Consider the following 72,089-nt stretch of genomic DNA (forward strand, 5'->3'; position numbering starts at 1 on the left):
ACAAGTGGAGAGACTTTCAGCTGTCAAAAGAAAATATCTGGGCAGTCTGCCAAGTTTTTAACAGGAAACATTGTAACTGACACTTCCTTCTTAGATCAAAGGGATACACTTCTGTGTGTAAAGAACAAATCTGGGCAGTCTGCGAAGTTTGTAAACAAAATGAAACATTGTAACTAACTAACATTGTAACTAAATTTAACCACTTAAAGTCCAACACTTGTTTCTTAAGTTAGAAAGCAATATTATTTGCTAGAAAATTACTTGGAACTGCCAAACATTATATATATTTTAGCAGAGACTCTAGGGAATACAATGGCTATTGCTGCAATATGTTATGTCACACTGCATTTTCCCACTTCAATGAATAATAAAAACCATAAAAACAAAACAGTGAAGTTAGCCCATTTTTTTTTTTTTATGTGAAAGATGATGTTACGCCGCAACAATCGTGAGAGAATCGTGATCTATCTTCTAAGCAAACAAATTGCAATTCTCATTTTAGCCAGAATCGTGCAGCTCTGTACCCTGCAACATAAAAAGTGCAAAGACCACCATAGAGTAATTTTCTAGCAAAAAACAAATGATGATTTTTACATGTAGTAGAGAAGTGTCAGAATTGGCCTGGGTGGCAAGGGGTTAATTACCATGAGTAATATACAAATAATTATTATATGCACTGTGATCCTATCAGTCTGCTGTAGTGTGTCAGCTTGTATTTATATTGGCCGCTCTGAATGTAGCTTCTGACAGGCTGTGCAAGCCGGCCTGTATCTCCGGAACCATAAATGACAGCTGTCCCATATTTTGACCAGTTGTGGGGTAGGTCTTCCCATGCCTACCCCCCAAATGTGGGGTTTCTGTGACCTCTGGTCATCGAGCTACAACCCCCCAAATTCGATCTTAGAAAAAAAAAATTCTTAAAAAAAAAAAAAAAAAAAATTTTTTTTTTTTTGGGCAAATGGGCCTATCTTGAGAAAGGGGCCTGGAGCTGCAGCTCCATCAGCCCCATTGTTAATCCGGCCCTGGGCACATGGTTACAGTGTTGGGGGGTCAGAACAAGGTAGAAGGAAGTTAAAAATCTTCCTCCTTCCTCCTCAGAACCCCCGGGATTCTCTCTTCACTCCCCGCTTCACCAGCTCTGAGATGATTGATGGGAGTGTGAATTCTGACACAGATCACCAGTGAAGAGCTCAGATCACAGCTTCATAAACTGGCCGTTTCTGTGTCAGTCTATGACACTTCACTGTGTGTAGAGATAATCTGCGGGAGAACAAGTTCAAACACTTCTCCCCCAATTATCACTGTTTCATAAACTGTTTATGGGCTGTGATCACTGGTGATCCTTGGGATCACCGCTCTTCACTGCTTCATAAACGGACACTTGGATGTGCAGTATAAAGTGTATGTAGCTGTGGCTACATACAGCATATGGCACTGTGTTCCGGGTGCGAGCCGAGACTTCTTGTCTCATACCCGGAACATGGTAGAGTCTACCACATTGGCGCTCAGCCGCTCAGAGCAAGCAATGTATTCTATCAAAGACTCTCAATACCCTCTGAGTCAGAGAGGGGGCTGATGATGTCACAACCTCGGACTCAGCCAATCAGCAGAAGCTTTGTATTCATTGATAGAATACATTGCCTGCTCTGAGCAGCTGTACACTGAGGTAGACTCTTCTGTGTTCTGTGTATGAGACATGAAGTCTCGGCTCTCAACCATAACACAATGCGGTATGCTGTTTGTAACCGCAGCCACATATATTTTATACCGCATTTCCAGAAGCCTCACAGGTTAGTGAGGGACATCAACCACTTGCTGCCCGCCCACTATCAAATGACGGCAGGGCGGCCCTCGTTCTGGGTGGACATCATATGACTGTGCACCCGGTCTCACCATATTGCTAGGACACGGCGCGACCCTGATCTCTGTAAAAAGATGCTTACGCAGCTCTTTAACCATGTGATCGGCTGTGTAAGCAAAGATGTGCCGGTAATCAGTGCTCCTCGCCTCACACTGATAGAGCTGAACAGTAAGATATGTAATCAGGGCACTGATGATCAGTGCCCTGATTACATTATAGTGCCAGAAGTGCCAGAAACAAGTACCCACCAGTGCCAGCAATCAGTGCCCACCAGTGCCAACAATCAGTGGCCATTAGTAATGCCAGTCAGTGCTGGCTTTCAGTGCCGCATATCAGTGCTTCCCATCGGTTCCGCCCATCAGTGCCACCCATCAATGCCTATCAGTGCCCATTAGTGCCGCCCATTAGTGCCCATCAGTGCCGCCTATCCATGCTGTGAAGAAAATAGACTTTATTCTGTATTTTCTCATAGGTTCGTTTTTTTAAGAACCCCTGGACCGATCTGGGTGAAATTTGCATATGTTGGTCCCCCAGATCGGGGATATGTTATTGTAGGGATACCTTGTGTGGAAAGGGGTGTTCCAACTTTTGGGAAAATTGTGTGCTCTCTGCCTGGAGATAATTGGTTTATTCCTTAACTGATCTCAATATCTCCCAGGCAGAGAGAGGGTGGGTGTACTAAAAAAACTTGCTGTGCCGTGATGTCATCTGCTACTGTCATGTAAATTAACCTTAGGATGGCTCTCAAGAACCTTTCATTGTGTGATGCTAATTGACACTGTATTGTGTGAATTTCTATTGATGATAAATGTGTATTGTATAGCAGGTGAGAAGAGCTTATCTCGGAGTCACCTTGTCTGGGTAAATGATTAGTAATTAGCTCATGTAGATTATCACAGAGACAGAATGTCTGTCTCCTAAAAGATGTGTATTGGAGGCTTGTTAGTACCCATTGAATGATGTTGTGTGTGGAGTGTTACATTGTCCATCTGATTACTGCAAGTATTTTTTTTGGTGTATATTAGAGCCTGCCTTCTTAATAAAGTTTGTCTATGCCTGGTACACCCTTCATGAAGTCTTGGCTCATGTTTGGGGGAATATTCTAACTAGGCATGTGCAATTTTTTAAGTTACGAATACGTTTTCCGTCAATTTTCGTTATTTTAGTTGATTCGTTAACATACGAATGAACGAATGGTTTAGCGCAATTAATAACGAATAACGATATTTTCAAAATAACGAATATGAAAAACAATGAAGATACGAAAGATGAAAGAAACGAAAACATAGAAACAACGAAAATACCAAACCCAAAAAAAATAATAATTACGAAAAACAAAATGAACGAAAATGCAAACTTACTAATATTCGAAGACCTAAAAGAAAACAACCGAAATGCCGAACAAAGACTAAAAAACGAAAATCAAAACTAACGAAAAATAAATTACGAATCTTCGGAAAACTGAAATGAAAACAACGAAAATAAAAAATAATGTAAATTAGCTTTCGTTAGTACTGAAATATTTCTGGACATTGACCAATAGCCACTGAGCGCTGTCCCTTTCCTCTGAAGAGGTTTGTTCCTTCCCCCAATGAGCTTCTTTCTCATTACCTCCTGGCTCCTTATGTCTTTTTCTGTGTTAGACTGCAGTGCATCTAATTTCTAGATTTGTATTTGTAATATCTGACATATTTTAGTTTTCTTCTACGTCAGACTTCATTCTAGACAGGGTGTGTGTGCTAACTAAGACAGTCAAGTCAATCACAGTAAAGTACAAATTACAAAATCACGACGAGTAGTGTGTCGAATAAACGTAAAATGTATTCTAACAGAATTACGAATGCAATAAAATCTACAAAAGTACGTTTTTACAATCAAAGGAAATTAGACACGAAAATACGAATGATCATAAAGCAACGAAAATATATTTCTCCCGAAAAGACGAATGCGGCATGATGGAAAATATATTGTAAATACGAATAGCAAAACAACGCAGATTAAACTAACGTAAAAACGAAGGAACGAATAAAATCATTTTAAAAATACGAACGCGGCAGAATACAAAATATAACGAAAATACGAATCTCGATTCAACGAAAAATAAACTAACAAAAAAAAACGGAAACGGAAAAAAGAGTGTTACGAAAATACTAAAGAGTACGAATACGATAACTAACGTCTTACGAAATTACGACTTGTTACGAATCACGATAAACTAACAGAAACGAAACAGAAATAAACGAACATTTTTGCTGTGCACATGTCTAATTCTAACCATTGGGAAGAATCATCCTGGAAAGTGCATTCATCTCCACTATCCCTCTACCTCCTATGGTAGCGATAATCACTTAAGCTCTGCGATTGAGGGATGAAAAGAAGGCCGCAGTACCATAACCACTGCAGGTCTTAACACTGCCTATCAGTGCCCACCAGTGCCACCTATCAGTGCCCACCAGTGCCACCCATCAGTGCCGTCTATCAGTGTTCATCAGTGCCACATATCTGTGCCACCTATCAGTGCCCATAATTGCAGAATATTAGTGCCTCCTCATCAGTGCCCATCAATGCAGCTTATCAGTGGCCATCAGTGCTGCCTCATCAGTGCACATCAGTGAATTAGAAAAATCACTTATTTTAATAAAAATCTCAGCATTGATTACATACTACATACTACATCTATTTATGTTAAGAAAATACATTTCACATGGGTACAATGTAGCATGACTGTGCAATTGCCATTCAAAGTGTGACAGCGCTGAAAGCTTCAAAATGGCCTAGGCAGGAAGGGGGTGAATGTAGGTAAGTGGCTAGAAGTTGTCAAATTGTCAATAGAATAAACTTTGGGCCAGATTCACAAAAGAGATACAACGGCGTATCTCCTGATACGCCGTCGTATCTCTGTGATCCGCCCGTCCTAACTATGCGGCTGATTCATAGAATCAGTTCCGCATAGATAGCCCTAAGATCCGACAGGTGTAATTGAATTACACCATCGGATCTTAGGATGCAATTCTAGGCCGGCCGCTAGGTGGCGAGGCCATTGCGGTCGGCTCTAGAATATGCAAATGACTAGTTACGACGATTCACGAACGTCCGCGTTACCCGTCGCTCTAACTTTACGTCGTTTCCGTCGAGATACGCGCCGTAAAATTAGGGCTGAGCCCTAGGTGTTCTAAGCAATGTTAAGTATGGCCGTCGTTCCCGCGTCGAAATGTAAAAAATCACGTCGTTTGCGTAAGTCGTCAGTGAATGGCGCTGGACGCCATTTACGTTAACGTCTAATCAAATGACGTCTGTGCGACGTCATTTAGCGCAATGCACGTCAGTAATTTTCCCGACGGAGCATGCGCAGTACGTTCGGCGCAGGAACGTGCCTAATTTAAATGGTGCCCGCCCCATTTGAATTAGGCGGGCTTGCGCCGAGCGGATTTACGTTACACCGCCGCAAGTTTACAGGTAAGAGCTTTGTGAATCAGGCACTTACGCTGTAAACCTGCGGCGGTGTAACGTAAATGGGATACGTTACGCTGCCGTGGAGCAACGTAAATGTATCTGAATCTGGCCCTTTGTTTCTGGCTCTGGACATGCAGGTAATGCATTTTGGCATTACCTCTCATCATGTTGGGCTAACCAAAACCTTCACAAAATATATTGTTACCTTGAAAAGAAGCACAAACTGTAGAATTGCTATTCTATCCCAGACAGCATAAACTGTTTGGGTTCTACAATGGCAAATAAACTGTGGCGCAGTATTAGGAAAAATGCAGCTCATGTAGTAAAGCACTCACCTTGCACTTTCCCTAAGCTGCATAAAGCAAACATTCAATGTGTTTTTTCGCCAACTCAAGCAAACATTTTAGAGGAGCACTCGATGATCTGAGCTGTGTATTTGGAGAGTATTACATACCCATTCTATCCAGCAGTAAAGTGTGCCACTGCAATTAGTAAGAGGCAACATCCGTGGGTTGCTTTTAATTTATTCTCTGTCCTATAATACATTCAAGTGTACAGCTAATATATGCAGAGCGGCAACACCAAATAGAAAATGTCTACGACAATACGAGAGCTGTGAGAGGTAAAGCAGAGCAGAGCAGCCATAATCATAGAAAAATAGCACATTACTGCTTAGTTAAGGCAGAGTCATTGACGACAAATCAGAGGTCACAGGGACAAAGTGAGGCACGAGTGGTATAAAGACAATGGAAGTTGTAGGAATCTAACTCTTTCTGTGATCAGGTAGCCTTCTGCCAACAGCTGCTAGAGGTGAAGTCTATCAATCCAACTTTTATCTTAAATTCTCTTCAACCATATTTAATATAGCATTAAATGCACTGCTTAAACTCATCATAAAACATGCCTTCAGTGCAAGGTATTATCAAGGCTTGAGCAGTTAGATCTTTCTCATGATTAATTCACAAAGACAATCCTGAAGTGAACTAAGTGACTTCTAAGCGATGTAGAACTTCATTAGAATTCTTTCCTATTGATGTTTTCCATTTTTCCTCTTCTTCTAAAACGTTAAAAAGTAAAAAAATGACTGAAACACATAAAACATCGCTGAACTATAAAATCATAAATGTAATGTCATTTTATTGATGCCATTGTCATTTACATATAGTATATAGAATCAAATTGATCCAAAAATTTGCATTTGAGAAAGTCAAGTGAATGCGCTCCACGCATTTATACCTTATATCTATAGCTGAAAAGTGTCAATGCTCCACTGCGAGGATCACTGAGACCCTATTAGGTCATTGTTAATGCTTTCTTGCTGTTTAACTGTTGCTGACCATTAGGCCCCATACAGACGAGCGGACAGTTCGATGAAAACGGTCCACCGGACCGTTTTCATCGGACATGTCCGCTGGGAGATTTCGGTCTGATGGCTGTACACACCATCAAACCGAAATTCGCGCGGACAGAGAACGCGGTGACGTAGACAACACCGACGTTCTCTATCGCGCGAATTCAATGCTTCCACGCATGCGCCAAATCAATTCGACGCATGCGCGGGATTTCTGTCCGATGGTTAGACGTACTAACGGACGGACAGCTTCCCAGCATGCTAAGAAACATTTGTCCGCTGGAAATCTGTCCGCTAGCCTGTACACACGATCGGATCTGTCCGCTGACACTGGTCGGCGGACCAGTTTCAGCGGACATGTCTGGTCGTGTGTACGAGGCCTTAACTTCTTGATCTGAATCCTAGGGACAGACAAGTCTCTGTCCTTTTGTTATTATCTCTCACACACAGTGCCAGGGAGCAAAGTCTGTGCTAATGTATGTGTAGAGTAATCATCTTCCAGTATATTAGTAGGTGAACGTGTTTGTTCCAATAGAGTTTATATTCAGCTCTTGTTATTTTAGTTATATGCAGCCCCTGTTATTTTAGTTAAAGGCTAAGTTCATCTTTTAAAATAATAATAAATGTACATATTTTAGTAGGTTTAAAAATTAGAATTTTTTTTCTGGAGTCTGCAGAGCATTGCAGCTGCAATCATCAGATCTCAGATGCAGTGTCAGACTCCTGTACGATTTCAATACCTCCTGTACTAGCAGACAGTTACTGGAGAGCAGGAAAATCAATGAAATATGAGAAAGCTCAAGCCTTCTGCTGTTGTGAATGATGGTAGTTTCATTTGTGTCTTTCACAGACTCCAGTGAATGAATGATGCAGCCATGTGGGCGGAGCCCTGCATGCCTATGCTTTTTTAAATTGTGATAACAGATGACACCTGTCACAGTAGGGGGTTGAAGGGGTGCTGGCAGCTGACAAATAGGGGTGTAACATGTTACAATGGAATCCTATAGAGGTGAACAGGGTGGCAACCTCAGCCTGGACCAGGGGCGTTGCTAGGTAGCAAAAAGACCAGGGGCTTCAGCCCGAAGCTGGAACCCGGGGGGGGCGCGCGGTGCGACTCACCTGACCTACGCGCGCGTGTGTGTCAGTACACACACTGACGTGTGTATGTATGTCAGTTACACACTCCATGAGATCAGCATGTACAGAAGCTCTAAGGCACACTAGCATGTCTTTCAGGGTTGGTTCTGACACATGACCTACATACACCACTGTCCTGACCAACATACACTGACCTGTCCTGACCAACACTAACACTAAGGCCTTGTACTCACGACCGGATCTGTGCGCTGAAAACTGTCTGCCGGACAGTTTCCGGCGTACAAGGCTGATTTTTGTTTGGTTCCGCTGGCTTGTACACACCAGCGGACCAAATTACCGTCGTACCGGAACGCGTGCACGTAAACTACGTACAACGTCACTATAAAGGGGAAGACCAAACTTAATGGCGCCGCCCTCTGTTCCTCTTTTGCTAGTTACGGGTTTGCTCGTGTTAGTGAAGGTTTGGTTAGAGCTGATTCGCGCTTCTCGGTCTCCAGGCTTTGACAGCGTGTATTCACGGGTTCAGTGCGTGTGCTTGCGGTAACGTAGTTGTCATTCGGCTATAGGCTAGCAGGTTGTTTCTGCTTTAGCAGTTGCATCCTGTGCGCTCGTATCTGTTTGTCACGCGTTTGTCGCAGGTAGTGCTGGATTTGCGAGTGCTTTCTGTTTGAGTGTGTTCTTGACTGACCAGCCGGCCGGTTTGAAGCCATGATGGAGCAGCAGCGTCAATTTTCGCGAGTTGGTGCTGTTTATGGGATGGCTGCTGGATATGTTCATTATTCCAGTACTTTGGCCAGAAACAGGGGGCGGAGGCGTTTCTGGACCAAGAATTGGTTGCGCCAGCGTGACCAGTTCTCACATATGCCTCTGCTTAGGGAAATCCAGGAGAATAATCCTAATGACTTTAGGAATTTTCTCCGCATGACGGACCCCGTATTCAACAGTCTGCTGGAACTTCTGTCCCCCTATATCACGAGGCAGGACACTGTGATGCGCCAAGCCATCACGGCCGAGCAGAGGCTTATTGCCACGTTGCGGTACCTGGCGACTGGGAGGAGCCTGCAGGACCTCAAGTTCTCGACAGGCATCTCTCCGCAGGCGCTTGGGGTCATCATACCGGACACGTGTGCTGCCATCATCAAAGTTCTGCATGAGGAGTATATTAAGGTAAGTTTCCTGGCTGTAATAATGTGGCCAACTAACTTTATTTTTAATTTCCCAGATATGCTGTGTGTTTAACTAACGTTCCCTTTTCTCCCTATGCATGTTGATATAAGCTTTACATGTTTTATTCTTGACCTACCTGCATATTTGTCCCTTACCCAATATTAACCTGTCCAGCATGCTATCCTAGGGACAAACCCACCTTGCCATTTTTTAAAACAGGACTTTTTGGTTTTTGTGTCCCCCCCCCCCCTTCAAACTTTTATTGTCCCCATCAGAGGGCTGTGGAGTCTCTTAATGAAGTGGCCCTATATATTTCATTTCCCAAATTCTCCATGCACATTTTTCTAATGCAATTTTAATACTGTGTAGTGTCACAAGGATGCTTGTAGGATGTTTTTGTTCCAAAGTACTAAATCTCTTTTTTTGTTTGTCCCCACAGCTACCCTCCACACCACAGGAATGGCAGTCTGTGGCTTCCCAATTTGCCCAGCGGTGGGATTTTCCAAACTGCGGTGGAGCAATAGATGGGAAACACGTCCGCATTGTGCCCCCACCCCACTCGGGGTCCTACTATTATAATTACAAGGGTTATCATAGTATTGTGTTGATGGCGGTGGTGTCGGCACAGTATGAGTTTCTATATGTGGACGTGGGGAAGAACGGCCGGATGTCTGATGGGGGAGTGTTCGCACGGACTGATTTCTATGATCGTCTCCAAGCTGGTGGTCTGGCATTGCCACCAGATGAAGAGAATGTGGAAGGACTTCCGTTTGTGTTCCTAGCGGACGAGGCTTTCGGGCTTGGTCCTCACCTCATGCGGCCTTTTCCCCAGAGAACCCTCACCTCAGAGAGGAGTGTGTTTAATTTTCGGTTGGCCAGGGCTCGGAGGGTAGTCGAGAATGCCTTTGGGATACTCACCAACCGGTTCCGCCTGTTCAGGACATCGATACATCTGGCGGAATATAAATTGGACACCGTTGTATTTGCCTGCTGCATTTTGCACAACTTTTTACGCAGGCACTCCCAGACGTACCTACCCGACATCGGTTCTGAGGCAAGACTACCCTCAGATCCCCTTCCCGGGCTGGACACTGGTCGCGCTGGCTTGGCCCCCCAATCAGCTCGTGAGGTACGCGACAAATATGTTGAGTACTTCATGGGTCGGGGGGCCATTGCTATGCCAGATCATATTTCTTTCTAATTCGGCCCCCAAAGAAAGGAATATTCTCACAAATAATAAATAATTAGACCATTGGACTTTATACAGTTGTTTGTCATTAATGCTTTTTCTCTTTTTATCTGTCTTCCTGGTTCTCTAACTAACTTCTTAAATTTTACTGCATAATTGATTTCTCCACTTTTAGTAAATAACCACATTTTGCACAGTATTCACTCATCTACAAACAGGGTATTGAGTCTAGAAATAAGAAGCAACTCCATTTTAAAATTTGGAGGTCAATTTTTTTAATTTTTGCTTGTTCATGACCCCAAAAATTATTTTTTTTTTTTTTCATTACTCCCTGCTTTTGTACTTATGAGTCTACAAAAAATTTTTTTTTTATTTTTTTTTTCAGGTAATTCAACAAAAAATATTATGAAGATTATACATTTTTTAACAAGTTCACAGTTTTGTTTATCAAATATAGTTCGATTTATTGTTTACATATATATATATATATATATATATAGAATATTTTTGGTGGGGTGTTTACCGCCTTAGTATTTTTAATTCTCGGCATATTTTTTAGGCACAAAAACCAATATTTTTTACAATTTTTTTTTTTTTTTTTTTTGGTGTGTTTTTAAATACGAATATTTGTTGTGGAGATTTAGGAGTCTAATCTCGACTTCACTAAATTCAGTGATTAGAGAGATTTATAATTCTATATATATATCTTTTTTTTTTTTTTCGGTGTTTATTCTTTATGGTCTAAACTTTATAGTATCCAAAAATGTACAACATGGTCAAAAAGTAAAAAAAAAAAATTATACAAATATAAAAACTCACAACAGCAGTCAGTCATGGTGTGCTTTCACACTGGAACACGCCAAAATTTGAAGATACACACATTCAGTGCAAACTCGCCAAATGTCATTGGTTCAACAGACAAATGGCCACATGTGCTATCTGACATCATGGGTGATCAATGTCTGTGTTTTGTGGGAGCAAACCCTTCCTCTCAACTACTTGAGGATGGAGGAGGGGGTTGGACCCACAAAGCACAGACACTAGATATTCTGTGATGGCAGATAGCACATGTTGGCACACTGTGTGTGTATCTTCAAATTTTGGCGTATTCATTATTAAAACAGTAAAAATGTTTGTGGGGGCGGGGGATGGGCGGGGGGTGTTTCAGTCTTTGACACGGCCCATCATGTCAATAATATTTTTAAAATTAGATTCGATGACCATCATTCTTTGCCGCATATTGTCCATTTCCGAGCAGCATTCCAAAAGGACATTTGTTACATTCTGTTCCATGACAACCATCCTTTCACGCATATTGTGCATTTCAGTGCTGCACTCCATTACCTGCTGAATAATTATAGCAGCACTTGCACGTGAAAATATTGACACACCATCCTCCTCCCCTAAAAAAAACAAAAATGGTCATTTGCAAAATTATTTTTCGATGAGGCCTATCTACATATGTTTTTTTTAATCAAGCTAGGGTGACACTGACCTGATGGGCTTCTCCTTTCCACCTCTTCGACATCTTCTATCACTCCTCCTTCTTCCACCACCTCCCCATCATCTTCTATCACTCCTCCTTCTTCAACCACTTCCCCATCATCTTCGACTCCTCCTTCATCCATCAATCCACCTTCTTTCAATTCGCCAAATTGTTCTTCCGCCACTTGCCCTTCATCTGCTATAAATTCTAAGTCCAAAATTACTTCTTCCTCCTCTCTTCCTTCCTCCTTTCTTCCTTCCTCCTCTCCTTCCACATCCTCTTCTCCTTCCACATCCTCTTCTCCTTCCACATCCTCTTCTCCTTCCACATCCTCTTCTCCTTCCACATCCTCTTCTCCTTCCACATCCTCCTCCTCCTCCACATGTTGAGATGGAAGATTTTGGCCTTGTCTGGCCCTCTCTGCCTCCTCCAAATGCTGGCGACTTCTTTCCCCTTAAATAACCAAAAAAAAATGTAGACTCATCAGCACACAGATATTGGAGAGCATAAATCGCACACATTGCTTAGAAGATGCTTTCATTTAGTTACTTTTATCTTTCACCAAACCTACATTTTGGAATTACTTCTATGGCAAGCTCTGATCCTGCCCCTTTTTAGCAAAGTGACACACATGGATGTCCCCCCTAAACAGTATTTCTGGGAGACCCTACCAAAACCCATTTTTGATTTGGGGAGACACAGGTGCTCTGCATTGCAGATGTGAAAACATCTGCTTTCTTACCACTGTTTTTAGAATGAATCCTGTTTGCCTTTCCCATTCTCCTAATTTTATTTTTTAGAACTAGCTTTTACACAATGTTTACAAACAAAGTTTTTGGCCAGTGAGCCATGTCCAGGTGTGTTGTTCCTGGAATAACCGAGCCTTTCTGAGAAACTATGTGATGTTACGTGGTTTACTAAGAACACTATTTGTAAATATGTAGTTATTTATGTCCTAAAAAATAAATGACAACATGTCTTTAAAATTACAAGCAGGCCAAGGAGGCAGATGGTGAAATATACATGGCAACACATTATTGCAGACAATCACCCACCCCCCCCCCAACCCCAATATATATTTACTTACTTTTACGCAGAATTTTAAGTATTTTCTTCATCTGATGTGGCTCCCTCAATTTTAAGTCTGACCAGCGTTTCCTCAGCTGTTCCTTGGACCTGGTGATCCCAAACATCCTCTGCATTCTCCTCGCCACCTTGTCCATAATATGTGCCTTTCGGCGGTTAGGGGTCTTGTATGGCCCTAATTCACCATCATAGTCCTTCTTTCGCATGATGTAAACTAACTCCACCATTTCCTGGAACCGCATATTAGTGGCTTTGTATCTTCTTGGCCTTGATCGGGACGTCCCTGCCTCTGTCCCTTCACTTGTGGCATGAGAGCATCGTGCCCGCTCGTGTGACATCGCCATCTTTCCTTTCCCACAGAGATTCTGGGCGTGGAAAAGATGAATTGTTACGCCATGGGCGGAGAAGAGGGCGGCGTTTAATACATAGGCGGAGTGTAGAGAATGCAAACAACGTGTTTACGTAGGTTACGTGGAGAATCTTCGAGCGCATCCAGAACATACACAGTTAACGCCATATTTCCTAAACTCATTGATTAGGGGCCTAGCAAAGGTGACGAGGGCGGGGTTTAATAAATACGCGGAGTGTTTAAAAGGTGCACGCCGTGATTACGCATCTTACGCGGAAATTAGGCGAGCGTGAGAAACGAGGAGCGAGAGACAGGAAGGTAAGGAAATTAAAAATTGGATCAGCAGAGGCCTGGAAAATGTAGACACATGGGATGGGGGTTTGGGCTGTTGGTTGCACCCTTTTTAAGCTATTCTGTCTATGGGGTACCACAATGTTATTTTGGTATCCAAATGCTTTTGGACAACTCACAAAATAGAGATGTGAACAATGCTGTACCTCATTGACAAGTTTTTGAATGGTGTATTCAGATCAGGCAAAGTATTGTTCAAGTGTTGGTTGTACAGAGGTCATTAGGAAGTGTCTTTTATGTCATCCATTGTCAGGGGCATGAGATTTACACATGAAAGAGTGCCTAGATGAATACTGTCATTTGTAAGCATTGTTTATTTTTCTATATTAAAAATATTTACTGCAATGTTAACAATGGCTCTGCATCTAGCAAATCAATGTTTGGTACAACCAATGCGGCCGAGCTGCCAATCATTGTTTAAACAAGAGAGACTGTGTTTGTAATTAGATATAGGTAATAAATTTGAAGACACATATTATATCAAGGTCAACGCTGATCCTTTTGAATATTTATTTTTCTTTGGTTTATGTTTTGCGAATCTAGACTCAAAAAGAAATATCATTTTTCAAAAAGTGAAATGGACCTCCTACAAACAAAGGAAGCTATAGAGGCCTTACTCCAAAAATATCAGGACACGCCCATCCTGTGGAATTCCAAGCACTCTTTATATTGTAATAAAGATGTACGAGCGGCAGCACTAGAAGAGCTAGCAAACTATATGCAAACATGGGTGCCAGGATGCACTGCCAACATGGTGAAGGATAAACTTGCCAACCTCAGAAGCACATACAGGAGAGCATACAAAGCTAATAAAAGCAAAAAATCGGGAGCAGCAGCAACACAAGCAAAGGAACCCAAACTGTGGTATTACAAACAGATGGCTTTTTTGCGGGACGAAATGGAAGGCAGGAAAACGATGTCGAGTCTTTCTTCCAACCTTTCCTCCATGCTACCTTCCAGCGGACATTCCCCAGATGACCACAGCCCTGCAGAGTCGGAGGAAGAGGGCCTGGCTGACAGAGATGCAGATCTGCCACCCTTCGATGAGGAGGTATAGTAGTTTCCTCTATATTTCTGGCGTAAATAATTCTTGGTGGATTAATGATTTGATATTGTAAAAGAAAAGCCAAGCTGGGAAAAAGCAAAAAAAAAGTGTACAGACAAATAGGTGTCAGGGATGACAACTGCAGGGGTCAGAAGTAGAGTGTATTCAAGTAATAATGAACAGAAAATACTAAACGAAAAACATGAAAATGAGTGTGGTTTTATTTAGCGAAATTGTAAAAAATTTCCTTTTTTTTCCACACAGGAAGAAGAGATCAGCCAGGAGGTGGCAGATCCTCAGGTGTCTGTCAGCCAGGAGGAGGCCGGGGTCAGTGGCAGCCAGGAGGAGGCCGGGGTCAGTGGCAGCCAGGAGGAGGCCGGGGTCAGTGGCAGCCAGGAGGAGGCTGGGCCCAGTGGCCTGCAGCAGGTCCCCCCGGCCAGGAGAACCACCACCAGCCAGTCTTCTCCCCCCCAGGTGAGGCCATCAGGCCGAAGGAGGCAGTTGAGGCCTGTGGAGGAGGCAAGCCTCCGCATGATACAGGAGGCAAGCGCCATCATGAGGGCCCCCCTCAACCCCACAGAGGCCTTCAGTGCCTCATTGGCCCACGATTTGAATGAAGGGGAGGAGGACCAGAGAAGACTGGCAAAGGCCCTGATGAACCAGGTCCTTTGGTGGATGCAGAAGGGCCTGCTGACCCCAGACACTGGGCTATGTGACCCGGCCCGGCTTGCGGAACACCATCCTCCTGCTGCCACATCGACCCCACCTGCAAGAGCCCGTGTTAGATCCGCTGGAAGGCTGCCTGGAGGGAAGGCTGGAAAGAGGAGGAAACGTTGATTCTCTGCCTTCCATTTCCTTCCACATAAAGGACATATTGTTTGGACTACCACAGTTTGGGTTCCTTTGTTTCTGTGCTGCTGCTTCATATTTTTGGGTTTGGCTCCTGAGGCTTGGAAGTTTATCCTTCACCATGTTGGAAATGCAAGTTTGCATATAGTTTGCTATCTATTCTAGTGCTGCCGTTCTGTTTATTTTTTGTGATGACATTTGCTTAAATAAAAGGCTTTTTTACTTTTATTTGAAAACATGTCTATTGTTTGTTAGTTATACTGTGGGGATTATTAGGCAGCAAACCTTTAATAAATATACAATGGGTCATTTACAAAGGACACACTCCTTGGGGGGGGGGGGGACATTTGGTGTGCCAACATGGTTTAATATTCTCAAATGAAACACAAAAAACAAAAAAAAAAACAAAAAAACATGTTAAAAAAAAATAAACTAAATGGTGACATAACTAGAAACAACAAAAAACAAAAAAAGATGCACATTCCTTTACAAAAATGACTACTATAAATTATGGAGGACCACCAACCAAAACACACGTCTGGCATAGAAAACATTATTAAAGGATTACATCACAAGCAAGAAATGTGACATTTCAGTATGGGACAACTCTATTGAAATTGCATCAGCAAGAGAACGGGGTTATTCTAGCAAGAGAAGAATTAATAAAACGAGGCAAGAAAATGTGGTTTAGTGCGCCTTTTTAAGACATTGTTCTCTTGCTAGAATAAAAGGTTTCTAATGACGAATGTGCCATATCCCAAACAAACGCGAGTTTTACCTGAACGAGCGCTCCCGTCTCCTCATTTGGACTGAGCATGCGCGGGGTTTTTGTACGCTGCTTTTGTGTACAGACGACCGAACATGTCTGACGGACACGATTCCAGCAGACTGTTTTAAAGCAAGACCAGGAAACAGTTGTTCGTTGGAAAACGGTCTGGCCGACGAATGTTTGCTGGAATCCTGTCCGTTACTGCCTACACACGAACGAACATGTCCGCTGAATCTGGTCCGCGGACCAGTTTCAGCAGACATGTTTGGTCGTGAGTATGGGGCCTAACACTGACCTGTCCTGACCAACACTAACACCAACACTGACCTGTCCTGTCCAACACCAACACTGACCTGTCCTGTCCAACACCAACACTGACCTGTCCTGTCCAACACCAACACTGACCTGTCCTGTCCAACACCAACACTGACCTGTCCTGTCCAACACCAACACTGACCTGTCCTGTCCAACACCAACACTGACCTGTCCTGTCCAACACCAACACTGACCTGTCCTGTCTAACACTGACCTGTCCTGACCAACACTAACACTGACCTGTCCTGTCCTGACCAACACTAACACTGACCTGTCCTGTCCAACACTAACACTGACCTGTCCTGTCCAACACCAACACTGACCTGTCCTGTCCAACACCAACACTGACCTGTCCTGTCCAACACCAACACTGACCTGTCCTGTCCAACACCAACACTGACCTGTCCTGTCTAACACTGACCTGTCCTGACCAACACTAACACTGACCTGTCCTGTCCTGACCAACACTAACACTGACCTGTCCTGTCCAACACTAACACTGACCTGTCCTGTCCTGACCAACACTAACACTGACCTGTCCTGTCCAACACCAACACTGACCTGTCCTGTCCAACACCAACACTGACCTGTCCTGTCCAACACCAACACTGACCTGTCCTGTCTAACACTGACCTGTCCTGACCAACACTAACACTGACCTGTCCTGTCCTGACCAACACTAACACTGACCTGTCCTGTCCAACACTAACACTGACCTGTCCTGTCCTGACCAACACTAACACTGACCTGTCCTGTCCAACACCAACACTGACCTGTCCTGTCCAACACCAACACTGACCTGTCCTGTCCAACACCAACACTGACCTGTCCTGTCTAACACTGACCTGTCCTGACCAACACTAACACTGACCTGTCCTGTCCTGACCAACACTAACACTGACCTGTCCTGTCCAACACCAACACTGACCTGTCCTGTCTAACACTGACCTGTCCTGACCAACACTAACACTGACCTGTCCTGTCCTGACCAACACTAACACTGACCTGTCCTGTCCAACACTAACACTGACCTGTCCTGTCCAACACCAACACTGACCTGTCCTGTCCAACACCAACACTGACCTGTCCTGTCCAACACCAACACTGACCTGTCCTGTCTAACACTGACCTGTCCTGTCTAACACTGACCTGTCCTGTCCTGACCAACACTAACACTGACCTGTCCTGTCCAACACTAACACTGACCTGTCCTGTCCTGACCAACACTAACACTGACCTGTCCTGTCCAACACCAACACTGACCTGTCCTGTCCAACACCAACACTGACCTGTCCTGTCTAACACTGACCTGTCCTGACCAACACTAACACTGACCTGTCCTGTCCTGACCAACACTAACACTGACCTGTCCTGTCCTGACCAACACTAACACTGACCTGTCCTGTCCTGACCAACACTAACACTGACCTGTCCTGTCCAACACTTATGCCGCGTACACACCAGCACTTTATGTGATGAAAAAAAATGACGTTTTTAAAAACGTCACTTTAATTGACTGTGGGCCTGATTTACCAAGCCTTTACTCCATGACTCATGGAGTAAAAGCAGGAGTAGCAGCCGTTTGGCCATTTACTAAAGAAATACGCTGCTAGTGCAGTGTATTTCCCTAGTTACTAATGTGCTCCGTGCGCCCAGGAGAGGGTGCATTGTGCACCAGTACAGACCTGGCGCACGGCACATTAAACTGTAAATTGCGGGGGTTTGGGCGGGAGTTTATTAGGGGGGGAGGTGGGGGGATGCAGGGGAAGTGAAGTGACATGTGTTTTAAAGTGTTTGGCGGGCCGAATTGAAAGGGAAAGTGTTTTTTGAAAACAGATCCCCGTACGCTTGCACAGTGCGCCTGAACCTCGGGAGGTTCATTTGCATACTGGGCATGCGCAGAGAGAAAAGTCAGGGATTCCCGTGCGCCTTGTCAGTACGCCGTGAAAATCTTGGTAAATACCAAGCGGCGTACCCGTGATTGCGCTGCGTGACGCGGCGCACGGGAATCTCCGAGCTGTTTTCAGCCCTGAAGGGGAACTCGGCGACAAATTTCAAACTTGAAATCGGCGCGGGTCCCCCTTCAGGGCTACATTAGGCTCTTAGGCTTGGTCCGGAACGTGAGGGGTTAAACCCGCGCCGATTCGGTGCGGGGGTCCCCCCCAGATCCAAACCAAGCCCTCATCCCAAGCATGCAGTCTGGCCCGGACAGGAATGGGGGAGGGGACGAGCGAGCGCCCCCCCCCCCCCCTCCTGAGCCGTACCAGACCGCATGCCCTCAACATGGGGGAGTGTGTGCTGTGGGGGAGGGGGGCACTGCCCCCCCACCCCACAGCACTCTTGCCCCCATGTCGATAGGGACAAGAGCCTCTTCCCGACAACCCTTGCCATTGGTTGTCGGGGTATGCGGGCGGGGCTAATCGGAATCTGCGAGCTCCCTTTAATAAGGGGGCCCCCAGATGCCGGCCCCCCACCCTATGTGAATGAGTATGGGGTACATCGTACCTCTACCCATTCACATGGGGGAAATGTAAAGTAAAATAAAACACCACACAGAATAAAATATTTTATTAATCTGCTCCGGAGCCCCCCCTTTCTTCTTTAGCTCTCTTAGAAGGGGGGGTTTCTTCTCTCCCGATCTTCCGCCGGGACCCTGGGCTTCGGTGATTTCTGCCGGGGGAGGGCGCCATCCCTCGGTCCTCTCCGGAGCCTTCCGCCGGATGCCCCCACCCCATTTAAGCTCTTTTTCATTAGGGAGGGGCATCCGGACTTCGGGGTCTTCTGCCGGGGGATGGCGCCTATCCCCCGGTCTTTCCGGTGCCTTCCGCCAGGGTTCCGGTCTTCCTGGTCTTCTGCCGGGGGTGCGCCAACTCCCCGGTCTTTTCTCTTCTGTCTTCTCTGCTCCCTCTTCTGCCTGGCTCCCCCGCGGAGCCAGGGCTTTCTTCCGTCTTCTTTCTTCTCTCTTCCTTCTTCTGCCTGTCTCCTCCGGGAGCCCAGGGCTTGTCTCCGCTGTCTTCTTGCTTCTCTTCCATTGGATGTTGACACGACGAGGTCCGGCGCTGGAATGCCGTCTGAGCAGTGGGCATGGACTTATATAGGGCAATGCCACCATGTGACCTCAACCCATGTGACATCACATTCCCATCATGCCCAGGGAATGTGATGTCACATGGGTTGAGGTCACATGGTGGCATTACCCTATATAAGTCCATGCCCGCCGCTGACACGGCATGTCAGCGCGGAACCACGTCGTGTCAACATCGAATGGAAGAGAAGGAAGAAGACAGCGGAGACAAGCCCTGGGCTCCCGGAGGAGACAGGCAGAAGAAGGAAGAGAGAAGAAAGAAGACGGAAGAAAGCCCTGGCTCCGCGGGGGAGCCAGGCAGAAGAGGGAGCAGAGAAGACAGAAGAGAAAAGACCGGGGAGTTGGCGCACCCCCGGCAGAAGACCAGGAAGACCGGAACCCTGGCGGAAGGCACCGGAAAGACCGGGGGATAGGCGCCATCCCCCGGCAGAAGTCGCCGAAGTCCGGATGCCCCTCCCTAATGAAAAAGAGCTTAAATGGGGTGGGGGCATCCGGCGGAAGGCTCCGGAGAGGACCGAGGGATGGCGCCCTCCCCCGGCAGAAATCACCGAAGCCCAGGGTCCCGGCGGAAGATCGGGAGAGAAGAAACCCCCCCTTCTAAGAGAGCTAAAGAAGAAAGGGGGGGCTCCGGAGCAGATTAATAAAATATTTTATTCTGTGTGGTGTGTTTTTTTTACTTTACATTTCCCCCATGTGAATGGGTAGAGGTACGATGTACCCCATACTCATTCACATAGGGTGGGGGGCCGGAATCTGGGGACCCCTTTATTAAAGGGGTCTCTCAGATTCTGATAAGCTCTCCGCCCGCATACCCCGACAACCAACGGCCAGGGTTGTCGGGAAGAGGCTCTTGTCCCTATCGACATGGGGGCAAGAGTGCTTTGGGGTGGGGGGGCAGTGCCCCCCTCCCCCACAGCACACACTCCCCCATGTTGAGGGCATGTGGTCTGGTATGGCTCAGGAGGGAGGGGGGCGCTCGCTCGTCCCCACCCCCATTCCTGTCTGACCAGACTGCGTGCCTGGGATAAGTGCTTGGTTTGAATCTTGGGGGGGACCCCACGCTATTTTTTTTTGCACGGGTTTAACCCCTTATGTTCCAGACCAAGCCTAAGAGCCTGGTATGCACCTGGAGGGAACCCACCTTATTTTTTTTTGGGGGGGTCTGGAGTTCCCCTTCATGAACAGCGATCTGTCATTTACACATGTCAGTCCCCCCCCCCCCTACAGTTAGAACACACCCAGGGAACATATTTAACCCCTCCCTTGCACCTAGTGTTAACCCCTTCCCTGCCAGTGGCATTTTTTGAGTAAGCAATGCATTTTTTACAGCACTGATCGCTAGAAAAATGCCAATGGTTCCAAAAAAGTGTTCGATGTGTCCGCCATAATGTCGCAGTACCGATAAAAATCGCTGATCGCCCCAATAACTAGTTAAAACAACCAAAAAAAAAAATTTGTAGACGCTATAACTTTTGCAAAAACCAAACACTAAACGCTATTTGCGATTTTTTGGAACCAAAAAGATGTAGAATACGTATCGGCCTAAACTGAGGGGTTTTTTAGTTTTTTCAATATATATTTTTGGGGATATTTATTATAGCAAAAAGTAAAACTAATTTTTACATATGTGGGCGGGACTTACGCAAGTCCCGCCCACATATATAAACATCGTTCAAACCACACATGTGAGGTATTGACGCGTGCGTTAGAGCGAGAGCAATACTTTTACCACTAGACCTTCTTTGTAACTATAAACTGGTAACCTGGAAAAAAAAGAAAAAGGTCGCCTATGGGGATATTCACGGAATTCATTTTGGCCCCATTGCAGGAGTGTTTCCAATAGTAAAGCGTGACATGTAAGGTATCTATTTACTCAGTGTAACATCATCTTTCACATTATCCCCAAAAATTGGGCTCACTTTTGTGTTTTGTTAATTTTTAACCACTTGAGCCCGGACCATATTTCTGGTCAATGACCGGGCAAGTTTTTGTGATTCGGCACGGCGTCGCTTTAACTGACAATTGCGCAGTCGTGCGACGTGGCTCCCAAACAAAATTGGCAACCTTTTTTTTCACACAAATAGATTATTAAATGTGCGTGTTTACTTCTGTCTTTAACACCTCCCCTTCAGGCTGGAAAGCATCAGATCAGGGGAAACCAAAAAAAAAAAGCGCTCATTCCATTGCAGCTTGGTTCCTACATGTGTGATGAACTGAGCATGCTCAAACACTTAGAAAAAAAATTTCCTTTCTTTTTAAAAGGTGAAAAACACTCATTGGATGCTCATAGAGCGTGGTTTGGATTAATTGCAGGTGTGCCCAATTACAAGCTCACCCAAACTAGAGACTGCAATTTGGTCATGTGATTTCAATTGCTTCATTACTAGCACTGTTATAAAAAGCTTGGATCGATCAGTCCTCAGCTGCCCTCAGAAGGGGCAGGCTGGCAGAAATGCTGTTGCTAAACACAAATGTGGTTTGTTGCATGGGTTTTGTTTTATTTTGCCAATGGTTTTGGTTTATTTTTAAATGATGTTCACTTTGATGTATTTGTCTATGTGGCCTTATTTTATGAAAAATGTGTAAAGCTATGGTTATTTAGAATTTTGAAATGTATTTTTGTTTGTTTGTCTTTTTTTGCTTTCCTTGTTTTGTTGACCAATAAAAATTACTTTAAGATTGTTAAGTTTGTCTTTTGTTACTTTTTCATGCTACATATGTTGACAGCTGCAGCTGAACTAGGTTTGGGCCTAACAAATTATGTGTGATTTTTGTCTAAGCTTCTTTCCTGGTGTGTAATCATGAAATGTTTGCCATGTTTATTCTCCCTGACTTTAAAGACAAAAACTGGTAAGTATTTTATTTATTCTGCAGTGGTCCTCAGCCCTCAAGTACCCCCGACAGGACATGTTTTGGGGATTTCTCTTATCAAGAATTGCTGTCCAGACTGTATTTTAAAGCACATGTGCAAGATGAAGGAAAACCTGCAAACATGGCCTGTGGGGGGGGTTTGCTATTGGTGGACAGGCTTGACGTGCTGATTTACAGCACTGTGCTTAAATCTAGCGCAAGGCAATCCTATTCAAATTGTGGGTGTTTGAGGGAAGCCAAGTGAGTGTTAGAACCCCTGCTTTGTGTTTTTTTATTTTTGTGTTGAGCTTTGTGTCCCTTTTCTTAAAATTGGCTTCACTTCCTGTCACACAGCTGAACAGGAAGTGAGGTTAAAACCCTACCAGTGTCATTTCTTGGGGACACAGGTCAATCTAACTAGTGTCCCCATTAAGCAAATTGCACTCCAGCACTGCTGTGTACACCCCAAATCATGGGTCTTCAAACTACGGCCCTCCAGTTGTTCAGGAACTACAATTCCCATCATGCCTAGTCATGTCTGTGAATGTCAGTGCATTACAAGGCCTCATGGGATGTGTAGTTCTAAAACAGCTGGAGGGCCGTAGTTTGAGGATCCCTGCCCCAAATGATTATTTAGTTTGGGGTTTAGTAAAGGCAAAGCCACTCTGCAGTACAAGCATAGTTGCTGAAAATCAGAGAGGAAGCACTGATGGTTTTAACATCCAATCCTGTAGAAGCAAAGTTGTTTTCTTTCTTCCTTGCTTTGCACTTGTAGTGCAAAGTGGATTTGCCTTTAGTCAATGGACCCCAAGATCCCTAATAATTTGGGGTGTACACAGCAAAATGCTAGAGTGCAATTTACATAATGGGAAACTATTTAGCTTGATCTCTGTGTCCCCAAGAAAAGATATTAGTAAGGTTTTACCCTCACTTCCTGTTTGGCTATGTGACAGGAAGTGAATGAATTAGAAAGGGTGAAGACACCTCACAAATGTTGTCACTATCAGGGGTGCAGACATCCCCAAAAAATGAGCAGATAATACTTATTTGCAAATTAATAACGCACACATTCCTACATATTAGCAACGCTCTATCCTGGCCTATTGGCATGGTTATATTTTTTGGGGCTCTCAATAAAACTCTATGAAATTTGTGCTTAAACTAGAACCAGGGGCGGACTGACAACTCATGTGGCCCCTGGGCAATAGAAGATTATGGGGCCCCTCTGGCTTACAGATGACCACCACGCCAGGAGGTAGTGCAGAGGCGGGCAGCTAAAATCTTGGGATATTCACATTAAAAGCATGTCATTTTCGGACATATCAGGGACAGATCTAAAAAAAACACAGATTTTTACATACTGTCCCTGGTTTTACTGAGCCTGGCAACCCGGATGGGGCCCCCTAGTGGCATGGGGCCCTTGGGCAGTGCCCGAGTGACTCAATGGTCAGTCCGCCCCTGACAAGAACTATAATCAACAAGTTTTATTTTCTTTAATTTTGGATAGAGTGAGGGAGTGTTATAGGCCCTGTCAGTTTATTTTGTATTATCTGTGTCCAATTGGGGAGATTTGCCTTCACTTCCTGCCCCATAGCCAAACAGGGAGTGAGAGAAAAACTATGCAAATTAACCACTTCCCGCCCAGCCTATGGCCGATTTACGTCCGGGAAGTGGTTACACAATCCTGACAGGACGTCCTGCAGGATTTCATGCCGCACGCGCCTGTGGGGGCACGCAGTGCGGCGATCGGTGATGCGGGGTGTCAGTCTGATCTCAGTAAAGAGTCTCTCACGGAGACGGAGACTCTTTACCACGTGATCAGCCGTGTCCAATCACGGCTGATCACAATGTAAACAGGAAGAGCCATCGATGGCTCTTCCTCACTCGCGTCTGACAGACGCGAGTATAGGAGAGCCGATCGGCGGCTCTCCTGACAGGGGGCGTTCGCGCTGATTGTTTATCAGCGCAGCCCCCCCTCGGATCACCACACTGGACCACCAGGGATGCCCACCCTGGACCACCAGGGTGTGCAAAAACAAAAAAAATATAGAACAAAAAAACAAAAAGCAATAAAAAATAAGAAAAAAGATGCCAATCAGTGCCCACAAATGGGCACTGACTGGGAAAATCAGTGCCACCCCACAGTGTCCATCCATGCACAGTGCCCACCTATCAGTGCCCACCTGTGCCACCCATAAGTATCCATCAGTGCCACCCATAAGTGCCGCCCATCTGTGCCGCCCATGAGTGCCCATCAGTGCCGCCTATGAGTGCCCATCAGTGCCGCATAGCAGCGCCGCCAATCAATGCCACCTCATCTGTGCCGTCAGTACTACCTCATCGATGTCCATCAGTGCCATCTCATCGGTGCCCATCAGTGCCGCCATATCAGTGCCCGTAATTGAAAGAGAAAAACTTATTTACAAAAAAATTAACCTAAAAAAATAAAAACTTTTTTTGTTTCAAAATTTGCAGTCTTTTTTTAGTTGTTGCGCAAAAAAAAAAACGCAGAGGTGATCAAATAACAACAAAAGAAAGCTCTATTTGTGGGGGAAAAAGGACGCCAATTTTGTTTGGGTACAGTGTTGTATGACCGCGCAATTGCCATTCAAAGTGCGACAGTGTTGAAAGCTGAAAATTGGCTTGGCGGGAAGGTGCGTAAGTGCCTGGTATGGAAGTGGTTAAGGGAATCCAGTGCCCCCCCAGAACTAGTGTGTGGGTCCCCTGAAAATTACTGGGCGGGGTTATACAAAAACAGGGTGTGACCTTGACAGGAAGGGGTGGGTCATTTTTCTATTAGGAGGTGCAGATATGTAGTCAGGCCTAGGGCAGAACCAAACCTAAATATACTACTGCATATTAGGGCTTATTTAGACCGGAACCGATTTACAGCGTGTTTTTATATTGTGGGAGGAAACCCACGCAGGCACAGGGAGAACATGCAAACTCCATGCAGATGCTGTCACGGGCGGGATTCGAACCAACGACTCTTTTGCTGCTAGGTCAAAGTGCTATACACTACACCACTGTGGTGAACGAACATGATTGCAGCTGAAAGCATGAGACCTTTTTTTTTTTTTTTCAATACCATGCTTTCCAGCCTTATTGACCCCGCCTCTCTCCATAAAGAGGACCTGTCACACACTAGTCCTATTACAAGGGATGTTTACATTCCTTGTAATAGGAAGAAAACTGATCATTTTTTTTTTATTTTTTTATTTCAGTGTAAAACATTATAAAACTAAATAAAAATAAATAAGAAAACCCCAAAAAAAAATTTTAAAGCGCCCCGTCCCGACGAGCTCGCGCACAGAAGCAAACGCATACGCGAGTAGCGCCCGCATATAAAAACGGTATTCAAACTACACAAGTGAGGTATCGCCGCGATCGTTAGAGTGAGAGCAATAATTCTAGCCCTAGACCTACTCTGCAACTCAAAAAATGCAACCTGTAGAATTTTTTAAACGTCGCCTATCGAGATTTTTAAAGGGTAAAAGTTTGATGCCACGAGCGGGCGCAATTTTTAAGCGTGACATGTTGGGTATCATTTTACTCGGCGTAACATTATCTTTCACAATATATAAAAAAATTGGGCAAAATGTATTGTTGTTTTATTTTTTAATTCAAAAAAGTGATTTTTATCCAAAAAAAGTGCGCTTGTAAGACCGCTGCGCAAATACGGTGTGACAAAAAGTATTACAATGACTGCAATTTTATTCCCTAGGATGTCTGCTAAAAAAAAATATATAATGTTTGGGGGTTCTGATTAATTTTCTAGCCAAAAAATTGTGATTTTCACATGAAGGAGAGAAGTGCCAGAATTAACCCGGTGGGCAAGTGGTTAAAGTACTCATGGCTATAAAGAATAGAGTCATTGCTCATTAAAAAAAAAAAAAAAAAAAGGGGGTCCCTCCAAATTAAATTACCAGGCCCTTCAGGTCTGGAATGGATATTAAGGGGAACCCCGCCGTAAAAACCCCCCCAAAAAATGGCGTGGGGTCCCCCCAAATATCCATACCAGACCCTTCAGGTCTGGTGTGGATTTTAAGGGGAACTCCACCCCAAATTGAAAAAAAAAATGGCGTGGAGTCCCCCTAAAAATCCACACCAGACCCTTATCCGAGCACGTTGACCTGGCCGGCCGCCGAAAAGAGGGGGGGACAGAGTGCGGCCCCCCCTCTCTCCTGAACCGCACCAGGCCACATGCCCTCAACATGGGGAGGATGTCCCCATGTTGATGGGGACAAGGGTCTCATCCCCACAACCCTTGCCCGGTGGTTGTGGGGGTATGCGGGCGGGGGGCTTATCAGAATCTGGAAGACCCCTTTAACAAAGGGGACCCCCAGATCCTGCCCCCCCCCCTATGTGAAATGGTAATGGGGTACATTGTACCTCTACCATTTCACCCCAAAAAAAATGTCAAAGTGTTAAAAATGACAGTAGCCGGTTTTTGACAAATCTTTTAATAAAATCTTCTTTTCTTCTTTCCTTCGGGTTTCTTCCGCTGCTTCTTTCTTCTCGTTCACATCTTGCCCGACGTGTTCTTCTATCTTCTCCGTCCGTCCTTCAGCCTTCTGGTCCCGCATCTTGCCCGTTGTCTTGTCCTGTCTTCTTCTCCGTCCGCCTCCTCGTCCGCATCTTGGGTCTTCTGCGGTGTTCTTCTAGTCCCCGGACCCAGCGTTTGAATTTGATTTGGCCGCCGTTTTCCCGCTCCTGGGACCCGCCCCCCTCTGACGCCACAAGTAAACTCCTTAGAAGGTCATGTGCGTCAGAGGGGGGCGGGGTCACATGAGTGTGACACGGCGGGAACTTCTTCTCCGGGCGGCGCGATTGAAATTGAATTCCCCCGCTGTGTGACGCTCTGCGACCCCGCCCCCCTCTGACGCACATGACCTTCTAAGGAGTTTACTTGTGGCGTCAGAGGGGGGCGGGGTCACATGAGTGTGACACGGCGGGAACTTCTTCTCCGGGCGGCGCGATTGAAATTGAATTCCCCCGCTGTGTGACGCTCTGCGACCCCGCCCCCCTCTGACGCACATGACCTTCTAAGGAGTTTACTTGTGGCGTCAGAGGGGGGCGGGTCCCAGGAGCGGGAAAACGGCGGCCAAATCAAATTCAAACGCTGGGTCCGGGGACTAGAAGAACACCGCAGAAGACCCAAGATGCGGACGAGGAGGAGACAGGACAAGACAACGGGCAAGATGCGGGACCAGAAGGCTGAAGGACGGACGGAGAAGATAGAAGAACACGTCGGGCAAGATGTGAACGAGAAGAAAGAAGCAGCGGAAGAAACCCGAAGGAAAGAAGAAAAGAAGATTTTATTAAAAGATTTGTCAAAAACCGGCTACTGTCATTTTTAACACTTTGACATTTTTTTTTGGGTGAAATGGTAGAGGTACAATGTACCCCATTACCATTTCACACAGGGGGGGGGTCAGGATCTGGGGGTCCCCTTTGTTAAAGGGGTCTTCCAGATTCTGATAAACCTCCCGCCCGCATACCCCCACAACCACCGGGCAAGGGTTGTGGGGATGAGACCCTTGTCCCCATCAACATGGGGACATCCTCCCCATGTTGAGGGCATGTGGCCCGGTGCGGTTCAGGAGAGAGGGGGGGCCGCACTCTGTCCCCCCCTCTTTTCTGCGGCCGGCCAGGTCAACGTGCTCGGATAAGGGTCTGGTGTGGATTTTTAGGGGGACTCCACGCCATTTTTTTTTTCAATTTGGGGTGGAGTTCCCCTTAAAATCCACACCAGACCTGAAGGGTCTGGAATGGATATTTGCCGGGAACCGCACGTCTTTTTTTTTTTTGGTTTTTACGGCGGGGTTCCCCTTAATATCCATTCCAGACCTGAAGGGCCTGGTAATTTAATTTGGGGGAACCCCTACACATTTTTTTGTTTGTTTTATGAATGAATCCCTTTAGAATTGTCAGAGCCGACAATTCATTATAGCCGCGTGTGAATTTTTAAATGACTTTTTTCCTTCTGAATGTCACTTTGTGCAGGGGGAGTTCTAAGTGCGGGAAAAATGCGCTATTTCACATGCTGACATTACACCCCCCCTAGGTACGAAATTTAAAGGAATATTTCACTTTTATTGTTTCACTTTAAGAATTATTAATTTCACTGCTCCCGAAAAAACGGCCGTTTTAAAAAATAAAAAAAGCATTGATACATGTTCCCTGGGGCAGGACTGAGGTCCCCAAACACTTTTTAGGACAAAACTTGCAGATTAGCCTTTAAAATGAACACTTTTGATTTCTCCCATAGACTTCTATAGGGAGTTCGGCGCGGCTTTACATATTAGTTTCAATGCGCCGGCTGCTACGCTGGTTCATGCGCCCAATTAAGCCTCCACCCGGAGTACTAATTAACGCATGAACCAGCGCAGCTCACAGAGCATAGTAAATCAGGCCCTGTGTGTGGGGGGAAAACGTCGTTTTATGTCTTGTAAAAAACTACCAAAAAAAATTTAAGCATGCTTCAATTTTATGTGTCGTTTTTCAAAAGTGCACTTTTTACTTCACAGAAATTGACCGTGTGTAGCAAAAAACGTCGTTTTCTAAGACGTTTTTTCATCCACGCATGCCCAGAAGCTACTTATGAAGCAAGCTTCAATGGTAAAACGTGGTGGAACGTAACCTCACTTTGCAAGAACATTGTGAGAAAAACGATGGTGTGTAGGCAACTTCGTCTTTGAAAATTGAAGTTTCAAAAACGTCATTTTTTACTTCACAGAAAGTGATGGTGTGTACGGGGCATAACACTGACCTGTCCTGTCCCACATACACTGACCTGTCCTGTCCCACATACACTGACCTGTCCTGTCCCACATACACTGACCTGTCCTGTCCCACATACACTGACCTGTCCTGTCCCACATACACTGACCTGTCCTGTCCCACATACACTGACCTGTCCTGTCCCACATACACTGACCTGTCCTGTCCCACATACACTGACCTGTCCTGTCCCACATACACTGACCTGTCCTGTCCCACATACACTGACCTGTCCTGTCCAACACCAACACTGACCTGTCCTGTCCAACACCAACACTGACCTGTCCTGTCCAACACTAACACTGACCTGTCCTGTCCAACACCAACACTGACCTGTCCTGTCCAACACCAACACTGACCTGTCCTGTCCAACACCAACACTGACCTGTCCTGTCCAACACCAACACTGACCTGTCCTGTCCAACACCAACACTGACCTGTCCTGTCCAACACCAACACTGACCTGTCCTGTCCAACACCAACACTGACCTGTCCTGTCCAACACCAACACTGACCTGTCCTGTCCAACACCAACACTGACCTGTCCTGTCCAACACCAACACTGACCTGTCCTGTCCAACACCAACACTGACCTGTCCTGTCCAACACCAACACTGACCTGTCCTGTCCAACACCAACACTGACCTGTCCTGTCCAACACCAACACTGACCTGTCCTGTCCAACACCAACACTGACCTGTCCTGACCAACACTAACCTGTCCTGACCAACACTAACCTGTCCTGTCCTGACCAACACTAACCTGTCCTGTCCTGACCAACACTAACACTGACCTGTCCAACACTAACACTGACCTGTCCTGTCCCACATACACTGACCTGTCCTGACCCACATACACTGACCTGTCCTGACCCACATACACTGACCTGTCCTGACCCACATACACTGACCTGTCCTGACCCACATACACTGACCTGTCCTGACCCACATACACTGACCTGTCCTGACCCACATACACTGACCTGTCCTGACCCACATACACTGACCTGTCCTGACCCACATACACTGACCTGTCCTGTCCCCGGGCCCACAGTAACCTCAAGCCAAAGGGTTCATTCCACCCCACCAGGGGAGGGGGGCCAAGAGCCTAAATCAAACCTCCACTTGACTGCCTCAAGGCCTGCCCTTGTCTCACACTTCAGCATAATTCCTTCAAGACTTAAAGCAGAGGTTCACCCAAAAATCAACTTTCTGTCACTAGATCCAGCATACTGCTGACATCTGCAGTATGCTGGATTTTTTTTTTGTACATATCCTTTTAGCGGTCTTTCTTCTCCGGCTCTGAGCGGGGAATCCTGCGGGGAGTAGGCGTTCCTAAATCAAGCGCAGTTGATTGATGGGCTTGGATAGCGTGTCACGCCATCCGGAAAAAGCCGACGTGACTCTTGGCTGCTTACGGCACCTGCTGTGTAGAGCTGACTGCGCAGGCGCCGTAAATTGCAGAGAGTCACGTCGGCTATTTTCGGAAGGCGTGACGCGCTATCCAAGCCCGTCAAACAACTGCGCTTGATTTAGGAACGCCTATACCCGGAAGGATACGCCGCTCGGAGCCGGAGAAGAAAGACCGCTAAAATGATATGTACAAAAAAAAAAAATCCAGCATACTGCAGATGTCAGCAGTATGCTGGATCTAGTGACAGAAAATGGATTTTTGGGTGAACCCCCGCTTTAACCTGGGATTTAGAAATTAAATTCTGTTTGGGGAGTATAACTGACAACCATAAAAAAAAAACATATTAAGAACATTAAATACATCTATTCGTCGCAGAGATGGTAATTAGGGCTTACTTGGAGTTGGACTAGCAGCTGAAAATGACTGACCGCCCTGCGGCGCATGGCCGAGACGTGGTCCGACTCCTAAGTTGTCCAGGGCGGGTGGGGTGTCCTCCCGGGCCGGCTCTCCCCTGGAGTCACTCACGCTGGCTGGCTGGCTGCTTTAGCCATCGACTGGCTTAGCCGTTCTCCACACCTTCTCCTCGGTCACACAGACTGTTAGCTGTGCCGTCAGGGAAGTCAAGCTTAGCGCGCTTTGTCTCCCCCAGCCATGCGTGACGCGTCATCACGTCCCGGCTGCGGATTTGTCCACTGTGATGTCCATCATAACAGCACAGCGCGCCTATGATGGACATCTCACTGGCCAATCCTGGGATCGCGGGCGCCGGGCGGGACCGTGATGTCGATGGATGCGTCGCACTCGCACGGCACAGGACAGTGAGCTTGACTGCACTCGACAGTTTTTAATGGGACCCGCCGATTCGGGGCTAATAATGTTAAAATAAATGGCCGAGACTCGGGGCTTTTCGGGGTACCATTCGGGGCTCCAGCCCACCAAGCCCCGCCCTAACGACGCCCCTGGCCTGGACTCCTACCAGGCCACGTCCCAATGCATTTCACTCCACCCCCTGGAGCTTAGTCATGGGGATAGAGATCACATGCGTATGGGGAGTATTTAAGCATCATCGGTAGTCAATAAAATATATTAAGGGCTGGCAGATGTGTATAGTATCTCATATGTTGCCGTTTGCTTGAAAAGTGGATCAGCACAATAGGAACGAATGAGCCTAGCCCCGTGCAATAAAAACATATGGATGCAAACTGTTTGGGTTCTACAATGGCAAATACACTGTGGCACAGTATTAGGAAAAATGAAATGTCCAGGCTGATTGAACAACAGTTGGAGGATCTCCCCGTCACTGCTGATCTTGTCTTCAGGTCTCTCACACAAAGATCATAATTGCCAACAGTCACGGATTGCCTGGGACAGTCACGGAAATCAGACACATGTCCCGGTTTGAATCCGCCTCTGTCACAGACAGCCATGTGTAACAGCTCTGGTGAACGGAGTGAACCACAACTGCGGCTAGCAAGGATTTCAATGCACTTCTTTATGTGAGAATTCAATATTGGACCCCAGGCGTCACTCCACACAAACAGGAGTTTGGGGGTTCTCTACATCATCTCTCTCTCACATAAAGATAGGCGTTGAACTTCTAATAAATAAATGATGAGGATGACGTCACGTGACATCACACGTTAGGAGCCATAAACATGACCGGAAGTGATATGACATCCCGCCTGTCCATTTGGATGTATCTATCTCTGCCTGGTTTTATTTATTTATTGTAAGCATCTATTTTTACTTTATTAAATACATTGCTCTGCTTACTTCACCATTGGAGTTCTTTTCTTTTTTGCCTCTATTTGCCTAATGATCATCTGTCCCCACTGAGAGCCTCCATTTTTTTTAAGACCACCACAGTCACCTGCTACCATCAGGAAGACACATACGGAGGACATCAGCTGTTTTGGGGTTCAGCCATTCAAAGCTATCTGATCTACCTATTGAGGTAAGCGCTCTGTGAGCCCAGCTATCATGAAGATCTACATTTGAAGTTTATGGATGAAAGTTATTTGAAGATTTTTTCAGCTATTGTATTCACCAGCTTGGACTTTTTCTTGCACAGTTGTGAAGTTTTGTTTGTGGCTGCTTGTTTGTTTGCAAGCTCACTTTATATATATATATATATATATATATATATATATATATATATATATATATATATATATATATGGTAAGATTGGGGTTATTAGACTCCAGCGATAGATGCATTTTCCAGTGAGTACGCCAATCCAGAACTGAGTTTTTAAGGGCCTGGTAGCCCACTTTTATTTAAAAACACAAAAGTTCACAAGTACAATAGTAGCCCTCACAGGGGGTTCCACCATTCCTGTATCTTGAAAAACTCAACAGTTTAGCCTCCTGGCTTTCACACACTTGCCATCCGGCTGTTTCAGGCCTTTAGCTTAGGCCCAAGTTCTGCTCCTCAGAACTACCCGTTTCCCAAGGTAAGCACACACCTAGCTTCTTCTGTCAGCGTCTTGCTGCGCAATTTATGTCCCTCAGAATAGTCAAGCTCAAACCTCGCTTTCTCCAGTCCTTAAGGACACCTGCCTCCTGCAAAGATGCATCCACTCTCTAAATTCTCTCAGAGAGATTTGGGAGTCACCTGACTCCCAGCACAGACCTCCTGTCTGTTGGGTGGGGCCTTGAGCCATGTCAGATCAGAACTATATAGCTGGACACACAGCTGTCCAATTAGTGTGTCTTTTCCTCCAGAATTTGGCGTAAACCAGCAATTTCTCACACAGCACAGGGTCCTACCCTCACAATATATATACATTTTTTCACAGCATTCTTTTTTTTTTGGTATGGACAATTTGTCTGTGGTCTTGCACTAGCACTTTGTTGTTGAAAGACACGTTTAGATATATTCATTGCTCATAGGAGCAGCGTTTCTATATGCACAATAGGTGTATTTGATCATCATTTATTTATTCTGCAATTTTTTAGTGATTTGTACACTTTTAGATTTGAGCAGCATTTTCACTTAGGTTTATGCACCATTTCCCTTTGCCCTTGTTTGTAGATTTCTTCTTTACAGCTGACTTGGTTAGCGCTGAAAATGTCCCTCTTTTTTATCGTTGAGCTACTAAGGTTGGATGCATTACAACATGCGACCAGAGCTTAGCGTTTAAAATTATAGCATACACTTGAATATTCCAATGCACTTTTATATGCAAGTGATTATCAGTATGGGACCCCAGGCATCACTCCACGCAAACAGGAGTTTGGGGGTTCTCTACATCATACCACTTAAACATATAGAAATGGATTAGGCCACTAATGGAGTTGGTATGAAAATACCATCAACCCTTAGCATAGAAAAGTTAGAGCGAACATGTTCAGCAAGTTAGGGAAAGGCCCATAAACAAATTACACTTATGTCAAGCACGTAGTAAATAGAAGTTGTAAAGACTACTAATAGTTGTATATGAGAGGCAAATATAGCTCAGGTAATTTGAGAGTAGATGTCCCTTTAAGATGTTCCTTAGCAAACAGTCATAGGCACAACAGTCTATCCCAAGTAGTATGTTAATAGCGAGAAGCCATAATAAATAACAGCAATTGTTTTAGGTGGAATATATGCAGCAGATCTTTCTATAGTACTACAAGTGAAACAATTGCTACTTATCCGTTTGCAGGCCTCCAGTGTAGCAACAAGGGATTCCGTAGTGTAGGGTGTCAGCAAGGAAGGTCTTAGGGTTGTCCCCGGCAACGGCAGTCTGTTGCAGCAAATGTTGCAGCATTAATGCAGGAGTTGCAGGCTGGTCAATGTTGCAGCATGGGGAACGATGGCACCATTGCTTGTAGCGTGGCCGAGCTATGGCTGACAATAATAGAACGGTGTGCAGTCAGCACACCACTCTGTTTATAGCATAGAGGCAGGTGCAGTGCATAAGCACTGATTCAAAGAAAACCGTCATAAGTTTACAGCGCACTTCCGCGTCGGCGTATGCGCTCCACGCCAGAACACATTATGACGGTGCGAGGAGCACCTGTTATAGCTCGTTTGCATAAGTCGTTCGCGAATACGGCTGGACGTAATTTACATTCACGTCGAAAGCATGATGATTTGCCGACGTCATTTGGAGCATGCACACTGGGATATGTCCACGGACGGCGCATGCGCCGTTAGTTGAAAACGTCAAAAACGTGGGGCCAGCCTATTTTGAATTACGCCGGTCCAGTTACACTAGTTGTGAATACACAACTTGTTGCTCAAACTTACGGCGGGGTAGTGTATCTGAGATATGCTACGCCCGCCTAAAGATAGGCGAAGGTATCTGAATCCGGGCCAAAGTGTAGTTTTTGAATATAGGTTAACTATTTAAAAAAAAATTAAAAGTCCTGTATCATGACAAGAAAAATGCCAGAGCATGTGACAGTAGTTTTGTAACTGCTTCTAACAAGTAAAAAGCTAAACTAATTTTAACAATTGCGTTTAATAAAAAATGTTTTGTGAATCAGGTGTTAAAATCACACAAGAAAAATTTAGAGGTGTTAATAACACCTAAAAACGTTATCATGTGCTGTTATTTCTTGATATGGCATTTTGTGCATGTATATGCAACAATGCAGTTTGCTGAATCAAGCCTTTACCATTAGTTAAGCGACCCTGTCATTAACTAAAAGCATCCCTAAGCAGACATACATGAAAAAGAGTTACATTCCAGCTGCCTGTCAGACCAAATAGGTCTGTAAAGGTTAGCCATGTGCATTTGTTTGCGTTCGAATTTCAGGGGTTTTCGCGTTCGTTTTAACAAATGATAATGAATGTGCAGAGTCCGAAATCCGAAAGATCCAACATAAAAAATGCTTTATTTTTGTTTTGTTGCGACAGCAGTAGATAGAAGATTCAACATGACGGTGACAATAGTGATCTGTGTCTATTGAATCTGCGGTTGAATGTGCCTAACCTAACTCTATTAATCCAAGATTATTCGACATAGAGAGAAAAGATTCAACATTATAGAGACACGAAGATTCGACGAAGCAGCTAAAAACATACGATCGCCACAAACGGACATTTATGGTCAAATTGTCCGCCCATAGGCTATAGAAGAATTCTAATGATGGTTGACTAGTAATAATAATTAATAAACATAATTATTACTAGTCATACAACATTATAATTATACTATAGCTTGTGGGCGGAGCATTCGACCGGAGTCGTACAGTTTAGCTGCTTCGTCAAATCGTCTTAGAACATTCGACAGACACCATAGGCCTTCAATTGACAGATTCAACCTTAATTCATTCGGATTTTCAGATGAATGCATTTTTTAACAAAACTAAATGAATAAAAACGAATTTCGGGAGTAACCTAATAAATTTATTTTTCGGACGAAAACAAAATGCCAAAACAAAATATTTCAGTGTGCACATGTCTAGTAAAGGTTGCATGCTGCTGGGGACCAAGGAGATGGACACTCTCGAAAGTACCACCTTCCCAGGAGAACATTAGACGATTTCTAGTAAAAGAGCTGCATTCTGGCAGTGTGGGATGTGGGAAAGGTAAGTATTCACTTCATCAGGTATGCTTGTTTGGAAATGTTGTTAGTTAATACCAGGAACAACTTAAAACATATCCATGGTCAAAATGTAAAATCATATATTCATGTACACATTGGCCCGGATTCACAAAGCACTTACGCCGACGTATCTCAAAATACGGCGCGTACGTGTAAATATGCGCCGTCGTATCTATGCCCTGTGCCCACAAAACTAGATACACCTGAAAATAGGCTTTATCCGACCAACGTAACTTGTCTACGCCGGCGTATCATGGACGCATATTTACGCTGGACGCATGTGGCGCTCCCATTGATTTTGTATTCAAATATGCAAATGAGGGAGATACGGCGATTCACGAACGTACGTGCTACAGGCTACGTGCGGTGCGCGTGAGTTCTATGTCTGGCCTAAAGTTATTCCCCATAAAGCAGGTGTAACTCAGCACCAGACGTGCACAGGCCAGCTGGACAGCAGCTGTAGCAGCACCGTTACTGACGAGCTGAGCAACCACACTTGCAGGACAACACATCTGTATGCCAACATGCCAGGCAGGGCCGCCATCAGGAATTATGGGGCCCCATTACACAGCTTCAGGCATGGGCCTAGGGGGGTGCTGCCGCGAATTGAGAAAGACGAAATAAAGAAAAATAAATATAAAAAAAGGAACTAAAAAGAATAAAAAAATAAATTAAAAAATATCAAAAACATTTTTTTTCTTTCAAAAAAAAAAAAAAAAAAAAAAAGGTGACTTGCCATCTGGGGTCCTGTGCTCACACACACCACATCCACTTCACATTGGCTTAGCCCAAGTCCACCATGCAGGACTTGGGAGTAGCAACGCCACGCCAAGGCCCCAATGGTGTTGCTGTCTATTCATACCACATTCACACGGTCGTGGGGATAACCCCGACGACCCAAGGTGACACGCCTTGCTGGCAGGAATGTCACCCACATTCACACACCAGTCACACTGTAGCCTGCACTACTGACCGTGTGCAGTCACTACAAAACAAATAAAAGGGATCATGCCATTGGCCGACATGGCATGCCCTTACTGGAGGACGGAACATGCATCTATGCACGTCTCTCCTAAAAAAAAAAAGCGAATAATCTGAGCAAAAACAAAGAGCACTCATTTGCCCTGTCGTGGGCCAGGCATGGTGCCACGGCTCCGGCTCCTCAGTTGTCTGGGGGGAGCCTCAGGTGGGGGGGTGGGGCATCAGGAGGAGGATCATCCCCTGGTCTGTCACTCCTGGCAGATGCTGGCTGCCTGCCCTCCAACGCAAGGGCAATGCGGGTGAGAGCAGCGTTTGTCTGCGCCTGCATCCGCAGCTGGCGGGTGGTGGTGTGCCGCTGGTGGCACCTGGTCTGCCATCCCTCCGCCTCAATGGCAGCAGTATTGGCCTGTATAGCCACTCCCAGGCTCTTCACCTCTGCCATGAGGCCTGCTGTTGTGGCCTGCAGCTCCCCAATGCAGGTCACCATAGCAGCACAGTTAGCACTCACATCCTGCAGGCTGTCAGAGATTGAGATGCTCTGCTCAGCCTGCTGTGTGAGGCACTGCTGCACACTGGCTGCGGTGCCCTGCACAGCCACTATGCATTCAGCCTGGGTCTTGGCTAAAGAGGCCAAGCTGTCTGCCACACAGCGCAGGTCACAGGCAATAGCACCCATGTGGCGCGTCTGGCGGGCCTATTTCCTCGCAAGCCCTTGTTGTAGGGAATTTCCGGAACACCCCTTGTCATATACAAAGCCTTCCTGGGGGCTGGTGAGGCTTGGGCCCGTCTGTACGGGGAGGCCCTTGAGGGGCTTTCCCTGATGGGGGAGGCCCTTGAGGGGCTTTCCCTGATGGGGGGGAGGTTGAGGAGCTTCCCCTGATGGGGGGGATTGAGGGGCTTCCCCTGATGGGGGGAGGTTTGGGAGGGTCCAGGGAAGATGTTCTCCTCCTCGATGTAGACACATTCCTCAAGATCACCATACTCCTCCTCAACTACCTCTAGAGAGGTGTGGGCACTCTCCTCCGGGGATGGCGTGGGTCGTCCAGCAGCTGACGATGGCCCAGCTCCCTCCAGCACATCTGTGGATGACACAAAGCATTCACATGTTGGTGGACCCACACACTTGTCACATGTTCCCTTCCACCCCCTCACATGCTCCACACCGAATAGGGGATAAAACACACCTGAATATGGAAGGGGATTTCTCTGTGTAAACAGAAAAAAACACTGCGCTAACGTGTAAATACAATTAAATAACAGTGAAAAATTGAATATAAAAAATATCTGTGAAAAGCTGCCAGTATTAATTACTAAAATACCATAGTAAACAAAGAAACAAAAAACAAGATAATACAGCGCTAATAATTAAACCTGTGAGAAATATATGTGAAATATATAGCCTAAAAAATATGAATAAACACGATGGGTGAATTGACAGTATAATAATCAATATAACAAATCCATCCAAATGAATAAATAAATTGAAAAAATGGTAGTCCATAAAAAATCAGTGCAATTGAGTCCAATTAAGGTGAGCATCAGTAATTAATCATGAAAGGATCCGCCACCAGAAATGAAGTGAAAGGTCACCCAATGTGTGGGAAATGAAATCTCCTTACCAGAGAAAAAGACCTGGCTTTCAACGGTCTAATACAGCATAAGGATGTTTAAAGTCTTCCTTGAAAAGACTATTCCGGACACTGCTATAAATCACCAGCATGAATAACTCCAAGAGATAAGATCCTGTTGATTGGGGTAGAGAAGAGGGCAATTAGAACTTGCTTTCCACCGAAGGCCATAATTTCACTTGATGACTGGATAACATTGAAATAAAAGTGAGAGTCTCCAGGAACAGAACAGTTGAGGCGAGCTTTCAGGAAGGATGTTAATTGTTTTTCTAGAATTCTTTGAGATCCCCCCATGTCATTCTTACATACTTGTGCAACACGGGATACAATCACCTTCTCAAGATAGTTGAATTCTACTGCTGTCTCCCTGAAGAAAAAATACACATGATCTTTCCATTCCACAGCATTGACAAAATATGGATCTTCCTGATGTGTAAAAACAGCATATAGATCCTCAGATGGAGACTCAACAGCCTTCTCCCCGCTCGGACGAGATGCTGAAATCCTCTGGGTTCTTGCCTGGAGATCGTCTACCTTCAGTGTGTGTAATGCGAGGCTACACCAAAAGGTGTTTTTTTGGTGTAGCTCGCCTCAACTGTTCTGTTCCTGGAGACTCTCACTTTTATTTCAATGTTATCCAGTCATCAAGTGAAATTCTGGCCTTCGGTGGAAAGCAAGTTCTAATTGCCCTCTTCTCTACCCCAATCAACAGGATCTTATCTCTTGGAGTTATTCATGCTGGTGATTTATAGCAGTGTCTGGAATAGTCTTTTCAAGGAAGACTTTAAACATCCTTATGCTGTATTAGACCGTTGAAAGCCCGGTCTTTTTCTCTGGTAAGGAGATTTCATTTCCCACACATTGGGTGACCTTTCACTTCATTTCTGGTGGAGGATCCTTTCATGATTAATTACTGATGCTCACCTTAATTGGACTCAATTGCACTGATTTTTTATGGACTACCTGTTTTTCAATTTATTTATTCATTTGGATGGATTTGTTATATTGATTATTATACTGTCAATTCACCCATCGTGTTTATTCATATTTTTTAGGCTATATATTTCACATATATTTCTCACAGGTTTAATTATTAGCGCTGTATTATCTTGTTTTTTGATAAAACACACCTACCTGTCCTCAAGGCCTGGTCACTGGAGTCAAAGCCCTCCAGGCCCTCCACTTGCTCCCTCTCAAGACATCTGGCAATCACCTCCTCATCGACAGTGAACCTGATAGTACTGGCTGGTCCGCTTCCTGTGCCCCTGGCGTGCCTCTTCATCCTGGCCAGCTTATCTCTGACCAGACGACGCATGCCATTGATTTTTTTTACCAATGTCCTTTGAGGTCCTTCGCTCATGTCCAAGGGCATTTACCTCCAGGGTGACCTCCTGGAGGATCTCTTCTTTCCTGACCTTGCTGGTCATGCCACTCAGTGCCCCATGGAGGTACACGGCGTACCTTGAGATGGCAGAGATCAAGATTGCCTTCTCCTCCGGTAATTTTTTTTCCTCCTCTCCCTCTCAGTCTCTGGAGCAGTCATCGCTCAGAACGCAAAAGTACCTACACCACGGAAGAAAAGCTGCTGGTGTACTTTTGAGCTTGACGGGCGCATGTCTGGCCGTATTTATGCTCTGGGCATAGGCGGTGGGCCGGCGTATCTTAGGGGTTACGCCGGGCGTAGTTGTGAGCATGCGCATAGGGGTGCGGGACATACGTTCACGTCACGGCGCATGCGTCGTTTAAGATACGCCGGACGTAAACCACTGCGACACGTTTGGACCATCATTTGCATGGGGTCACGCCCACTTACACTTACGCTGGCCTGCGCCTTCGAAAATAGGCTACGCTGGCTCATCTTGGTGAGCAATGGCTTGCTGAATGCAGTGCATGCCTCTCCGCGCTCAACCGGCGTAGCGTAAAAACGATATGCTACGGTGGCATACATATGCGCCGATGTATGTGAATCCGGGCCATTGTATTTAAATTAGTTCTAGCCTACTCCTATTAATGTAAACAATTTTGAAGTTTGTAAATTTATTTGTGAAGACTCCCACACATTTACTTCCTTGAATTCTGTGACACGTATTTACTATGTCCTGCGAGTAAGCATTGCTGTGTCACACATTGCAAAGAGCCTGCCTTCTGAACTACAGCGGTGCTGAGAGGAGGAGTTTCAGGAGGCGGAGTCAGTACAGGAATCATTTCTTACAGACAGAAAGGTACCATGGGATATATAGTCCTTAGAAAGTGAAAGGAAAGAGCAGAAGGAAAGGAGATTTTTCTTATCTTATAATAATAATAATAATATAATATTATATTACAATGCTGATGTTATAAAACGAACGTGTATGCGGTTACCATATATCTTGTTTAAGTGCAGTGTAAAAATAATATATCTGAAGGCCAGAAAATTTACAGTTCAATGTTTTGATATTTTAAGGGAAAAATATAGTTTTTTTTATTCATTATTATTTTTTAACGTATATAAAGAAATAGGAATAACGTTTACCTGAATAAAGTTTACCTGAAATACATTTTTCTTGCATTTTACAGGCTTGTTTTGCCTCATTTTCATTGTGTTTCAAATCAGTATTACTGTGCTCTTTCATTAGTGACGTATGTTAGACCAGTGTTTCTCAACCTTTTTTCAGTCAAGGCACCCTTTAAAATTATAGACCATCTCAAGGCATTGTTTAAAATTATGGACAGTCACCCCATTCTAAAATGAAAAGAACTATTCTAATAGTTTTACATAATGCAGCAACATTCACACATGCAGGACACCCAATGTTAGAGGTGATTTATTCTTCCAAAGCAAATACACTTTTGTACACTACTAGTACTGATGGCAGAAAAGGAACAAGTAGTCCATCGAGTCTGCCTATATTTTTTTTTTTGTGTTTTTTTATTTATTTATTTTTGTTATTTTTTTTATTTTTTTTTCGTTAACTTGTTGTCTGACTATAGATCTATGTTTATCCCAAGCATGTTTGTAGCTATTTACTGTTGACTGTTTGCCTCTACTGGTAGTTTATTCCAAGCATTAAAGGGGTTGTAAATGTTCAGGGTTTTTAAAAAACAAATGTCATACTTACCTCCTCTTCTGGGATCCCTCAGCAGGCTCCTGGCTCCTCCTCTTCACAAGTTCCCCCTTTGGAGAAGCGCTCTCCTTCATAAACACCCATGCAGGTGTGCTCCCTTGTCCTGCTTTTGCGTTTATTCACACAGAACGCAGGACTCGGCCCCATCCACCGGCGCCCACGTCTTTGGATTTTGATTGAAAGCAGTGGGAGCCAATGGCTGTGCTGCTATTAATCCATCCAATCAGGACCCAAGACACTGGCTTTTGCTGGTGTGCTCGTCCCTGGCTCGAGATAGAGGGGGTACAGGTAAGTAAAACGGCGGCTGGGGGGCTGCAGCATTACAGGAGGTTTTTCACCTCAATGCATAGAATGCATTAAGGTGTAAAACCTCAAGGGTTTACAACCCCTTTAACTACCCTTTCAGTAAAATAATACTTTCTAAGATTAGATTAGTTTTAAACTTCCCTCTAATTAGTTTGAGTTCTTCTCCATGTGTTTTTGATCTTGGTTTAATATGAAAAAAACTGCCTTCCTGAACCTTATTCACCCCTCTTGATGTATTTAAAAATTTCAATCATGTTTCCCCTTTCCCTTTATTTCCTCCAGACTGTACATATTAAGTTCCTGAAGATTTTATCCCCCAAACCTTTCACCATTTTTGTTACTTGTCTCTGGACTCATTCTATTTTATCAATATCTTTTTTTTAAGTGAGGTCTCCAGAACTGGACACAGTATTCTAAATGAGGTCTCACGAAAGATCTATATAGGTAATCATAACCTCCTTCATCCTACTGGTGATCCCTCTAGTGATGCATCCTACAATATTATTTGATTTTTTTCCACTGACAGGTCACACTGATCATTCTGCAATCATCTGAAATAAGTACCCCTGTATCTTTTTCCTCTGTAGTGCTGGCTAACACTGTACCCTCAATGTTGTACTCTCTCAGGGAATAATTTTACCCTAGGTGCATTATTTTACATTTAGAAACATTAAACTGCAGTCTCCACTGCTTTGACCAATTTTCCAGCAATGCCAAATCATGTTCCATGTTACAGACACGTCCAGGGATATCAACCCTAGTACACACATTTGTGTCATCAGCAAAAAGAGATAACTTACCCAACAAACCTTTAGTTACCGTATTAAGGAATTAATAAAGAATAATGAAGGAATTAATAAAAAATGAGAAATGACAATATAAAAAAACCTTCAAGTATGAGTAGAGTAGTTCACTTTATGTTGCTAATCAGTGTAACTACTATATATGAATTAGCACTTACAATATCTGACTCTGCTCCGTTGTTGATAAAGATCCTTAACCACTTAACGACTGCCGCATGTACATATACGTCCACAGAATGGCACGTACAGGCAGATGGGCGTACATGTACGTCCCTGCCCTTCCGCGGGTCGGGGGTCCGATCGGGACCCCCCCCCCGGTACATGCGGCGGTCGGAAATCGGGTGGGAGCGATCCGGGATGAGGATGCGGCTATTCGTTTCTAGTCGCCCCCTCACGATCGTTCCCCGGAGCTGAAGAACGGGGAGAGCCGTATGTAAACACGGCTTCCCTGTGCTTCACTGTGGCGGCTGCATCGATCGTGTGATCCCTTTTATAGGGAGACACAATCGATGACGTCAGACCTACAGCCACACCCCCCTACAGTTGTAAACACACATTAGGTGAAACATAACTTCTTCAGCGCCCCCTGTGGTTAACTTCCAAACGGCAACTGTCATTTTCACAATAAACAATGCAATTTAAATGCAGTTTTTTGCTGTGAAAATGACAATGGTCCCAAAATGTGTCCGAAGTGTCCGCCATAATGTCGCAGTCACGAAAAAAATCGCTGATCGCCGTCATTAGTAGTAAAAAAAATAATAATAAAAATGCAATAAAACTATCCCTATTTTTTAAACGCTATAAATTTTGCGCAAACCAATCGATAAACGCTTATTGCGATTTTTTTTTACCAAAAATAGGTAGAAGAATACGTATCGGCCTAAACTGAGGAAAACATTTTTTTTAGATATGTTTTTGGGGGATATTTATTATAGCAAAAAGTAAAAAATATTGCATTCTTTTCAAAACTGTTGCTCTATTTTTGTTTATAGCACAAAAAATAAAAACCGCAGAGGTGATCAAATACCACCAAAAGAAAGCTCTAGTTGTGGGGAAAAAAAGGACGTCAATTTTGTTTGGGAGCCACGTCGCACGACCGCGCAATTGTCTGTTAAAGCGACGCAGTGCCGAATCGCAAAACCTGGCCTGGGCATTTAGCTGCCTAAAGGTCCGGGGCTTAAGTGGTTAATTAGTATTAATTTTCTTTAGGCCTGAATTTCCCATACTGCCTGCCACACTGTTCTGTACATGAAGTTCTCTGTTTGACAAAAACCAAAGACTCCCTAAATGTCTGCACTAAAATGTAAAATCTAAGTTGGGACAATGGGCAATAAAGTAGGTTGACCGTATGCTGAGAGGGTCAGAAGGTTTGCAGCAGGGTCTCCATCTAGGATAAAGTTAAGAGGGGATAATTATTACAAAAAGTGTCTTTCTCCATTATATCTATCTAAAGCATTTACTGAGATTTGCCATTTGGCTAATGAGCCAGGTGTGACAATTTATACATGTAAAGCAGACAGTTGGATTCAACACAAAAAGCATTTGATCAATCAGTCTTTTGTAAAGAGGAGAACAAAAATCTAACATTTAAACTCACATTGCCCAATTAACTGCTCACATTCATTTGCCTTTCATATTATCTTGAAATGAGTGTGTTTGCCTTGTGATATTTTATTATGTTAACTCCCAATAGCTAATGTAGCCATAAATAGACTGAATCCATTGTCTGTTTTACCATGTAAAAAATCATAATACAATTGTATATTAAGAAAGAAATGATAAGATAATTATTTTTTTAGAATCTAGGATTGATATAAATTCTTGGATTTATAGGTGGTGTCACAAGTTCTGAGTGACTACAGGGATTGCAGTGATGCCGATTGTTAGTATCAAATGTGGATTACACCTGTTACTACCTAGTAGGGATGAGTGAATGTGTCTGGGTTTAGTTTGTGGGGCGTTCACTGAACCCATTGTGAAGTCTGAAAATTGCAAACTTAAATATGAACCCCACTGAAGTAAAGTCTATGAGGGGGGGGGGGGAGTCTTAAAAACACATTCTGACCATTTTCATCAATTGTAAAGAACGGTATTGTCAAATAAGAAGCATGGACACAAAACACCAGTCCTTTAAATTACATGCTTGGGAGATGCCTTTAAAGGAGTTGTAAAGGTAGAAGATTTTTTTTATCCTAATACATTCTATACTTCTGTGTGTAGCAGCCTCCCCAGCACCCCCCCTAATTACCTACCTGAGCCCCTTGTCTCTCCAAGTGTCTTACCCATCCGGGACTCTCCTCCTGATTGGCTGAGACACAGCAATAGCCTCATTGGCTCCCAGGGCTGTAACTCTGGCATCATATATATTACATGTGCAAGAGTGGCCCCTTACCTCTTCGCCTGGAGTCCCCCGTCAGCGCTGTCCACTTCTCTCCTGCGTTTACCCTTAGGGCCCTTTCACACGGAGCGGATCCGTATTGATCCGCCCCGTGTGTCCGTCGGCTCAGCGGGGATCATCCGTAAATCCCCGCTGAGCTGTCGGTGGACAGGGCAGTCCCCGCACACTTTGCAGAGACCACCCTGTCTTTCCTCCGCTCTCCCCTATGGGGGATCGTATGAACACGGACCGTATGTCCGTGTTCATCCGATCCGATCCATCAGACGGAAGAAAAATAGGATTTTCTTCCGTCCGCAAATGCGGATCTTTGCGGAGGCGGATGTTTGCGGACGTTAGCGGATGCATCATCCGCTAACGTCCACAATCCCACAGGGATGCATTACAAGTCCGTAAACGGACTTGTAATCAACGGACCGTTTGTCCGTACGTGTGAAAGGGCCCTTATGCGGACATGCTCCCAAACAGCTAGTGGAAAGTTTTTATACAAACATTGCTTTAACTACTTCAATACAGGGCACTTACATCCCCTTCCTGCCCAGGCCATTTTTCAGCTTTCAGCACTGTCACACCTTGAATGACAATTACATGGTCATGCTACTCTGTAACCATGTGAAATTGTTATTTGTTTCTTCAACAAAAAAAGAGCTGTCTTTTGGTGGTATTTAACCACTTCCCGACAGCCGTACGACTATATACGGCCGCAGGGTGGCTCTGCTTCTCTGGGACGCCGTCTTTTTACAGCGGCCCCTTTCCTCGTTCCCCGCGTGCGCTCCCGAGCGCGCAGCAGGGAACTTCTGTGCTGGCCGTGTCCCTTGGACACAGCCAATCACAGATCGCCGTGAACGGCCAATCGGAGTGGCCGTTTGGTAGGCGATCTGTGCGGCCAATGAGAGATCCCGGGATCCCCCTACATTTTACCACCTATCTTGTCACCAAGATACACGGATTTTTATTTACCTTATTTTTCCTTTGTGCTTCACTAATACCCCCATCTTCCCCACACCTGTTTCCCATTCCCCCCTCCCTCCCCCCCTTCCTTCAAACCCCCACTTTTTTCCCCCACCCCCTTCCCCTTTTCTTTTCTTATTTCATCCCTCAACCCTGCCCCTTCTATTTCCTTACCCTCACCCCCTTTTTTTTCCTTCTCTTTCCCACACCTCCCTCCCTCTCCCCCCTCGTTTTCGGCCCCCTTTCCTCTTTTCCTTTTTGCCCCCCCCCCTTTTTCCCCCCCTTGGGGTTTTTTTCTTTGTTTTTTTTCTTTCTTTTGCCACCTTTTCTTCCCTGACTCCTCTCTCCGTTCCTCCCTCCCCCCTGTTCCTCTCAATCCCCATCCCCCTTTTCCTTCTTTCCTTTCCCCCCTCCTCCCCCCCTTTCCCCCCCATTTTCTCCCCCCCCCTTTTTTTTCCCCCCTACCCGCCTCCCCTCCTCCTCCCCTTTTCTTATCCCCCCCCTCTCTCCCTCACAACACTCACCACCTCACGTCCACTACCATTTATTTATTTTTGCACGCGTGTTTACACACTCACTTCCCCCCCCCCCCTGCTTCAGGCTAGCTCAGTAGTTTATAACTTATAATTTTATATCATACATATTAGACTAGCAGGACATTCCCTCATTGTGTCTACCCTGGCTACCGCACGGGACCCTGTAGGGTTACGCCCACTGTTTCCATCTTGGCGGGACCTGTCTAGGTGAGCAGCTCAGCCCGATACCTCCCCATTTAAATGATGTTTTGTTCTTGTATATGTATTTCAATCATTAATTGACTGATTAATAATTTTTAGATTTTCTCCTGAGGAAGTGGAATATTCCGCGAAACTAGTTGAGATTGTCATAACCCTCAACCCATTGTGTCTTTCTCCTTATCGGGGGATCCTCAATATGGTGTTGTCATAGGTTATCATTATTTTAATTGTATGACCATGTCTGTCTATGTTTTGAATAAAATTTATTTCCTGTTTTTTAAAATGTACCCTCATTTGTTTCTTTTTGTACCTGTACCGCGATAGTCCTAATTGGCCCATTTCTCCCCCCTTGGTTCTCTGGTTTGGGGACCTTAGACCCAAAATATTTCATATGTTCTCAGAATGATGGTACTCCAATATTTATATTTACATACCTTACCCAGAGGCTCCTACTTTATATCTCATATGTAAACATATGAGATCATTTCTCATTGCTGGCTTTCACAATGACAGCATCCTGTCAGGGAGAGAGGAGACCGATCTGTGTCTCTTGTACATAGGAACACAGATCGGTCACCTCCCCCAGTCACCCCCCTTCCCCCACAGTTAGAACACTATATAGGGTACACATTTAACCCCTTCCTTGCCCCCTAGTGTTAACCCCTTCAATGCCAGTCACATTTATACAGTAATTAGTGCATATTTATAGCACTGATCACAGTATAAATGTGAATGGTGCCAAAAATGTGTCAAAGGTGTCCGATGTGTCCGCCATAATGTCGCAGTCCCAATAAAAATCGCAGATCGTCGCCATTACTAGTAAAAAAAAAATATATATAATAATAATGCTGTCCCCTATTTTGTAGACACTATAACTTTTGCGCACACCAGTCGCTTATTGCGATTTTTTTTAACCAAAAATATGTAGAAGAATACGTATCGGCCTAGACTGAATTTTTTTTTTTTTTTTTTCTTTTTCAAAATTGTAGTCCTTTTTTGTTTATAGCGCAAAAAATAAAAACCGCAGAGGTGATCAAATACCACCAAAAGAAATCTCTATTTGTGGGGAAAAAAGGACGTCAATTTTGTTTGGGAGCCACGTCGCACGACCGCGCAATTGTCAGTTAAAGTGACGCAGTGCCGGAAGCTGAAATTTCACCTGGGCAGGAGGGGGGTATATGTGCCCAGTAAGCAAGTGGTTAATCACTTCTGGGATTTTTATCTTTTCTTAAAAAAAAAGGACTGAAAATGTTGTAAATAAGTAATTTTTCTCCTTTACTGATGGGTGCTGATGAGGCAGCACTGATGGGCACTGATGAGGTGGCACTTATGGGCACTGATTAGGTGGCACTGATGAGGAGGCACGAATATGCCACACTTATGGGCACTCATAGGTGGCACTGATATGTGGCACTGATGAGCACTTATAGGCGGCACTGGTGGGCACTGATGGGTGGCCCTGGTGGGTGGCACTGATGGGCACAGATAGGTGGCACTGGTGGGTACAGATAGACCACACGGATAGGTGGCACTGATGGGCATTGATGGGTGGCATTGATGGGCACCAGTGATGGGTATTAATGGGCATTCACTGAACATTATGTAAACAACTTGATTAGGCTGCAATGTAAAAAGGAGAGATGAGGCACGTTTTATTATCAAATTAAAATTAGAGTATTATTTCAAAGACAATAGTCAAAAGTATATTTGAGTGCCGAAGCATGAACCCTGCAACAAACATTTTAAATTCTACAGCTAGAACCCAGCTGTGGAAACATTACTAGGAGCAGCAGCAGGTCAGGAGATGTGGCAGTAGCCATTAATGGTGGCAGATCAGCAGAGGTCTCAGGAGCTGGTAATGGTGGTAGTGGATATTGACAGGCCAAGATTAGGCATTAGAAACAATTTTTTCAGCTGAACCCCAGCTGCAGAAATGTTATGTAGGGTGGTAGAGGCTGCAGAAGCTAGTATGGAAGCAGGCTTGCAGAGGTGCCAGGAGCAAGTATAAGCGGCAGGCCAGCAGAGGTGGCAGGTCAGGAGAGTTGTCAGGAGCTGGTAGGGGTGGCAGGCCTGCAGAAGCTAGTACAAATGGCAGTCCAGGAGAGGTGGCAGGTGATGGGACAGTTGACAAGCCAGGAGAAGGGGCAGGAGCTAGTTCTGGTGGCAGGCAAGGAGAGATTTCAGGAGCTGGTCATGGCGAGTTATGGCAGGAGCTGATAATGGTGGTAGGCCAGATGAGGTGGCAGCAGCTGGTAATGGTGGTAGGCCTTGAGAGGTGTCAGGAATTGGAATTGGTGGCAGACCAGCAGAGGTAGCTGGTAATGGTGGAAGCCCAGGAGAGATACACTATATTACCAAAAGCATTTGGATGCCTGCCTTTACACACACATGAACTTTAATGAAATCCCAGTCTTAGTCTGCAGGGTTCAATATTGCGTTGGCCCACCGTTTGCAGCTATAACAGCTTCAACTCTTCTGGAACAGCTGTCCAGAGGTGTGGAGGGGCGGGAGTGTCTGGCTCAGGCTCTCAGTGGTTTGCACCCAAGCTGCAGTCCTGTGATCCACAGGAGAAGTATAGCCAAATGAGCTTTGACTGTACTTCTCCTTTAAAGCGAAGCTAAGCCCACCTAAACTTTTTGTGCCAAGGAAGTTGTCATCTTAGCCTTTGATGGCTTGACAGTTTGGTTGAGAGCATGAGCAAGTGACTGTTAACATTCCCAGCATGCCTTGAATGCAACTGTATTTTTTAACCGTTAAATCAATGGGTTTAGTTCCGTTTTTACAATGCGACGTGTAGCATAATTAGGAAGTGTTGTGGACTATTGTTAAAACAATTGCAATTTTCTGAAAATGCACTTTTAGGATAATTGTGGCAGGTTAACCAATCTGTGGAAAAGTTTGGCAAAAAGGGGGCATTACAATATAAAACATTTATAATTTGAAATGTAACACTATGATAAATCTGCCACATTGCTACAATAGATTAGCAAACTGTTGCACATTAAGAAATGCATTTAAACAGTTACAAGTAACTCATGGTTGTTGTTTTTAAACAAATACCCCTGCATTATATTTTTTGAAAGTTCATCTAACACAAATAAACAGTTCCATTTCACATGCACTTCCAAAAATATAATTTTTTTTTTTAATAAAAAATAATCTCCTCTAAGCACTTGCACTTGATGGTGCTTTTATGATGCTTACACACATCAAGAACAAATATTCTATATCTGTGGAATGCATATAACCTCCAAATATTTATATTTCTCAGAGTTAGAGAATGCAGTGATGTCATCTTAACAATGCACACCCAGAATTATATAAAAAAATTGGACTGGTAAATGGCATAGCTCCAGAGTCAGTGTACTAGGGATGAGGTTCAGGTTTTCCACTATCATGGGATTGAGGGAAATCCTACTTGCTTGAGGTCTGATGATTTGTTTGTAACTGTAACGCACTGTATAGCCTTTGAACTTAGGTAAATTGGCTTGGAATGGCCAATAATAGGAGCTTTGTAACGTGCCATTTTTTTTACATTATTTTATTTCTTGTTTATCCATTTTTTTTTCTGCTAGGTTAAAAAAGTGAATTTGGGTTAAGTGTTATAGGGTTTATTTTATTTTGGGGAGTTATATTTTACTTTATTTTATTTTGCTAGAGCCTTTTTTTTCAGGGGTATACAACGTACACTTGCTTCTGACACAGACAGCACTGCCCTTTACAGCAAGTCACCTAATATTTGTGGGGTAAAGTGGTTTCCGTTAAATTTAGGCAATCACGTTTTTTTTAAATGGCAGGCAGGCCTAAAGTGAAAGGCAGAGGTTATGCACAATGAGGCAGTGTCATGAACCTTGGAATACTGAAGTATTTCTCCTTGAAATCTATCACACAGTGGTGGGCAGTGGCGGCTGGTGCTCAAAATTTTTGGGGGGGCGCAAACGGAAAAAAATTGCAGCCTCACTGTGCCCATCAAATGCAGCCACTGTGCCATCAATTGTCACCACTGTGCCATGCCATCAAACGCAGCCACTGTGCCATTAATTGTCACCACTGTGCCATGCCATCAAACGCAGCCACTGTGCCATCAATTGTCACCACTGTTCCATGCCATCAAACGCAGCCACTGTGCCATCAATTCGCACCACTGTGCCATGCCATTAAACACAGCCACTGTGCCATGCCATCAAACGCAGCCACTGTGCCATCAATTTGCACCACTGTGCCATGCCATTAAACGCAGCCACTGTGCCATGCCATCAAACACAGCCACTGTGCCATCAGTTGTCACCACTGTGCCCTTTAATTGTCACCACTGTGCCCTTTAATTGTCGCCGCTGTGCCCTTTAATTGTCCCCACTGTGCCCTTTAATTGTCCCCACTGTGCCCATTGTCTCCACTGTGCCTATTGTCGCCACTGTGCCCATTGATGTCACCACTGTGCCCTGTAAAGTTTCCCTTCCTCCCCCCCGCCCGGCACTTCCTTTTACTGGAGTCAGCCATCCACGTCCCTCGATGTCTTCTACTGCCCTCGATGACTGACAGGCGTCTCAGCCAATCAGGTTACCGGTAGCCAGAATAGGCCAACCTGATTGGCTGAGATGCCTGTCATTCTTATACAAGGAGCGCATCCCTAGTGCGGTCCTTGTATAAGCTTCCGGGACCCAAAGGCTGTACTCGGAAAAGCCTATCAGAGCCGTTGGCTCTGATAGGCACTTCCGTACAGCCAACCAGCTGCCGTTATTCAGATGGCCAACATTAGCGCCGACCATCTGAATAGAACAGCGGCAGCGGCGATAATAACATAGATTCGTGCAATGCATGAATCCATGTTATTAGACTCAGTGGCGGTGAGAGCCAGAGGGGGCGGCACTCCAGCGCCCTCTATGGACGAACCGCCACTGGTGGTGGGTCTTCTGCCCTGTCTTAAGGCTAACCTGATCAGTGAGCTAGTCGAGATGGATCAGAGGGATGGTGATGCAGGACCCCGGTCAGTTGAAGACTTGTTTCAGCAACAAGTTTGAGAGCGGTTGGCATTATATGGTGCTAACACATCAGAGACCGCCATACAGAATGCAATTAGAGAAATCAAGCGGCAGGATGAGCGACAAGAGAGAGAACTAGAGCGACAACATGAGCGGAGAATGGCGGAAATACGACAATCGGTGACAACGCCTAAAGAAGCAGCACCAACTGAAAGGAGTGGAGAGGTACAGATACCATTCGCCATGGAAGAGGAATTCTGAAGGAGGTTGTGAGAGATGCAGATAAAGCATAGAGGACCAGTATCAGAGCAGGTCCTGCTGGGATGGTCTGATCGATCCGGTGCGAACATTGGAAGAAAGCGCTAGCTTTTAAGCAGCAACACCAGGGAAAAGTTTTCCCCTCCATCCATGTAAGGTACTGGTCGCAGTATGAAGTACGAATGCTGTTATTGGGGAAACAACCGAAGCAGGAGTGGACAGCTGAGTTAAGCAGGCTGATCCGGGCAGAGATGCGGTTCGACGAGAGCTACAGAGCCCTCCGGTGGTATGTAGCCCAAGAGTACCTGTGGTCAGTGGATGACAGCCCCACGGAAGGCTTTGACCATGATGGCCGGGATTGTTGTATTGGAGGCTGTCCGAGGACCCTGACTTTGGGAGTGATCGAGAGTGGGGTTTCGAGGGAATAATGGCGCACAGAGAGCGAAGACTGAATGTCTTGGAAGGGCACTGAGCACAGGAAGATTTGGAGTTCCTGGCCGTTCAGGAATGGGAGCTGGAGATCGCCTACAGACAGCTGCTAGACTCTGCTCAGCAGCAGGGTGGGGCTCCATTTGCCTGGGACTATCAGGACATACCAGTTGACAACTCTGAAATCCTGGCTGAAGAATCGGCAGTGAAAAATCTGGAGATTGAGTGAGTGAGTGAGTGAGAAACTTGTAAAGCGCAACAAAGCTGAAGTGCCATCCCCAAAGCTGAAGTGCTGACTGACCTTGATGATTCTGTTTCTGCTTGAGATGATCTTGGATGGAGGAATGTACCTGTCCAGCAGCATGCCAGAGAATCGGCAGTGAAAAATCTGGAGATTGCCATCCCCAAAGCCGAAGCGGATGATGTGGAGTCCCCAGCAGAAGCGCTGGAAACAGGACAGAGAGCTACCAACCTCTGCCCAGGGAGCCGGGGCATTTGGCCCCTTTCTCCAGCGACATGCTGAGGTGGTTAAGCTTTTACTCCCAGCTTAATCACTGGCAGCAGAGCAGAATGCTACTGGCCTCTGCACACAACTGCAGCTTGAGCTGATATCGGGGGACTGGACTGCAGTCTCCACTCACAGCAACCCAGCAGAAGAGCTGGTAACAGAGCAGAGCGCCACTGGCCTCTGCCCTCAACTAACAGAAGAGGGAGTTTCTGTGGTAGTGGAAGGGACTTTAGTCTCCACGTGTAGACCCCAGGGATGCAGGGCAGTCGGCCCAGATCCCCAACAGCATGACGGACTGAGCCCAGTCACCCTGTCTTCTCTTCAGCGGCTGAAAGGACTCCAGGGAGAAGGGCCAGTCCAGGCCTCTCCCCAGTGGCAGAACATATTCTCTGAGAAAGGCAGAGGTTGGCTGGGTAACTAATGCTATGTTTGGGACAATTTATTTGGGGTACTGTGTGGATACCGGCATTGGGGGAGTGGAACTATGGACTAACTTTAGAGTCAACCCATCGGGGGTCTCCTCCTGTGTTAGTCTCCTGCCAAAAGGGGAGATGTGTGACAGACCTAGCCGAGACAGAGGCTTTTGGAGAGGACTTAATGCTAGCTTCTTGCCTTCCAATTTTGGGCCAGGGCCTCAAAATGGGAATGCGGATGGGTTATCCCAGTAGACGGAACTGAAACCTTAGGACTACTTTTCCAACATCCTCGAGTTGACCCGTTCGGGGTCCCACTGTGGCTGTTGGACTGTTTCCCAGGTGGGAGTATTGTCATGAACCTTGGAATACTGAAGTATTTCTCCTTGAAAGCTATCACACAGTGGTGGGTCTTCTGCCCTGTCTTAAGGCTAACCCCCCCTCCAGACAGTTCCATGGTCTGGAAGAAAAGCATTGTTTTGTGTTTGACTGTTTGTTTATGTACTTTAATTACCCCCTGGGGCTTCTGTGTCATTACACATATCAGTCCCCCTATTCAAGCTATCGGACCAATCCCTGCTGACCCTGTTTCAAGTCCTCATTTGCATGGCCAAGAGGACCTAATTGAGAACTACAATGTACTTTACAATTGACCATAGGAAAGTGGTTGTTGGGGGCAGGGTGTTCAAACTGCTATGTATAAAACTGTGTTGTGTGCATCCAATAAAAGAGATTCCTGTTTGAACTTACATACAGCCTGCCTGGTGTTTTTTCTGAGCTATCACAAATGGATTCGAATTGCACATAGCTGTAGTTCGAAAACCCGAACCATCAGACGTTGCGATCTGCAATCTGATCCAATAGTAGCAGAGCAGTGACGGGAGAGTCGAACCGAGCGAGAAGGGTCTCGTTACAGGCAATAAGGGGCAAAAAGGCATTCCTAGTTTAAGGTTTTGAGGATGAAGAAAATAGTGCCAGGTCCAGAAAGGTAGGGGACTGCGGGCAGGGAGCAGCAAGAGGCAATGATGTTCCTGCAGTTGAGGCTTACAGGAATTCTGTTCTCTACTATGCTGCCCAGTGCTGAGAGGAGGGGGGTGCCGTTGCTGCAGGAGAAGTGCGAGGGCCACATGAAATGGCCTGTGAGGCTGGATTAATGTAGGGCCTGTGTTTGACATATGTGATCTACTATTAAACTGTTGTATCACTTGCTGATTTGTACAAAGCCATTTTTGGCTATTGCCTATTGGAAACATGGGCCATGTGTAGAAAGATCTACCTCTGTTTTTCTTGGCAGCATGTAAATCAACAAACTGACACAAGTTAAGTTGCAGCAAACAGTAGGCTGCAGAAAGTTTGTACAAAGAATTTTATATACTTTTTAAAATATTTTTTTTGTATGAAAGGAATGGAAGTGCACAAGCACTGAGTTGAAGTCCATTTATCAATGGCCTAAGGCAGCCCATTTTATGAGATATTCATAAATTATACTGCATCAATGAAAGATGTGTCCTGAGATAGATATAATGTAAATGAGGCCCAGTGCAAACTGATATTAAATTCTGAGAACCTGAGAAAAGTGATTGCATCCTCCACCTCTGCCAGTTCATTAGAATTTATTGAAAGTCAATACAATGATGAAAGCTTATTCCTTTTCCACGCAGGCATGGGAGAAAGTCAGTAGAGCCTTGAACTGGGTAAAAAAAGGTTTGAGTAGCCAAATGGATAGTGATTTTAGAACTACTTCAAATGTATCATCTTAATTGGAACTGGTTTTGATCAAAATTGTTCAACATTCACTTTAGGTGTGGAAACAGGTATAGTCAACAAATACTTAAAACCAGCTATATCTCAGATCAACCTTACTCAACCGGGGTTCTCTGGAACACCGTCCAGAGGTTGATAGGGGGTTCCTTAAGGAATAAGCACTTTCTTCCTCTAAAGCTGGCCATAGATAGACTGAGAGTCCGCGATTCTGAAAGGTCTGGTCGAATTTAAATGTATCTATGGCTGTTCCTGTTTGAGAACAGTCAATTTAAGAACCGACTGATTTTGAGTGGGTCTGTTAGAAAATTCTGCTCCGATCAGTTCTGCAGCCAATTGACTCCAGCTCTGATCAGTGTATTCTGACAGGGGAGGGGTTCCAGCTGTCAGAATACAATATAGCAGTGGGGAGCATTTCCTAATTCACCTCGAATGTGTGGATTGGAGCATCTTTGACCAGCTTTAGATCAGTTGCCACTGACAGTGTCGTCACTAGGGTTGGTGTCATCTGGTGTGGTAAACATGGTGTCATCCCCTTCTCCTGTCTAGGTTGCCCAACACCCTGTAGGCAGTGCACGGTCACGGGAGTACCGCAAACTGGCCCCCTGTAAATGATAATATAGGGTGGTATAGTGGCAGGTTAGGGTAGTATAGGGTGGTATAGTGGCAAATTAAGGTAGTATAGGGTGGTATAGTGGCGGGTTGGGGTGGTATAGGGCAGGTTAGGGTAGTTTAGAGTGGTATAGTGGCAGGTTGGGGGGTGTAGGGCAGATTAGGGTGGTATATGGCAAGTTGGGGTGGTATATTGGCAGGTTGGGATGATATAGGGCAAGTTAGGGTGGTGTAGGGCATTTTAGAGTGGCACAGGGCAGGCTGAGGTTGTATAGGGCAAGTTAGGGTGGTATAGGGTAGGTTGTGGTGGTATAGGGTAGGTTGTGGTGGTATAGGACAGGTTAAGGTGGTATAGGGCAGGTTAAGGTGGTATAGGGCAGGTTGAGGTGGTAAAGGGCAGGTTAAGGTGGTATAGGGAAGGTTTGCATTTGGGTGGTAAAGGGCAGGTTTGGGTAGTATAGATCAGATTAATGTGGTATAGGGCTGGTTGGGGTGGTATAGAGCAGGTTAGGGTGGTATATGGCAGGTTAGGGTGGTATAGGGCAGGTTTGGATGGTATAGGGCAAGTTAAGGTGGAACAGGGCAGGCTAGAGTGGCATAGGGAAGGCTGGGGGGTATAGGGCAGGTTAGGACTCTATGTAGTGACAGTACCCCCATGACCACTGACATCAATAATCTTCTTCGATATCTTTAGGGGACAGGGAACATTCTTTCTATCGACCAGCAGTGAACAAGCTTTCTTTCCAATGATGCACTAATCTATTAGTATCCTTCACTGATTACTAGAGATTCCTTCTCCACTGATTAATAATATGAGAAAATATAAAAATTTTCACTGCCTGTATACCTTTTCTGGCCATTATTATTTGTTTCATTTCATTATTACTGAAAAAAATGTTGTCATATAGAGCAGTCTTAGGTGTCAAATACCCATACTACCCCACATTCCTTTTTTTTGTTTTTCATTCTTATATCTACAAGTTACTAGGCGTGCTAATGTATCAAAGAGCTATAATAATTATTAGCCCAAGAGCTAAAACTTATTTCAAGGGTTCCTCCATGTTTTAATAGGTTGAGAAAGACTGTCTTAAATAGTAAGATGCCCAACAGTAAGTACTGTTCTCGTCATATTTGAATAGATACCTTGAGATGTATAAATGTATTACAAGCACCTCCTGATTAGTTATTTAGGTTCGGCACCAGGTGCTGTAGCTCAATCAAGTCTACAGTACAAACCTTCGGCATGAAAAAGTATTAATAATATATTAAAGTATTAATGTATACGTATAAATTCACAAAGTGTAATTGAAAGAAAAAGCAGATACTAAAGTATTTAAATTTAATCATTGGTTTTATCTAGGTCTTTTAAAGATGAAAAAAACTATCCTAGGTTCGTAGTGTTTTATACAGGTTTACAGACGTACAGAATTATCTCTGGTTCATTCAAATAATAGTAACAAATTAATTCTCAGTATGGACAATGTGTAAGCATGATCAGATATACTACTAGGACTATCAGGGTTATTTACTAAAATTGGGGAGTGCAAAATCTGGTGCAGCTCTACGAAGAAACCAATCAGCGTCCAGGTTTTATTGCCAAAGTTTAATTGAAAAAAGCTGAAGTTAGAAGCTGATTGGCTCCCATGCACAGCTGCACCAGATTCTGTGTGCACTAGTTTTAGTAAATCTCCCCCTATGTTTTACCTCGATAGCATGTAAAAGGGAGTTGGGAAAATAAAATAAAATTCTACTCTATACCACTGTAAATTTTACAAAGTGCCCTACGAATGAAGTCCCCTTGCAGAAGCATTTTCCTAGACCCCCAATGACACGAGAATCCGTGTCCTTTTTTTATAAAGGAATACATTTAATGTTTGTTTTGTCATTGGATACCATACCACACACAGATACAGGTTTATCTTGCTCACCATTTTTCTTATGTTGTTCTACATTTCCTCCTCCTCTTGTGTCAAAAGCATGGAAGAGAAATCAATAGGTAAAAGAGCTGCTTGTCTTATCCCAAACTATTGCTGCTGTGGATCGATCATTCTCCGTGTGTTATTTATCTTGCAAGAAGGCGAAACGCCTTACAGCCAAGCAGCACGAAGGCATATGAATTTACAACCACCCAGAACAAATGCCACAAGGCAAGCAAATCTCCATTATATTTACTGACAACTAAGCTTGATAGCGCCACGCAATCAACAAGAAGATTTCTACTGATCTGACATGTATCAAACCAAACCTAATAAAGTGTGCCTGTAATTTATTAGTAAGCACAATGCTTTTGGGAAGATGGCAGAGAAGATGGGCACTGTATTTTTTGGAAGTGTCAAGTTATTATTATTATTTATTATTAATGTTATTATTATTATGCTATTTCCCTGTTATCATGGAAATTGAAGTGAGCTAGGATCATGCAATCTAAATTGTGACAGGCTCAACTGGCATTCAACATCTCAAACCTTTTCACAATCGAACTCCTTCTATTTATAAAGGGGTGGGGCTTTCAGGCATTTAAGTTGGGAATTAAGGGCCAGATTCACGTAGAATCGCGGCAGCGTAACTTATCGTAGATAAGTTATACCGCCGCTATTTTTCATCGCAAGTGCCTGATTCACCAAGCACTTGCGATGAAAACTACGCCCGCGGCCTCCGGCGTAAGGCGGGCCAATTTAAATGGGCGTGTGCCACTTAAATTAGGCGCGCTCCCGCGCCGGACCAACCGTGCATGCTCCCGCGCCGGACCAGCCGTGCTTTGCGCGCCGTGACGTCATTTTTTTGAACGGCGACGCACGTAGCGTACTTCCGTATTCCCGGACGGCTTACGCAAACGACGTTGATTTTTAAATTTCGACGCGGGAACGACGGCCATACTTTAGACAGCAATACACCTGCTGACTAAAGTTAAGGCACCAAAAAAAAAGTGTAACTTGTAACTTGACTAGCGGCGACGTAGCGAACGCGAAAAACCGTTGTGGATCTGCCGTAACTCCTAATTTGCATACCCGACGCTGGTTTACGACGCAAACTCCCCCCAGCGGCGGCCGCGGTACTGCATCCTAAGATCCGACAGTGTAAAACTATTACACCTGTCGGATCTTAGGGATATCTATGCGTAACTGATTCTTTGAATCAGTCGCATAGATAGAAACAGGGATACGACCGCGTATAAGGAGAAACACCGTCGTATCCCTTTTGTGAATCTGGCCCATAGTGATAAAATAGATGAGACATTCTTCAAAAGTCACTCAATTTATTTATGGTAAATATGACTGTCTGTGACTACCTGTTTTGCCATCTTTAAAAGGATAATTTGGAGCTGTGGTCTGTGTCAGGCTGACCAATATTCATGATAAACAATCTTGACACTGCTCTCATTCTCCTTTTTTTTCCTTGAGAAATGCTGCTGCCTACCCTTACTGATGGCATACAAAGTGCCAGACGACGTAAACATACAAAACAGGCTTTCTTTGAGCAGTACATTATAGACTATTTGGTGAACATGTTAATCTGACAACATCCAGAGCCAGGTGGAAAATTGTCAGCCAAACAGTACCTGCATCCAGCCAGATAAAGGCACTATTTAAAGCGGGAGTTCACACATTTATTACATTTTTTTTTCTCCCCTTAGATTCCTGCTCGTTCGGTCTAGGGGAATTGGCTATTTGTATTAAAATATGAGCAGTACTTACCCGTTTTCGAGATGCATCTTCTTCCGTCGCTTCCGGGTATGGGTCTTCGGGAGCGGGCGTTCCTTCTTGATTGACAGTCTTCCGAGAGGCTTCCGACGGTCGCATCCATCGCGTCACTCGTAGCCGAAAGAAGCCGAACGTCGGTGCGGCTCTATACTGCGCCTGCGCACCGACGTTCGGCTTCTTTCGGAAAATCGTGACGCGATGGATGCGACCGTCGGAAGCCTCTCGGAAGACTGTCAATCAAGAAGGAACGCCCATTCCCGCAGCCCATACCCGGAAGCGACGGAGAGGATGCATCTCGTAAACGGGTAAGTACTGCACATATTTTAAAACAAATAGCCGATTCCCCTAGAGAAAACGAGCAGGAATCTAAGGGGAAAAAGTGCCCTCTAAGGGTGAACCCCCGCTTTAAGTATTCTGATAGTTTGTTGTACCTGCTGTCAGAATGCCATAGAGAAGGAATATGCAATTAGCGGACCTCCAGCTGTTGCAGAACTACAATTCCCATGAGGCATAGCAAGACTCTGACAGCCACAAGCAAGACGCCCGGAGGCAGAGGCATGATGGGACTGCAACAGCTGGAGGTCCGCAAATTGCATATCCCTGCCATAGACTGTAGTGTTGATGGGGGAATCTGTTGGTCCTAAAGCCTCGTACACACGATTTTCCGACAACAAATGTGTGATGGCAGGGTTTTGCCAGATAATCCGACCGTTTGTACACTCCATCAGACAATTGTTGATGGAATTTCTGACAACAAATGTTTTATAGCATGCTTTCAAATTTTCCGACACAAATGTGTCTTGTCGGATTATCCGATCATGTGTACACAAGTCCGTCGGAAAAAAATCCAAAGTAGAAACACGCATGCTCCGAACCAATGCTAACTATAGCACAACATTAGCAGAAGTTGCCCAAAGGGTGGCGCTAAAGAGCTGAAAAACCACATAATTTTGTGTATGTTGGCTGAAAAGGTTCTGCCGTCTGTATACATACCAAGTTCACGGCCAAATCCCTACACACAAAATTCCACGGATTTGTCCGATGGAAATCCGATTGTGTGTACGAGGCTTTAGACTGAACTAAATAAATCTTTATACACGTGTAGCACTACCCCCTGCTGGTTTATTTTGGGTGGCACATTCACCTTGTGGCTCCTCTGCCGTCTTCGGGGTGTATGGTGCATATAGCAGTAGTAATGGAATGTCCATGACAGGTGTCTTTTGCTGTGCTCTTTATTACCCAGCCGGGTAAAAACAATAAAACTTGTGGTGAGGAAGGTAGAGTTGAAAGGAGAAGAAGAATAGCAAATTCAGGGAAACAATTCTGCTCCCACGTGTAGCACTTCTTGCGCCACTCCTGCTTGAGTGGGAATAGCGCACCTGGACAACCCCCCCTCACTGACCTGGCAGCCAGAGTATCGCTCGAACTTTTAAGGAAAAGTCTCTGCCACAGACCCTCCTGGAATGAGATTTGTGTGTATTGTAAACACTTCAGGTTTTGCAGCACCTATTGCTACACTTTGTTTAGGGTTTTATTCATTGAGGGTCCATATTAGCGCAAAAGCACTGTCACTTCATTTCCTCCTGGAATGAACTGGAACCTTTTGGGAGAAGTCTCTGCCACAGACCCTCCTGGAATGGATTCAGTGAGAAACCTCAGCCACAGGCCCCCCTGATTGTGGTTACGGACAGTGGCGGCTGGTGAAGTTTTTTCTCATAAGCCCCACCCCTTATATAATCCACACACTCCGTCCCCTCTATTCCACTAACTTCCACCCATAGTTTCAGGAGTATACAGCTCAGCATCACAGGACAGAGTATACAGCTCAGCATCACAGGACAGATTATACAGCTCAGCATCACAGGACAGAGTATACAGCTCAGCATCACAGGACAGATTATACAGCTCAGCATCACAGGACAGAGTATACAGCTCAGCATCACAGGAAAGATTATACAGCTCATCATCACAGGACAGAGTATACAGCCCCAGCATCACAGGACAAAGTATACAGCCCCAGCATCACAGGACAAAGTATTTAGCCCCAGCATCACATGACAACGTATACAGTCCCAGCATCACAGGACAGAGTATACAGCTCAGCATCACGGAACAGGGTTTACAACCCCAGCATCACGGGACAGAGTATACAACCCCAGCATCACAGGACAGAGTATACAGTTTCAGCATCACAGGACAGAGTATACAGCCCCAGCTTCACAGGACAAAGTATACAGCCCCAGCATCACAGGACAGAGTATACAGCTCAGCATCACTGGACAGAGTTTACAACCCCAGCATTACAGGGGAGAGTATACAACCCCAGCATCACAGCACAGAGTATACAGCTCAGCATCACAGGACAGAGTATACAGCCCCAGTATCACAGCACAGAGTATACAGCTCAGCATCACAGGACAGAGTATACAGCCCCAGAATCACAGGACAGAGTACATACCTCCCAAATTTAGAACTTGAGGCTGAGGTAAACATGCGGCACGTCGCGCCACGCCAAAAAGTGGGTGTGGCCAGACTGTTATCAGTGGAAGGGGCTTAAGGGGCATGGTTAAACAAAACCAATCCCCCTACCACCATCCCTCTCCCCATCATTAAACAGGACCCCTTCCTCAACACTACCCCCCATTGTTACACAGGACCCTCTTCCTCATACTAACCCCATCATTAAACACAGAGAGGTTATTTGTTTAGGGTGGAGAGGCTGGGAGGGGGGTGTTTAGGGTGGAGATGCAGGGATGGGGGGTGTTTAGGGTGGAGAGGCAGGAATAGGGGTTATTGTTTAGGGTGGAAAGGCAGGGGGTGTTTAGGATGGAGAGGCAGGGAGGGGGTTGTTTAGGGTGGAGAGGCAGGGAGGGGGGTTGTTGTTTAGGGTGGGGAAGCAGGGAGGGGGGTTATTGTTTAGGGTGGATAAGCAGGGATGTGGATATTTAGGGTGTAGAGGCAGGGAGGGGGTTATTGTTTAGGGTGGAGAGGCAGGGAGGGGTTCTTGTTTAGGGTGGAGAGGCAGGGAGGGGTTCTTGTTTAGGGTGGAGAGGCAGGGAGGGGGTTATCTCTTGGAGTGGAAAGCTGGGGGGCTATTGTTTAGGGTGGAGAGGCAGGAAGGGGGTTATTGTTTAGGATGGAGAGGCAGGGAGGGGGTTCTTGTTTAGGGTGGAGAGGCAGAGAGGAGGTTATCTCTTAGGGTGGAGAGGGGGGGTTATTGTTTAGGGTGGAGAGGCAGGGAGGGGGGTTATTTCTTAGGGTGGAGAGGTGGGGGGGGTTATTGTTTAGGGTGGAGAAGCAGGGAGGGGAGTTATTGCTTAGGGTGGAGAGGCAGGGAGGGGGTTCTTGTTTAGGGTGGAGAGGCAGGGAGGGGGATATTGCTTAGGGTGGAGAGGCAGAGAGGGGGGTTATTTCTTATGATTGGGAGGCAGGGAGGGGGGTTATTTCTTAGGGTTGAAAGGTGGGGAGTTATTGTTTAGGGTGGAGAGGCAGGGAGGGGGGTGTTTAGGGTGGAGATGCAGGAAAGGGGGGTGTTTACGGCGCAGAGGCAAGGAGGGCGTATTTCTGGTGGAGAGGCAGGGAGGGGGGTGTTTATGGTGCAGAGGCAGGTAGAGGGTGTTTAGGGTGGAGATGCAGGGGGGGGGGTGTTTAGGGTGGAGATGCAGGGGGGGGGTGTTTAGGGTGGAGATGCAGGGAGGGGGGTGTTTAGGGTGGAGATGCAGGGAGGGGGGGTGTTTAGGGTGGAGATGCAGGATGGGGGGGGTGATTAGGGTGGAGATGCAGGATGGGGGGGTGTTTAGGGTGGAAATACAGGGAGGGGGATGTTTAGGGTGGAGAGGAAGGGAGGGGGGGTATTTAGGGTGGAGATGCAAGGAGGGGGGTGTTTAGGGTGGAGATGCAAGGAGGGGGGTGTTTAGGGTGGAGATGCAGGGGGGTGTTTAGGGTGGAGATGCAGGAAGGGGGTATTTAGGGTGGAGAGGCAGGGAGGGGGGGTGTTTAGGTTGGAGAAACCCCACAGCTGCCAGTCACTGCCACACACCACAACACTCAGCAGTCCCACCCTCCCCCCTCCATAAAGCTCTGCAGCAGCTGAGAAAAGTGATCAGAGGTGGGGGGGGTCGGGGTCATGGCAGGACACAGTACTACTCACTGCTGGGTGGAACAGTCACTCGGTTTGCCGCTCTGCAGAGGAGTCCGAGGAGGGGGAAGCATGATGCCGGGAGAGAGAGAGACATGCAGGGAGGGGGAGCAAATACTATAGAGAAGGTCAGCTGTTGCAATCCTCTCTGATCTCCGCACTTACCAAGTGTTCTGGTACACTGCCAGCTCTGTGTGTGTCCCTCCGCTGCATGTGATCGGTCTGCTCCCCGCCTCACACTTTGATAGGGTCCCGGACAGTTGCAGTCACGTCTCTGCACTCCTGCTCCACAAGTTCCAGTGAGCCAGCCGGGAAACTGGAAGTGACACGGCAGTGCCGAAAAAGCACCGCCCAATCACCCTCCGGTCCCGACTCCTGGCCAATAAAAAAGACAGGACTGGAGCCAGGGGCAAATCACCGGAGAGTGGGAGTGTGTGCGGGCGCACAGCTTGCACCCTGCACACGCCCTAAACACGGGCAAATCAGCTTCCCAGCTTGCAATCAGCTGATTTCAGGCTGGGAAGCTTCCCATAGACCTGTGCGGCGCCTGGTCACTGTTAAAGTGACATTTTTTTTCCATTTTTTTTTTACAGCTTGGGGAGGGGGGCGCCCGAGCCTCCTCTATGGACGGGCCGCCACTGGTTACAGAGATGAACCACCTTAGTAGAATTACGCCTGGATCTCCTTCAAGTTACTTTCAGGTACCGACTGACAGGTGACCAGCCTCTCAGTGTCCGGATACTTCGATCCCCGGTGGTTTATCGAGACCCTATTGGATCGCCAGCCTCTCAATGGCTCTCCTCAGATGGACTCCCCACCGAACAGCTATACCGTTTGGGATCTTCAGGATTGGGAACCCAGTCGACCACTGGGCTCCCCGCCACAGCTCAATTGTTCCGGACCAACATGGTCCCGGAACCAGGAACTCTGCGTGGCACGCACGCCCCGGCCTGGTAGGCCATAACGCCGGGGCGCCATGGTGCAGACACCCTAAAGGTGAATGCCGCACTCCAAGAAGAAGACCCAGAACTAATGGCGTCTGCCCCATAAATACCCTCCCCCAGCATGCACAGCGAGGCCCAACCTTCCTGATTGGCTGCTGGGGAAGAGCACCCAAACCTTGACTCCACTGCTGCCACCTACTGTCCCGGGGTGGGAAGAACACCCCAGCAACAGCAGAATAAGCCCACAGCACAGCCAAGCTGAGACAGAGACCCAAGTTTGAACACATTAACCAGATCAGAGTTTAACTAACACTCTGATCTCCCTCTAAATTTAAATAGCACCGGTACTTTGAAGTAACCAGGCGCTACACACATGGCCAACCTTACTCTACCCTTAAAGGGCTGCTTTGCAGAGCTTTGGCATCCCTCAATCTTCACATCCAACAAATCATGTCAGATGCCTAGTTTGCCTAGTCTCGTCATCTCCATATCCACTGACTTTGGTTCATATAAACCCTGAGTTTGCACTAGGTATGTCTAAGTGTTCCCTGGATAAAATTTGGCCATACACTGTTATCTTGCACTTCTTACAGCGGGGCAAGTTTTTAAGCCATGAAGCCCTAGTATCACATTTAAAATTGCATATCTTTCCTATTTGGACATATATACAACTTAGACATTTCCTAAATGTACCAGATAAAAGCAGAATGTAAGCTAGACCTCTAACCCCATTAAAATCTCTTTGTGCTTAAAATTCTCCTCAGAGACATTTGATCTCCACAATCTACTAACATTTATTCATGGACCTTTGTTCCAACTCGGCAATGATATGCTTAGCTTGGATAAAGGAATTAGCCATAGAAATGTCCATATAGAATAGGAAGACCATTGACACCTATATACACAAGGACTCTTTAAATGTCACATTTCAAGAAAATGGGTACAAGATTAGATCTAGATGGTACAGAATGCCGGACTTACATTCTCCCACCTATTTCATCCTGGGAACAATGACAAAAGCTCCCAGGAGACATTGCGCCATCGAGGAAGTGACAGAATACCCGCACACTACCTCATGAATCCATATACAGGAAGCTGCCAGTAACATAAAGGATTACTAAGGTTCGCCTGCCCCTGACAGTGACTCGAGCTGGGCATCGCCTCTTAGTGAAGGATTGGCTCGGGTGGCTCGGCTGCTCTCGGCTGCTCTAGTCCTGCAAAGGGAACTGAGTTCCTGCTGTGAAAAAAGTGCAGGAACTCCGTTCCCACAGGACTTGAGCCCTGCTCCCTATTCCATATACATTTCTGCCCCCCCACCAATTGTTTTGTTTCTTTTTTGCTTGCTTTGCTTCTCACTACATAGCTACATTGAGCTTCATATTGGTCCAGTTTTTTAACACAAAGTTATCTCCAAAGCAATGTTTTCCTGTCCTTTTTTTTCACTGCCCTCTAATCAGACAGACAATCTATACAATTTACAGTTCATCATACATCTTCTCCAATGACCATTATAGACACACAGGGCCAGATTCACGTAAAAAAACTGAGCTATAAAGATATTTAAAAGCTTTGTTTTACAATGACACTGACACAGGAGGAGCGGTATAGAAGGGGCTGGCAAATTACTTTTTTTTCTCAACTTCAGATTATGCAGGGAGCATTGTTCCAGGGCCAGGGGATGCGGGACAGCCAGCCTGACCCCCCCCCCCAATGGGTGGCTCCTGGGGGGGACTGCCCGATCCTCGCCCCCTATTGGTAAAACATGATATCGGCGTATAACAAGCAGGCACTGTTTACCCTCTGTTTTCAGAGGAAAAAAGTGTTTAAAAATACAGTAATTAATTAGGTCAACTAATCTAAACAAAACAAAACACATTTTTCCGTCATGCACATGTCTACCCCTAACCTAAATATTTAATTGCTCAAAAACTATCCTAAACTAAGTCCAAATATAGCCCTTTATATCATTGATAACCATGGATGCTGATTGGTTATTTTGCTCAGTAACTGAAATCATAGAGATGAATGATTAAGGGTCAAGGAGTTCTTTACCACTTTACTTGGCCCCTGAAAAATCTGGCCTGGAAGTCTGATTTAGTGACTCGGCAGCAGATTATTTGACCATTTGCATTGTTTGATTATCTCAGGCACACAAACTTGTTTCATCAATTGGAAAATGACATATGTGTCCAAAATGATCAAGTCACAGCTCCTAAAAAAGACATGTCTGCCAAGTTCTGCTCTAGAAGAACAAGTTTTGACCTTTTCTAGATGTAGGAAAAGGAAATTCTCAATGAAGTAACTGCCAATTAACCACATAAAGGGAAACAATCTATTCTGATACCATGCATGGCAGCCTGATTAATTGCCTGGATCAATCACCCCTGCAGTTTTATTTCCTAGTTATAGTTAATTCCATTCCTTGTAAGAAAGGCATTAAACCTTCTTTTTTTTTTTTATTAGTTAAGTGAATCCAACAAAATTACCTTAATTGTTAGCAAATTCTGGATTGACTTACAGAAACATTTCACAAAAAAAAAAAAAACAGAGTTAAAAAAATAAAAAATAAATCTACTGTGTGGAAAATAGAAACACCATTCTTCCTTTCGCAATATTCAGCCTCATATCTTCTTAACAGCATGGGTGTAACAATTGCCTCTGTACTACAGATATTATATTGGTCTTAAAAAGGACTCTGCCATGAGCACCTATACTTGCATAAAATGCAATCTTTCTATTCCATTGACCACCCTCTTATTCCGTGTTCAGTTTTGTTACCAGAAGGATTTAGTAAAGGGCACACTTTTTCAAATAGATAATACTCCCATGAAAGAAATAACTAGACCAAGTTACGTTTTTTGGGTTCTTTCTCCTGGATCCCTGCAGTTGTGATAATTTTTTTCAGCTCCAGCAATCCAGAGAGATAGTAGTTTGTTTTACAATGTATTTGGGTTAGAACGCCAACACAGTGCTTGCAATTCAAAGCAATGGCTTTCTAGAAAGCTCTGTTTATGTATGCCTACAAAATAATGTTACCTGTCAAGGAACCAAAGCAACTGTCTTGGTTTATCATTACATTTTAAACTGTACCTAATATCATTTTGTTTTGGATATAGTAAAGTTAGAACTTTTTTGAAGGTTTTTCTTTGATATCTGTGTTCTCTGTTGACAAGATTCACCCTTTCTGTTATACTGGTGATCATTGTCATAGACAGAAAGTGAGGAAAAAAGATCTACAATTTTAAGATATTACAGGGACATGAATAAAGTTTAAAGATGATCTTGAGTTTTACTTTCACTTTAAATATATATAAAAAAGGAATAAGTGACCTGTTGGAACCCATTATGATCTTACCCTTGCCTCCATCCCTGAGTAGACTACGAAACTTTAAATAGTTTAGGTGAATTTGTAATCGTTTTATTGAAAGTAGTGACAAGTGATCAAACCAACACATTTTGTGAGTGTATAATAACATATCTATGGAAAATTGTAAATATGTAGAAATGATGGTTAAAAAATAAAAACAATTTACATAATTCATCTTATATGTTATTATGCTCTGATATACAATTACAGTATGTAAATTATTTTTATTTTTTTAACCTCCATTTCTACATACTGTATTTACATTCTTCTATCTATATGTTTCTGTACAATCCTATTTTTCTCTGGTAACGTAGCACTAAGGAAGGGGGAGTCTCTGGTCCCTGAAACACGTTGGCTTGATCACTTTCAATACAACTATCACAAATTCACCTTCCAACTTGCATTTCATTGGATATTATGTGCTCCTTTTTACCTACCTCTACAAGTACAAACAGAAACGACCTTGAGACCGTACACAGACGTAGTAGCCCAAGCCCCAAAAAAGGGCTTACCGCCACCTTTCTAATAAGTTGGGTAGAAATCATTGGGAGAGAACTCTGCCAACTTGCCCCCACCATTACCCATCCTTAGACCCACACCTGAGTGAGTCAGTTCAGTGTGATCTCCAACCCTAAAGAGCTATGAGCCAATCAAAGGAAGCTTTGTATTCATTGATAGAACACAAAGATGCCTATAATTGGGTGTGCAACACTCAATGTGGTGTACCGCACAATGCTATTTTGTTATGTGTGTGAGTGTAACGCTATTAGCGTTAATTTATGTACTAGGAGCGCAGCTTTACCTAATATGACAGCTGCGCTCCATTCACAAAGACATCCGCGTCACTTCCGGTACGCGGACGTCTGCGCTCCACGCTGGAACGCGGAAGTGCGTTCCAGTGTGCGGCGCTCGGCGTGCATGGGAGACCGGGCTATTTAAACCTCCAGCACTGGCGACAGGTTGTTGGAATATTCCTGTTGGACCCTGTCGCCACCTGGAGACCCTCCACCAACTCACACCAACCTTGAACTTCACTTTTGGGATACTTGGATCCTGATCTTAGTTGCTATACTAGATAGAAGGACCACCAGCGTTACACCTGTGCTTATTTTCCCAGTCTGGACTACCTCCTAACCGCAAGTATATAGAGTATATTACTGCATATTGGGATTACCATCTACTCCTGTGCAAACAGACCTGGTCCACACTACTTCTTAAACTGCATAAGGATATATAGCATATTACTGCATAAAGGGATTACCATCTATTCCTGTGCAAACAGACCTGGTCCACACTACTTCTTAAACTGCATAAGGATATATAGCATATTACTGCATAAAGGGATTACCATCTACTCCTGTGCAAACAGACCTGGTTCACACTACTTCTTAAACTGCATAAGGATATATAGCATATTACTGCATAAAGGGATTACCATCTACTCCTGTGCAAACAGACCTGGTTCACACTACTTCTTAAACTGCATAATTATATAGAGCATATTATTGCACATTGGGATTACCATCTACTACTATGCAAACTGACCTGGTCCACACTACCTCTTTAACTGCTTGTGTTTAAAGACTATTTTGCCATATAGTTAGTGTTGTTGCCCATAGTCTGGACTACCTTCTTCTCTCTCTTTCAGAAATACATATTAACTATTGAGATACTTGCTCTAAATATATTGAGGTTTTGCTTCTATATGTTATATCAGGAGTGCTAATTTCCTACATGACTCAAGTTCAGTACCTATATATTCAAAAAGCACTTACTAAAGACTTATCCTTGTCATTGCTCTAGACAAAGGTTACTATATAGTTTAACAAGTATTAAACTATTTCTACATGTTTTGCTCCAATCAGAGGATATGATGATATAGACCCCATACTCTTATAGTTCAGTGAGAGTGAGCTGGTGGTTAATTCTGATAGGCCTCTACAGCTGGAGTCTAAACTTGAGACAGAGTGTTCTCAGAATCAGGGTCGTAACATAATATTCCAACCACTTTTAAAAAAAAAAAAAAACATTCAAGATGGATCCAGCTGAACTTGCAAATCATTTAGTTACACTCTCCCAAAGAGTGGATAACTTGACTGCTAACATGAATGAATTGCGTGTTCAGAATGATACCTTACGCAATCTCAATCATGCACAAGCTAGAGACAGACCTGAAGCTAAGGTCTGCCCACCAGAACTTTTTTCTGGTGAAAGGAAGAATTATAAACAATTTATTAGTTCATGTCGTTTGATGTACGAATTACGTCCGCGCACTTATTACTCTGATAGAATAAAGATCCTCACTTTAGTTACCTATCTCAGAGGTGAACCCAGAGTGTGGGCTGATACATACATAGAAGAACATGGAGATCTTTTGGGAGCTTTTGATACTTTCATTAATGAGATGTCTCTCTTATATGAAGATCCTAACAAACAGCTAACAGCTGAAAATTCAATCAGAACCCTCAAACAGGGTAAGAGGCCTGTGGAGGACTTTATTTCAGAATTTAAATGCTGGAGCAGGGAGACCCAATGGTCAGAGATTGCTCTTAGAAATCAATTTCGTTTGGGTTTATCAGAGGCTATGAAGGATGAGCTTGCTCGCGTCGTGCTCCCTGATACTCTAGAAGGCCTCATGCACCTATCAGTGACTATCGATCGCCGTCTGCGTGAGAGAAAGGCAGAACGTGCAAATACATACCCAGTCACTTCCTTCAGGAGATTCAGATCGCCTTCAAAAGAGTCTCCAATGGAACTTGGAACTATAAGAGGACCTTTGACTCCAGCAGAAAAGCAACGCCGTAGAGCCAATAATCTATGTCTTTATTGTTCAGCTCCAGACCACATTGTGTCTACCTGTCCTCTACTTAAGAAAAACTCTGAAGGTAAATTTTCCCACATTAATAAATTAGACTCATCCCTTTCCACGTCTAATCGATATATCTTTATCCTTCTTACTCTACAGTGGGATCAAGAAGAGATTTCCATTGAAGCAATGGTCGACAGCGGAGCCTGCGGCAACTTTATAGATTCAAGTATTGTAGAATCAAATAAAATTCCCTGTGTGTTTAAGCAAAATCCAGTGTCACTCACTTTTATTGATGGGTCCAGTTCAACTCATGGTCCTGTTATATCTCAGACATCTCCCCTAAAGGTTACATGTGCCACTGGTCATTCTGAGACCCTCAAATTTGATATTATTTCCTCACCTGTCTTTCCCATTGTTCTAGGCCTCCCATGGTTACTTCTTCATCAGCCTATTTTCTTATGGTCCACCAAATCAATTTCTTTACAGTCTGATTATTGTAAACAGTTCTGTTATTCCCCATGCATCATCTCTTTCTCTGACGCCATTCCACATGACCTACCTGAATATTTACATGATTTCCTTGATGTATTCAGTAAGACTAATGCAGATAAACTTCCTCCACATAGAATTTACGACTGTCCCATAGACCTTATTCCCGACAGTCCTATTCCTACTGCTCGAATCTACCCCCTCTCTCAACCAGAGCTTGTACATTTAAAAGAGTACCTCGATGAGAATCTAAAAAAGGGGTTTATTAGGAACTCCACCTCTTCAGCAAGTGCAGCTCTCTTTTTTGTAAAGAATAAAGATGGTTCACTCCGACCAATCATTGATTATCGTTCCCTCAATAATATCACTGTAAAAAATAGATACCCATTACCACTCATTCCGGAACTCATTGAGCGTCTACAGAACGCCAAGATCTATACAAAACTGGACCTCAGAGGTGCATATAATCTGATCAGAATCCGTTCGGGTGACGAATGGAAAACTGCCTTCAAAACCCGATATGGCCTTTTTGAGTATTGTGTGATGCCTTTTGGTTTGTGTAACGCTCCAGCAACTTTTCAGTGGTTCATTAATGATATTTTTCATGATCTACTTGATATTTGCGTTGTAATTTATTTGGACGACATCTTAATTTATTCTGAGAATCAGGATGAACATCACAAACATGTGCGCTGGGTTCTGGCTAGGCTTAGGACACACTCTTTGTATGCAA

This window comes from Rana temporaria, chromosome 3 (genome assembly GCF_905171775.1).
Source record: "Rana temporaria chromosome 3, aRanTem1.1, whole genome shotgun sequence".
Taxonomy (NCBI): domain Eukaryota; kingdom Metazoa; phylum Chordata; class Amphibia; order Anura; family Ranidae; genus Rana; species Rana temporaria.